This window comes from Anabrus simplex, chromosome 12, assembly GCF_040414725.1.
Source record: "Anabrus simplex isolate iqAnaSimp1 chromosome 12, ASM4041472v1, whole genome shotgun sequence".
NCBI classification, from domain to species: Eukaryota; Metazoa; Arthropoda; class Insecta; order Orthoptera; family Tettigoniidae; genus Anabrus; species Anabrus simplex.
The window spans coordinates 62,553,325-62,625,413 of NC_090276.1; the positions used below are offsets into that span (position 1 = coordinate 62,553,325).

At 40.9% G+C, this 72,089-nt stretch overlaps 1 non-coding gene across 1 annotated transcript; it reads right to left on the reverse strand.

Moving 5' to 3' along the window:
- Positions 1–15,873: 15,873 nt before the first annotated feature.
- LOC136884604 (U6atac minor spliceosomal RNA) lies at positions 15,874–15,980 on the reverse strand. Its single transcript, XR_010861391.1, has one exon. It is a non-coding gene; the product is annotated as a U6atac minor spliceosomal RNA (small nuclear RNA).
- Positions 15,981–72,089: the final 56,109 nt, after the last annotated feature.

Genomic DNA, 72,089 nt, shown 5'->3' on the forward strand with positions numbered 1-72,089 from the left:
TCATTGCACGTTATAATTTTTGTCTACCTAGAATAACTGTATCCATCCAAATTATGATGATAAATCTAGTGATTTCCCTCTACTATACTGTGGTCTTCTCAGATACGTGCCCTTAAATGTTATTGTTACTTCCATATGTGACTCTCAACCCTTTTGTAGTCCCCTTCAGCATTTCATGGAAAAGGTTAGTGAGTGAGTCAGATCGGGGACCTCCCAGTCGACCTGAGGGCATTTGAGGCCTTTCCTACTATTGTGCTTTACGTCTGGTATTTCCGTGGATTTTCTGGAAGGAATAGAACGTTCCTATTCTGGGCGTACACTAGAATTATCAGAACTTCATAGCTTGGTATTTAAAAGCAGGCTCACCGCGCGAGGGAGTTGGTCGATGAGGAGTGTTTGAGAGTTAGACTGGAGAGCTGTCATTGTGTAATAGCGAGCAATGAGAGTGTGTTGTAGTGTTGGAGCGGTTCTTGTCGAGCTGTGTTGTATACTTATTTTGCCGAGTGATGTGTGTTGAGTAGTTCACTGTGTGGAGCAGTCACGTGAGTTGAAGGTGCGAGTCATCGGTCTTGTCTGGAGTCGAGCTAATTAGGTAAATGTCGTGCGACGTAATAGTAAACGATCGTGTTTTCGAACTCAAACTACAGGGAACTTGGACTGACTGGTCGTCCGTGCAAAGCAAAGTGAAAGGTGAGGCCTTTCAGTCAAGATTACGGAAGGTTCACCCGTTTCGGGCAAAGACAGCTAGACTGGAGACCCGTTGTTAAGACGAGAGACTTTTGGAATAGCCAATTAATTAGTCATTCATTTTCATGTACAATTGTGTGGGCGTAATGATTGGGTCATCCTAAATTAAATGTCCAATAATAAACATCGAGTATTTTATTCATACGTTATTTAACGCGCCAATAAATCTCCAGATATGGATATCTTCCAATTTAGCATCTCTTAACGCTGACTAACTGTGCCTTGTTTCGACTCCGCAATCTTCTGCGTTGGCGATCCACAGCTAATCTATTCAAGCCACCACCACCACCACCACCACCACCACCACCACCACCACCACCACCACCACCACCACCACCACCATCATCATTACAATAGACATATCATTGTAAAGAGGAAGTTAACCAACAAGTATTTCTGCTAAAATTACGGCTCTTATAGACAGGACTCACGGAATTGTTACTAAGAATCTTAGGATTACATTTCGGTTGAACAATTTGGTGCCTTTCATCTTCCCATTAATGGTTGTTCAATGGTTAGTGGGTAGATATGTGACTGACCTATGTGAAGTATTTGTTAGTAAATCATTTAGTAGGATTACTGTAGGTTGGCATTAAACATCATTAGTAATAATTCAGGTTATGTCATGTGGTGGACATTGTCCATGTTGATGGACGGAGGGACAGGGGTGGAGTAGCCGGCTACTGAAATATTCACGGCTGACGGCAGTAAATTGTCTCCGGTCATGCCAAGTGTACGGCGGGCAGGCATCTGGCCAGGCGCTCGACTCGACTGGGCTCGGCAAGACAAGCGTTGCACGCATGCATATCGTACAGGGGTGAGCAAGACCATGTTGTTGTCAGTGGTGGCCTACTTACAGCAACACAAGGAGCTCTGAAGTAGGGGACAACACGTGGTGTAACGTAATGTGGGCGGGATCGCAAACTACATTTTGGATTTTGTATCTTCGGTAATGTTAGCCTAATTTACACCCATTTAGTGAGACAGTTGATATAGTCTGAATGAAGAACAAATAAAAGTATGGTTTAAATTGAAAAATTAGTTTAGAAATTATGACTTTTTTCAAACAGTGATTTTTTTCAAAATACTCCACTAATTATTTGTCCTATGGTTTGGAACTTAGTTCTTAGACTTAGGAAGTTCAAAGGGATGATTTAAAATGTTACATTTTAAATCAAAATGTTTGAAAATGTCCCATCGCATTTTAAAAAGATTTGAATTTTCTGTGGTTTGATCCAAGATATTTTAGAAAATTTCCAACCGTTTAGAAAAGGATAATACAAATTATGTACAAGGTATAGGTGCGCGTTTTGGTAAAGTTTGAAGTTACTCAGGTTTAAACTATTTTTCAGGAGCATTTTAAAATCTAGAAGAAGACGAAGATGATCTGGAGTGGAGTGGACTTACTTGGTTAAACGGACGCGTTTTAATATCACACTAACACTTGTAAAACGGTCGCGCATGCAAAATAAAAAGTAAATAAAAGTAAACCATATGGTCCACACTTTGGATTGTCTACTAGTATCGAAATATCGTTTCCGGTTTTTCGGACTGTCTTGTTCCACATCTCAATAAGGTTCACCATAAATGTTTAACATTAAGGAGTCTTGTTCTATTCGTTTATGTTCAACTGTTCCTCTAGTTTATAGAAAATGCTAACAGAATCTATTTCTCTCGGCAAGGAATTGGATGAAATTACTCAAATAAATGAATGTTTCTGCCTCTCCTACCCCATTACACATTATTATTATTATTGTTACGGAAATATTGTGGATCACAGAGGTAAAAGAAGGTGTGGGCACGAATGGGTGCATATACGAAAATCGAAAGATTGAATTCAAACTTTAAAATTGATAGTTTTATTTTCTTTCCTAAACTTTCCCTTTTTTCATTTTAAAATCTTAATACTTTGCCAAGTAATTAACAATCAGTTAAAGAAATTTAACTCGTGAGCTTGAAAAACACTTTTAGAGAGTTCTAGAATAATCAGATAACAAATTTACAGGCTGAGCTTGAAGCTCCCTACCTGGGCACTACTGCTCCTTTTAATCAATGGTCAAGGAGACGGTTCTGCCAATTTCTTTTACACCAATATAAGAGCATCTCTGCTCTACAAATTTACACTTTCCAGGCCTATCAAAGGCGCAACTTACATTTAACAAAGTTAAACAGTACTCATTGTCTTAAATGCTCAACAGTCTGATATCCTTAACATGAAATTAATGAAATAGTTTAACAGGGGTAATAAGTACCCAAGATCAACTTGAGAGGGAATACAAGAGGGTCCCTCACTCTGTATTCCCTCATTTCGGTTAAGTTCTTTCGACTTGTTTGAAATTTAAATTTAAAGTCAGAAATTTACATTTTAGAAAATAAAGTTACATTGCTAAAGATTTGAAACCTTCCTTTCGAGCTAGCTTTGAAGGACTATCACATGTTATACAGGATATGTAATGTAATGTAATGTATTGTAATGTAATGTAATGTAATGTTTTGTTTTACCTGGCAAGATTAAGGCCTTCAGGCCTTCTCTTCCATCTAACCAGGCACTGAAATATACATATATTGCATTGTATCACTTTACAATAATAGATTTAATACTAATTAAATGAATAGTAATATGAGAATGATGAGTGGTAAGGTTAAATGAAGATGAAATAAATTAGGTATAATAAAAGGATAAATTCTTAAAACTAATATCCTACATTTAAAAAGAGGTAGTACATAAAATTTAACAAAATTTGAAAAACAGATCGGGTAACAATTTTAGACTAATCTTCTACCAGAACATCCATGACAATAGAATGGTTCTAAGTAGCAGCATCAAGTTTAAAGATGAACCTTACTGATGCATAAAATGTCTCCACAGAGCTTCCTTGAAAGTGCGAATAGCGCTTAACCCTCTGATACTTTCGGGAAGGACGTTCCACTCCCGGCAGGCAATTACCGTGAATGATTTATCGTAGATGGCAGATCTATGGGTAGGTAAAGCAAGGATGGAATTATTAGTAGATGTGGTGTTAAGACTGTGATAAGAAGATAGGTATTTGAAATATGAAGTAAGGTAAAATGGCTGTGAAGAATGAAGGATTTTATGAAGAAGGCATAGGGTATGAACAGTGCGACGGATTTCTAGTCGGGGCCAAGATAGGTGGTTATATGAAGGAGTTACATGGTCATAGTACCGTAGGTTACAGACGTATCTCACACATGCATTTTTACCACGTTGTAATGTGCTCAATAACTTGCACCCAGCATCTCTATAAATCACGTCACAATAGTCAAAATGAGGGAGAACTACAGTAGAGCTTCTACCAACAATTTTTTAGTTTTACAGGAAACAAGCATTTATACCCGCGCAGCATGTGCAATGCAGAGAATGTTTTTTGAGTGATGTTCGTAATATGCGTTTTCCATGACATGCCATCATCAAAAGTAACGCCTAGGACTTTTACTGGTGACGTGAATGATATGTTAGTATTATATAACCTTATAGATGGAATCTCTTGTTGATTGACCTTTGCGAGTAGTTTCGGGTATCCAAGGATGATGGCTTGCGTTTTAGGTGGGTTTAATGTAAGATCACATCTCAAGGACTAAGAAGAAAACGATGTCAGATCCTGATTGATTTTGTCAATGGCCGAAAATATTCGATCTGGAGATGTATGGAGGTACATTTGTACATCAGCGTAGATATGGTATTTGCAGTGCGTTAGGTTTTGGGAGACATCATTAATGTAAATAGAAAAAAGAAGGGGTCCTAACACCGAACCTTGGGGCACACCACACTGCACGGACCGCCAAGTTGATTTGTTTAACCTATCTGTAACACACTGCCGACGGCCATGCAGGTAGGAATGCACGCAAAGGAGGGCACTGTCCGAGAAATGGAGGGAATACAATTTCGAGAGCAAAATGTCAATGTCAACAGAGTCAAAAGCTTTGCTCAAGTCTAGTAGTATTAAAACGGTCACTTCTTTGTTGTCCATTGCTTCTCGAATGTCTTCTGTGACTTTCAGTAGTGCCGTTGTAGTACTGTGTGCTTGACGAAAACCAGATTGTAGTGGATCAAGTAAGTTGTAAGTCGTCATGTAGTCTGTTATTTGTCTATGGGCGAAGAACTCTAGCGCTTTGGATAAAGCAGAAAGTATGCAGATGGCTCTATAGTCAGATGGTTCAGAAGGGGAAGCTACTTTTTTTAGAGGACGTATAATGCCCGCTTTCCATGTTTCGGGAAATGTGCTGTCTACAACGGAAGAGTTAATTATGTTAACTAGTGCGGGTAACATCACGTCCAGAATAACTTTTATAATCTCTATTCCCATATTGTCATTTCCTTTCGCCGTTGATGTTATCCGATTTATAGCAAACCTGACTTGTGAGTGGGTTGCTGGACGGAAGTAGAAGTTTTCTCTATATGTTTGCGACTTTTCATAATTCCCGTCAAGAGCTTCCTGTTTCAGGGCTACATTTAATGTGAAGTAGTTTCCCTATGTGCATCAATACGGCACAAGGGCAATCGCTTAAGGTTGTAGGACTCGATCTTTGGAAACCCCGCTTCTCCCATTGTCAACTGTGCGTGGGTTGTTTAAGAGTTGGAAAAGCAAACACACTACACATCTTAGCTCCAAATGGAAGGATACTTCATATAGTTTATAAAGAAGCTCTATAAGAAAATATATAGTTTTAAAGTTATTTGTACCATCCACTAACCCGGAACCTTAAGCATTGAAAGTAGTAATATAATTAATGTAATTTATATAAAAACTATGTGTGTTAATAAGCAAAAGCAAAGCAAAGCAAAGCAAAGCAAAGCAAAGCAAAGTCACCTCCACACGGGCCATGAAGGCCCTTGGAGGAGTGGGAGGTAAAGGCTTCCACCATTGTTAACCTCGGCACGTGATGGGGTAGAGTGGTAAGCTCTACGCCCGGCCGCCTTTGCCCCCAGGAATTAACCTGGTACTCATTTTTGGTGTAGGCTGAGTGAACCTCAGGGCCATATGCACCTCCGGAAGTGGAAATCTCGTTTCTTAAATTTTACGACTTCCTGACGGGGATTCGAACCCACGTCCTTCCGGGTGATCCGAGCACGCCCCTATGTGTGTTAATAAGTAATGTTTAATTTGCTTTTACATAAATGGTTTAAAAACATCTAACGGTTGAATTAATAGACGTGGGCGAAGCTGCAGGTACGTGCGAGTAAGTTGGAGTAATCACTGTAAATCCAGTTAAATTACAATTTTATAGAAACTTCACAGATTAACATTTGCAAATGAAGGGCTTGAAATAGTCTGGACTCAGCGGACTTTTGTTCGGCTCCATAGCTAAATGATTAGCGTGCTGGCCTTTGGTCACAGGGGTCCAAGTTTCGACTCCCGGGCGGGTTAGGGAATTTTAACCATCATTGGTTAATTTCACTGGCACGGGGGCTGGGTGTATATGTTGTCTTCATCGTCTTCCCCCTGTGGGTGGGGGCGGTAGAATAACACCCACGGTATCCCCTGCCTGTCGTAAGAGGCGACTAAAAGGGACTTCAGGGGCTTTGAACTTTGGAGCGTGGGTTGGCGACCACGGGGCCTTCAGCTGAGTCCTGGCATTGCATCCACTTACTTGTGCCAGGCTCCTCACTTTCATCTCTCCTATCGGACCTCCCTTGGTCAACTCTTGTTCTTTTCTGACCCCGATGCTATTAGGTTTGCGAGGGCTAGGGAGTCTTTCATTTTCACGCCCTTCGTGGCCCTTGTCTTCCTTTGGCCGATATCTTCATTTTTCGAAGTGTCGGACCCCTTCCATTTTTTCTCTCTGATTAGTGTTATATAGAGGATGGTTGCCTAGTTGTACTTCCTCTTAAAACAATAATCACCACCAGCACCACCTCTTCATCGTCATTTTATCCTCATCAGATCACAGGTCGCCTATGGGAGTCAAATCGAATGACCTGCACTTGGCGACCCGAACTTGTCCTCGGACACTCCTGGCCCTAAAAGCCACACGCCATTTCATTTCGTTTGAGCGGACTTGCAATGTGTTTGTCTGGAAGGATGTGCAAGGTATTTAGATCGTAAACAGCGCTGTATCGGTTTCATAATTTTCATATGACAAAAAGACTGTCAGATATCGATGTCCAATTTTTCACAAGAACACGCTCATTCATTAGCACTTGAGACATCACTTTCTCTGTGTTCTGGTGTACAAGTTTGTCTTGAAACCAAGCTTTGATAAAAGAAGTAGTTGAGAATTTGCTATCGAATAAGGAGAACAGGTCTTTCAACTTATTTATTGGTAGGAACCCATGAAAAACCTGTTCAAGAATGTAGCGGGATGATGGCACCTTCCTCTAGATCACTTTTGGACAAAAACACACACTACTTCTTTCTCGTTAATGCACTAGAAGTACACTTCGTATGGTCCACCGTCTAAGACAGAAGGTTCCCGTACTTAACCCCACATCACCTTATTTTTATTGGTATCGTGCATCCAGTTTCGCTTCTGTACCACTTTCTTTAAGTCGTACATTAAGCTCTGAGTCATTTTACGAGCTGTGTTTGGCTTGTCGGTAATCTTACTCATCCTAATTAATGTGACCCACTGATACGGAACATACACAGCTTCGTTCTTCTTTCTTTTTATTTCAATCAGGGCATGCATGGAGTCCCCTTTTATTTTTATCACTGGTAACTGCAGAGTGGTTAAATAGGTTTGTGACTTGCAAACAATAAACTGTTCCCTGTACAAACATGGTAACTACAGTTACGGTTTTAATTGTGCTACCATTCTTCTAGGAGAAACATCGCAACATGAGTTGCGGTTCTTTTAATCCGCGAATGAGTTCCTCACATGGCACGATATTCGTAAGATGTCTATTGCTGCTAAGATTTGTGCGCTGGAGATATGATTTTTTATACAGGGAAAAACTATTGAAGTAATGGTTTTGACGATGATTGTAATTAATTTTGGCTGTTTTTGGATTTGCGATGTTAATGCTTGGAGCCGTCGATATGTATTGAACTTTTCAGTGCAAGAACGACCACTTGCTAGTTTAATAGTTTATGTTGCATGTCCGTCGCTCCCTTCTCGATCCGCCAGCCAGCTACACGCGTGCCAGTGTGTTATTCTTCGAGCCTCGACGCGCAGCTGTCAGTGCGCGTGCCTGGAACGTCGTGTGTGCTATAAAAAGGAGCTCCTAGTCTGTCCAGACACCCCACTGACCCCGGTGTCCAGCTCCAGAATACACCCTACGTCGAGCACGGAGGCTACTCCTCTTGAAAATGTGCTTCGGCCAGGTGGACTGAATTTCTGGCAGTAAGAGGTCTCACCTCGGATCACCGCTCCTCTGGTCTATTCCGCTGTCCATGCCCAGTCTTACCATTATATGCCACTATCATTCCCTAGCTAATGCGAGCTCCCATTATCAACTTAGTTTTGCTAAGTAGGAACTCTTCAGTCATTGAACTTACGTTAATGAACTCAGACACTTCAACAAGGAAGGACTCTCTGAGATATTTACATCAGTGCTTCTGATGGTTTTCGACTATCAAGAACTTTTCATGTCACAAGGACTATCTTTCCGAAATAGTAGTGAACGTGAATACTCCAACGTGTATATAGTGTACAAAGACAGACTCTTTCTCCAAATTCATAGTTCATTTTGCTTCGAGATAACTTTCAGTTTTGTTAGTGTAAATATTGTAATTTTACATGTGAAGTAAATAAAGAAGTTGTGTTTTTGTAAACCCAACCTTGTTTACAACAGTTTAGAAATCGGAAATAACTTTCAGAGATATCTTTGGTAAATTTCTATGGTTAGCGATCGTTAAGAATAATGTAAATGTATCATCATTGGAGGAATCTGATTGGAGCAGTTCTGGCGTCAATTTGTGCATGCAAGTTCAGAATGCTAATAAAATGACCAACACAATAACGAAGATAAATATTTTATTTGCAGGTTACAAGTCACATCGGAGACATGACCGCATCCCCAACACGTGGGTTGGAAAGCTGTCTTCAAGCCCGACGTGATGGTACTACAACGGTACCACCCTCAGGGACAAAGTGCGGATGGGGGGATAGTACCTCTTGGGGATCATTGTAAGTACCTAGGTGTTCGTAAGGCGTTGACCTTCACGACCACTAAATGACATTTTAATAATTTTTGGTATATTAGGTCGTGTAATGCTTATAATAGGTTAACGTAAGAAATTTCATTTTTTTTCCCGTATTGAACTGAGATTACAATGAATAAATTTTTTAATGTCCACCTTTTCAATACAATAATACATACATTTTAACGATCTTCTATTTTCACGCAACATTGACTTGTAACGGGCTTGAATAGGTGGACATTAAAATGTTTATTCATTGTAATGCTTATAATATGCCGACGTGTTTGGAACCTGCAACCAGGTTCGTCTTCAGAGCAATAAGAAAGATTTTATTGGCAACCAGGCACAAGGTAGAAAGACCCTGTTAGAAATATAGTTCATTCCAGGGCCTCCAGAATCAAGCTGAAGAACGTTGACGAGTTAACTATGGAGCCGTCACTTTTGTTAAAATTATTCTAGTGTTTAGCAATTTGTATCGCCTCACCAATGATTCTAGGTATAAAATGTTTCCCTTTATAATTATCAGAAGTTGCATCAAAAATAAGTTGGTTATAATTGGGGCTCGGATGTTTATGACATATCATTTTTCTTTGTAATTTTTTCCATAGAAAATACAAGTTAAGCACGGGTCATTAAAAGTCATATTTTGGATTTTAAAAGTTTTTATCATTTTTCCGTAATTTTTCATATTATGGTCATATTTCCCGGTGAATTTTCGCATACCTGCTTGCAGTCGTCTCATCGACAAATTTTTCTTCTACTTGTTGTCTGTAGTTTTTTTACAATTATCTTTTTTAGAAATATCTTTAAGTGAATTAGGAGGGCAAGCTGTATAGGAAGAGATGGATGCGTAGAAAGCGACAGAAAGGTGAGTCTCAACTGAACTCCAAAAATATGACTTATTTCAAATATGCCCCAATATCATCCTGCGATGTTGAGCGGTCTCTTTCCTCTTACAAGGCAATGTGGCGTAAAAATAGAAGATCATTCCTATTTAAAAACTTTAAACTGTATGCAATTTGCTATTGTAATCGTTTCTCATAACCCATCAAAATGTGGTATTTATTTCGATCTGTGCCGAGTCGAGAGTTACCTCTGGTTTGAGTAAATAAATTCAAAGTACTGTATAATAATAACAATTAATATTATTAGTTATTTATTATGATTGAATGTGCTAGATTTTAAAAATATATTTTCAATATACAGTAGAGTCTCGATTATCCGACTTAAACGGGACCTGGAGTACGTCGGATCACCGAAAATGTCGGATAATACGGAATAACTTTGAGAATGAACTAAAACAAACAGGAAGGCTATACTGTATTATGTACTATGTTTTACGGGACTCTATTTATTGACTTATTAATTCAATTGTACAGTAGATGCAGTACTCTTTTCTTACTACGCCTGTAGCCAGATGCAGACGTCTTGGCTTGGGCTGCAAGAGTTTTGATGTCAGCATCTTGAAATTCAGCCCAGTCTCATCACAATTAAAAATCTGATCACCGGATAATCCTTCAGCAAGAATTATTTCTTGAAATTGTCTTTTAAATTTCACAACCTCATCGGATTTAGCTGACAGTTTTTCTCCACAGATATTAAGCTGCCCAATGCCGCACAGTTTTTTCCACCGATCAAGCCACCCAGCACTGGCAGTAAAATTAGGGTCCCTTTATTAAACTCCTTCTGGATATACACCGCCATTTCTTGCAGAATGGGGCCAGATATTGACAAGTCCTTTTCCTGGTTTTTAGTGAACCAAAGAAATAGTGCTTCACTTACTTTTTCGTACTCACATTTTTCATTGTTTTTTTCTAATTTTCAGTGCATGACTTTTTGCTCTGGTAGAGCACCACTTTTCAATTTATTCCCTCGTATGTCTCCAGTCTCCCACTGTAACACGTCCAACAGCATCATCTGAAGCCATTTTTGGAGAGTTTCCTCTTTTTCCAGTCTCTTTAACCCACTCTACTTGTCTTCCACAGAAACAATCACTTTCTTACGTTTACTTGCCATACTCACAGAGGATATGAAAACTATAACATCCGCACCCAACCAATACAACATTGAACAATCCTACCGCATGACTGCCAGTGCTTGTCCCACAGTCGCACCCTCCACACCTCGTGTCCCAGAATTGCATCCACCTAAAGTTCAAATTAAGACTACCAGTGTCGGATAACACGGAGTGTCGGATAAGCGAAGGTCGGTTGAGCGAGACTCTACTGTAATGTTAATTAAAACAGCGGGAAGATTTCGAAGATTTACAAAATGTTACCAAAAAATTATGGTCATATTTATTGTCATATTTTAATACCTTTTTAGGTGATATTTCTAACATTTTTAGTTCAGAAATATCCGGTCCCTAGTCATTATGTATGCCATATTCTGCCACAGCAGACTTCCCTGCCTGCGATGTTCCTTAACTCTCGTTGCTAACTTCCGACATGTTTGGCCAAATTAAACCGATCCTTTTTTTTTTCAGAACTTGTTTTACGTCGCACCGACACCGATAGGTCTTATGGCGATGGGATAAGAAAGCGCTAGGAGTGGGAAGGAAGCGGCCGTGGCTTTAATAAAAGGTACAGTCCCAGCATTTGCCTGATGTGAAAATGGAAAACCGCGGAAAACCATCTTCAGGGCTGCCGACAGTGGGGTTCGAGCCCACTATCTCCCGGATGCAAGCTCACAGCTGCCCGCCTCTAATCGCACGGCCAACTCGCCCGGTATAAACCTATCCACAGGAGAAAAGAATAATATATATTCCAGCACAGTTTAAACCAACGGGATCTTTAACAGATCGCAACAATTGTCTATGATGGTATTATACTTAAAAATGGTCTGATTTTGTGCCTTTTGAGAATATTGCCAATCCTATCCGCGACAGACTGTACGTATGGCAAGAAGGCTAGACTCAAAGGAAATCACGTGACAATCTGCCGTTTGGTTTAGGATATAACACTTCGTTAATCTGTTTCCTTGAGTAGCCATAGCTCAAGAATTTTCTGGTTAGGAATTCACGTTCAGCGTTTAATTTATTCTCCTCACAAACTTCCCTTGTTCGCCTGATGAGGGTGTCAAGGACAGCACGCTTTTGGCAAGGATGGTGATGAGAGGAGCCATGAAGATAATATGATGTAAGGGAGGGTCTCCATGGGGTAATCATATTAACGAGGTTGTTAAGAAAGGCTACAGAGTACAAGTGGTTATGAAAGTATTTAGGGATTGTAGCAAGGATGGAAAGGAGAGGGCGTGCAGGTCTTTGGTAAGACCACAGTGTATGGGACCCGCACCAGGACTACTTGATACGAGAATTGGAAAAGATACGAAGGAAAGCAGCATGATTTGTTCTGGGTGGTTCTCGACAAAGGAGCAGCGTTACGAAAATGTTTCAATCTTCGGATGAGAAGACTTGGGAGTAAGGAGACAAGATGCTTGATTATGTGGTATGTTCCAAGCTGTCAGCGGAGAGACGACGTGGAATGACATTAGCCTGTAATTATTAAAGTGAACATTTAATGATTTGATTTTATGATTACTCAAAGTTGGCTGAACTTAGGAGCGGCTGCCTGGCCGAGGCGGTGAAGGCGTGCTCGATTCGCCCGGAAGGACGTGGGTTCGAATCCCCGTCAGGAAGGCGTAAAATTTAAGAAAGGCGATTTCCACTTCCGGAGGTGCATATGGCCCCGAGGTTCACTCAGCCTACACCAAAAAATGAGTACTAGGTTAATTCCTGGGAACAACCACTCTACCCCATCACGTGCCGCAGTTAACAATGGTGGAAGCCTTTACCTTCCACTCCTCCAAGGGCCTTCATGGCCTGTACGGAGGTGACTTTGTCTTTGTTTTTGACTTAGGCTGAACTAAGGGGCCTATCAATGTCTCATGATTATTATTATTATTATTATTATTTTTTTTTGCTAGTTGCTTTACGTCGCACCGACACAGATAGGTCTTATGGCGACGATGGGACAGGGAAGGGCTGGGAGTGAGAAGAATGCGGCCGTGACCTTAATTAAGGTACATTTGCCTGGTGTGAAAATGGGAAACCACGGAAAACCATTTTCAGGGCTGCCGACAGTGGGGTTCGAACCTGCTATCTCCCGAATAGTGGATACTGGCCACACTTAAGCGACTGCAGCTATCGAGCTCGGTGTCTCATTATTCACCGGCGGGTAATTCTGAAGAGAATAAAACAGCAGGGAAGCAAGTCGGTCCAGTAGAATGTTGTTTTAGTAAACTCTTTTAATATAGCCCATAAATAATAATAATAATAATAATAATAATAATAATAATAATAATAATAATAATAATTTTCTCTTTCTTGATCCGTTTACCCTCCAGGGTTGGTTTTTCGCCCGGACTCAGTGAGGGATCCCACCTCTACCGTCTCAATGGCAGTGGTTGGTTGGTGATTATTGTTTTTAAGAGGAAGTTTTTTTTTTGCTTCTTTACGTCGTACCGACACAGGTAGGTCTTATGGCGACGATGGGATAGGAAAGGCCTAGGAGTTGGAAGGAAACGGCCGTGGCCTTAATTAATGTACAGCCCCAACCAGCATTTGCCTGGTGTGAAAATGGAAAACCACGGAAAACCATCTTCAGGGCTGCCGACAGTAGGATTCGAACCCACTATCTCCCGGATGCAAGCTCACCACATCTAACCGCACGACCAACTCGCCCGGTTTTAAGAGGAAGTACAACTAGGCAGCCATCCTCTGTTGCCACTATTCGGACAGGAAAAAAAAATGAAGGGGTCCGGCACTTCGAAAAATGAAGGTGTCGGCCAAGACAAGGGCCACGAAGGGCCTGAAAATGAAATGACTCGCTAGGCCTCGTAAGCTAATACCGTTGGGGTCGGAAAAGAACAAGAGTTGACCAAGAGAGGTCGGATAGGATAGATGAAAGTGAGGAGCGTGGCACAAGTAAGCAGAATCAATGCAGCGACTCAGCTATCGGCTCCGTGGTCGCTAAGTCACGCTCCCATGTTGAGAGCCCCTGGGTCCCCTTTTTTAGTCGCATCTTGCGACAGGCAGAGAATACCGTGGGTGTTACTCTACCAGCTCAAGCCACAGGATGATCAACGGCAGTGTCCAGAAGGTGTGACTTTGAGTCGGGGCGATACGACTGGGGAGGAGGACCAGTACCTCGCCCAGGCGGCCTCACCTGCTATGCTGAACAGGGGCCTTGTAGGGAGATGGGAAGATTTGAAGGGATAGACAAGGAAGAGAGAGAGGGAAGCGGCCGTGGTCTTAAGTTAGGTACCATCCCAGCATTTGCCTGCAGGAGAAGTGGGAAACGGCGGATAACCACTTCGAGGATGGCCGAGGCGGCGATCGAATCCCCTCTACTCAGTTGACCTCCCGAGGCTGAGTGGACAACGTTCCAGCCCTCGTACCATCTTTCAAATTTCGTGACAGAACCAGGAATCGAACCCGGACCTCTGGGGGGTTGTCACAAATTTTGGACTTTCTAATGCTTGTAATAATTCTTTTTGTACAGACCATTTTGTTGGCTATTTCTTCCAAGAGTTTGATTTGTGCTTTTCATCTGTCAGGCTGTCTGAAACTATAGCTAAATTGTCTCCATATGCCATGCAATTAATATCAATACTTTTCTTTTTCTCCCCAGAATAATAATAATAATAATAATAATAATAATAATAATAATAATAATAATAATAATAATAATAATAATTTAAATTTTTCGTAATTAATATTATTATAATTGTCTTCTTTCTTTCTTTCTTTCTTTCTTTCTTTCTTTTTTTTTCTTTCGTTAACTCGTTTACATTCTAGGATTGGTTTTTCCCTCGGACTCAGAGAGGGATCCCATCTCTACCGCCTCAATGGCAGTGTCCTGAAGCCTGAGACTTTGGGTCTAGGATACAACTGGAGAGGAAAACCAGTACCTCGTCCAGGCGGCTTCACATTGTATGCTGAACAGGGGCCTTGTGGGGGTAAGGGAAGATTGGAAGGTATAGGCAAATAAGAGGGAAGGAAGCGGCCGTGGCCTTAAGTTAGATACCATCCCGTCATTTGCCTGGAGGAGAAGTGGGTACCTCGGAAAACCACTTCCAGGATAGCTGGGATGGGAATCGAACGCAGTTCTACCAAGTTGACCTCCCGTGGCTGAGCGGATCCGGTTCCAGCCCCACTTTTCAAATTTCGTGACAGAGCCGGGAATCGAACCCAAACCTCCGGGGGTGGCAGCTAATAACACTAACCACTACACTACAGAAGCGTACTCGAACAATAAGGGTTGTCAAAAATGTTGGAGATTTTTAAAGGTTTGTAATAATTCTGTTTTTCTACAGAGATTCTCAAATCTGTTTTTTTTTGTGGGTTATTTCTTCCAAAGAGATTGATTTTTGTTTCTACATCTGTCTGGCTGTCTGAAAGTATAGCTAAAGTGTCTCCAAAGGCCAGGCAATTAATTTCATCACCTTAGATTTTTCTCCCCGAGATTATTGGTGAAATTTCATGTTCTTTAGATTTTCATTATTATTATTATTATTATTATTATTATTATTATTATTATTATTACTGTCAGATGGTACAACCTGGTGATGAACAACGGAACTGCAGCTTAGAGTAAGCTTTGGACTGGGATAGGGTGTGATAAAAGTTTGGAATCCGAATTAAACTCCTGGTTCGGACAGTGGAAAAATGTGTTGAGTTTCGAGTTCACTCGCGCATGGGATGGAAAATGTTAATACAACATGTAGTGAATTAGAACCGAGATCTTGAATGTTAATAATAATGTTATTGTTTTTTCACCAACTACTGTTGTTGGTTTTCGGAAACGCCGAGGTGCCAGAATTTCGTCCCGCAGGAGTTCTTTTACGTACCAGTAAATCTATCGACATACGACTGACGTATTTGAACACCATCAAATACCATCGGACTCAGTCAGGACTGAACCTGCCAAGTTGGAGTCATAAGGCCAGCGCCTCAACCGTGTGAGCCACTCAGTCCGGTTTCTTGAATGTTTATACGTCACGAACGTACAGAAATTAAGTACTGGAAAAAATGTGGTCAAGTGCTGACAGGTCAGCAGTGCCTCAACCAATATGTGTGTAATTCCATCCTTGTCTAGGGGAGTGCTAACCGTCTCTCCTTTCATACAACACGTAGTTCAATCCTGCGCTGCAAGATATATATACTCAACGCAATGAGAGAACATCACATATGAGTGTTAACGTTCGGTGGATTATTGTGGTCAGATGTTCGATAAAATGATCAATTTAATGCATTCTTTGCATTAAATAAATTAATTTACACCAAACAGAATAACTTCCGGAATTCTTAGTAACGAATATTCTTTCAGGGGTATCCAATTTGGAGACCAAGAGCACGAAGTAGGAGTGTTGATTCATACAAGCTTACATGGAGGGGAGAAACAACAGTATTTGACGTAGCAAGGTTGGCTTAGGTCCGCCTCTGTGGTGTAGTGGTTAGTGTGATTAGCTGCCACCCCCGGAGGTCCGGGTTCGATTCCCGGCTTTGCCACGAAGTTTGAAAAGTGGTACGCTGGTTGGAAGGTAGTCCACTCAGCCACGAGCGGTCAGGTGAGTAGAGGGTGGTCGATTCCAATCTCAACCATCCTCGAAGTGCTTTTCTAATCCTTCTTCAGGCAAATGTTGGGATGGTACTAAGTTAAGGCCATGGCGGCTTCCTTCCCCCCTCCTTGTCTATCCCTTCCAATATTCCCAACCCCCACAAGACCCTTGTTCAGCATAACAGGTGAGACAGCCTGGGTGAGGTACTGGTCCTCCTCCCAGTTGTATCGCCGACCAGATGTTTCAAGCTCCAGGACACTGCCCTTGAGGCGGTAGAGGTGGGGTCCCTCCTTGAGTCCGAGGGAGGGAGGGAGAAAGCAACCCTGGTGGGTAAACTGATTAAATAATAATAATAATAATAATAATGACCGCCTCTGTGGTGTAGTGGTTAGCTTGATTAGCTGCCACCCCATGGCTATGCCACATAATTTGAAAAGTGATACGAGGGCTGGTGCGGGGTGCACTCAGCCTCGGAAGGTCGCCTGAGTAGAGGTGGGTTCGATTCCCGCCTCAGCCACCCTGGAAGAGGTTTTCCGTGGTTTCCCACTTCTTCTCCAGGCAAATGCCGGGATTGCATGACCGTTTCCTTCCCTCTTCCTTGTCTATCCCTTCCAATCTTCCCATCCCCCACAAGGCCCCTGTTCAGCATAGCAGGTGAGGCCGCCTGGGCGAGGTACTGGTCATCCTCCCCAGTTGTATCCTCCGACCGAAAGTCTCACACTTCCGGACACTGCCCTTGAGGTGGTAGAGGTAGGATCCCAACCCTGGAGGGTAAACTGATGAAATAAGTCAAATAATGATATGTGGTAATTTTGTGTAATTCTGTGATAATCGGCTGCAACACATTAGTGCAGAAATGGTGTCAAATTTCCTTTTTGGAAGATCGCATGGCTATAAATATGTTTTTATAATTGAAAGTCAAATTTATAACGATTTATTTATTTATATCTAACGAGTCATTTTCGAGCGACATCAGAATGGAATTTGGAGTCGAGCACAGTGTTGCCAACTTATATTTTCAAAATCCGCTAAATACTAGTAAAAATCCGCTAAAATTCCGCCAACAAATCCTATTTAAAATATTGAGTAATAGAAATGACAAATAATAATAATAATAATAATAATAATAATAATAATAATAATAATAATAATAATAATAATAATAATAATAATAAAGTAAATGTCTGCACTCACCTGATCTGTGAGTTTTACTGGGATTAACCCCTTGCCTGCGAGCCGGCGAGCTAAAACTTGTAGGCGTTTTACTGCCGGGTGCAAACTAGGTGAATCCCCTACCTCAAGGACCGCACACAGAACAGGCCTGTTCATTAAACGATCTTCCTTCATAGCATAAATATAAATGCTACTCTCTCACAGTTTCATTGTATGTTGTCATTCGTCAACGAAGAGATAAATAACCTTTCCCCACGCATTACAATTTTATGATACTATGATCTCATAACATCAAATCCAAATAACATGTTTTCCTCATGTGACTTCTAGCTCCTGACAAGAAATACGGAATAGCTCGAAGACAGACTGGAGTACAAATTTTAAAAAGCGTAAAATGGATAAAACACTAGATTCCGCTATAATAAATCTCGAATTCCGCCAAAAAATCTGCTGTCCGCTAAATGATATATTTCTCCGCCGACAGTCTTCTAATTCCGCCAAATTTAGCGGAAAATCCGAAAAGTTGGCAACACTGGTCGAGCAGTGTAGGATATTGTACATCGAAAGGTGCAAACAGACTCAGTGAGTATGAAGATACGGCGAATGAAATGATCAGTTCTCTAGTGTATGATGATATGAGGCCTTTTATAAAAGAGCCTTCTAGAGATCTCGCAGTCATGGCCATCCATCAGTACTTCTTATCACAGTCTGCAAAATCACATCTGTACTCTAACGTCCCTCTTTTTTTTGCAAGTTGCTTTACGTCGCACCGACACATATAGTTCTTATTGCGACGATGGGACAGGAAAGGGCTAGGATTGGGAAGGAAGCAGCCGTGGCCTTAATTAAGGTACAACCCCAGCAGTTGCCTGTTGTGAAAATAAACCATGGAAAACCATCTTCATGGCTGCCGACAGTGGGGTTCGAACCCATTATCTCCCGATACTGGATACTGGCCGCACTTAAGCGACTGCAGCTATCGAGCTCGGTAACGTCGCTCTTTGATAATATGTCTCTCAGTCATGGCCATCCATCAATACTTCACATCACAACCTGGAAAATTACATCGACCATCGTTAGTCTAACGCTCCTCTTCGATAATATGTCTCTCAATCATGGCCATCCATCAATACTTCACATCACAGCCTACAAGATCACATCAACCGTCTGTACCCTAACGTTCCGCTTTGATAATACGTCTCTCACGCATGAACATCCATCAATAAGCATACAAAATCACATTGACCATCTTTAGTCTAACGCTGTATTTCGATAATATGTCTCTCAATCATGGCCATCCATCCATACGTCACATCACAGCTTGCAAGATCACATCGGCCATATCTAACCTAATGCCCTTCTTCCTTGATATGTCTCTCATGGCCATCCATGAATACTTCACATCATGGCCTGCATGATTTCTAGGTAACGCATGTTATTCGCTAATTTCCTGACGCGAATTTTCAGATAATCCCTAGCCATATGATATGTGTCAAAAGTAGTTAATTTTGGCGGGTGAAAATTAAAGGCCACTCCCGGAGGCCAGGGTCGAAATTTGAAAAGTGGGTCGTGGGCTGGAACGGGGTCCACTCAGCCTCGAGAGATCAATTGAGTAGAGGGGCATTCGATTCCCCCCTCAGCCATCCTCGAAGTGTTTTTTTCGTGGTTTCCCCCCACTTCTTTTCTAGGCAAATGCTGGGATGGTACCTAACTTATGGCCATGATCGCTTCCTTCCCTCTTCCTTGTCTATTGCTTCCAATCTTTCCATCCCCCCATAAGGCCCACATTTAGCATAGCAGAGGTACTGGGCGAGGTACTGATGCTCGTCCCTAGTTGTATCTCCCCGGCACAAAGTCTAACGCTCGAGGAGGGATCCCTCGAGAGGTGGGATCCCTCGCTGAGTCCGGGAGAAAAACACACCCTGGAGGGTAAACGGATTAAGAAAGAAAGAAAGAAAGAAAGAAAGAAAGAAAGAAAAATAAAATAAATGTGTCGTCAGAAATCTTTCAGATGCCGAGAGCAAGAACGGAAATATGATCGATGTTGGGGGCAGAAAAAAAGACGTACCTGGAAGGAAAGAAGGACTGGTGTCTTGTTTAAACGTTCCCGTAAAGATTAATAATAATAATAATAATAATAATAATAATAATAATAATAATAATAATAATAATAATAATAACAATACATTTCTAAGTCGAAAGATGGGTTGTCTGTTTATCAACGTTTTTCCTTTCCTTGTGATTAGCGTGCTATTGGAGAGGCCCGCGTGCGTCTCATTGCTTGGCCTGACATTTGTCAGTTCTCATTGGCGATTCCTTCTTGGCATGGCCACCCCAACAACTCATGCTACATGGATGAACTATTGGTTGTGGACAAAGGAACCCCCCCCCCCATCCCCCTACATTGTAATTAGACTTGGAATATACTCATTATTAAACTCGTTTGAGGTCCGCGGACTACTCAATATTTGATAAAGTGTGATCGTCCCGGAGTAGAACGTAGCGTATCAGCGTAGCAGGTGCTTAACGTACAGACCAGGTGTGGTGCGCGCAATACAGGCCTAGGGGACACTGGCACGACATCTCGTCACGACAGCCAGTTTATAAGAAAAGCGTGTGGAGAATTAGAAGAGGGGAGAGTGTCATTGATGGAAAGTGGGAGTGAGAGGGAACTGGAGGCCTGAGTTTGCCTCTCAGCTTGTTAATTTAATGATATTCTTCCTCTTCTTTTTCTCCTCCCACTGTTTCTCACACATCATGATGGAATCGTGGTTGCGAATTGTGTCACATATATGAAGATTACTGATGCCTTCCTGGCGCCAAACCTATGTCGGGGGATGTATTTAATCTTGCCTGGTTTTCTTTGTTGATATTAGTCTAACTTTATTTATTTATTTATTTATTTATTTATTCATCCCCGACCAAATAGCGCTCCAGGACACTGTCCTTGAGGTCGCTGAGGTGGGATCCTTCGCTGAGTCCGAGGGAAAAACCGACCCTGGAGCGTAAACAGATTAAATAAATAAATAAATAAATAAATAAATAAATAAATAAATAAATAAATAACTAAATAAATAAATAAATAAATAAATAAATAAATAAATAAATAAATGGTCTGCCTCTGTGGTGTAGCGGTTAGTGTGATTAACTTCCACCCCCGGAACCCCGGGTTCTATTCCCGGCTCTGCCACAAAATTTGAAAAGTGGCACGAGGGCTCGAACGGGGTCCACTCAGCCTCGGGAGGTCAACTGAGTAGAAATGGGTTCGATTCCCACCTCAGCCATCTTGGAAGTGGTTTTCCGTGGTTTTCCGTGGTTTCCCACTTCTCCTCCAGGCAAATGCCGGAAATACAGGGATGGCACGACCGCTTCCTTCCCTCTTCCTTGTCTATCCTTTCCAGTCTTCCCATTCCCCTACAAGGCCCATGTTCAGCATAGGAGGTGAGGCCGCCTGGGTGAGGTACTGGTTATCCTCCCAGTTGTATCCCTCGACTCAGAGTCTGAAGCTCCAGGACACTGCCCTTGAGGCGGTAGAGGTCGGATCCCTCGCTGAGTCCGAGGGATAAACCGACCCTGGAGGGTAAACAGATAAGGAAGAAGATGAAGAATAAATAAATAAATAAATAAATAAATAAATAAATAAATAAATAAATAAATAAATAAATAAATAAATAAATAAATAAATAAATGACACATACATGTTCATTGTGGACTATTATGCTTTTCAGTGTTCAGTCTGCAAGCCGCCTTGAATTTACTAAACGCCACACAATTCTCATTCTGTGGCCTCATTTAGTTCTGTACTTCTTATATTAAATCATTAGAAACCGAGTCTAACCATCGTCATCTTGGTCTCCCTCGGCATAAATAAATAAATAAAATACAAAATAAACATAGTATAGGTCAGATTGTATCGCTATTTTGAAAGGAACTGAGGTCGTATTTCAGTCTAAATTGTGGCTGCAAATATAGTCCGTGTTTTCAAAGAAGAGCAGTGCGATGTTTCCGGATTTCCATACAATGATTTCTCTATTTCCATCTCCTTAAATTATATACTATAAGCAGCAGATCTACGTGGGACGATTTAAATACAATATGAGGCGAAAAGGAAATATCTATTGATTAGTACTGGATAGCGTTTATGCCTCAGTGGACTGTCTTTGAGGTCGCCTTGGGCTACTTTTGCCCGCACCAGCAGCCACAGTTTGCGTGACTGGTGATGACATTTGCTAGACTCGAGGTAGCTGGAGAAGAAGAAGCTAGGGTTTATGTAACGGGTTCCTCTAGGTGTCTTATCAGCCCAGCGGTTTGTCGACCCTAGAGAGATTATCATATTTCCCGTTCCAAATTACCTGGTGTGATGGGAAGATAAATGTATATTAAAACTAACTTTCCTATGCAACCTTAATGTAGAATTTATCGTCACCTTTTCGCTACAACCATGTTTATCTTTACTTCAGTTCTTCATAATTATTGAATCCTGTTATGTGTGTTATTTTGTTGAACTCACGTACTTGTGCCAGCCAGTCGGCAATTCTTCTACTAATCTATAAATTACTTAACAATATAGCTGCCTCTGTGGGTCCGTGGTAGAGTGTCGGCCTCCGGATCCCAAGATAGCGGGTTCAAACCCGGCAGAGGTGGTCGGATTTTTGAAGGGGGGAAAAAGTCCATTCGACACTCCATGTCGTACGATGTCGGCATGTAAAAGATCTCTGGTGATACATTTGGTATTTACCCGACAAAATTAATTAAATCTCAGTCATAGACGCCCAAGAGAGATCCGGTTTACTCTAGGTCCGCTAGATGGCAGACAGAGTAAACCGGAACGTCGAAATTGACGAGCAGACAGCCAGATGGCGTCAAATCGAAATGTCTGCAAACGGTAGCTGAGGCCATACTATTATTATTATTATTATTATTATTATTATTATTATTACTTAACAATATTATTGGTGGTCCTATTAAACTTTTCTGACCTAAATCCATCTTACCTTATACTGCTCAAGATTAAGAACCCAACAACACAGTCATTCTCCAGTGTTAACGTACTGTTGTTAAAATATTTAAGATCTTTCTTTCTTTCTTTCTTTCTTTCTTTCTTTCTTTCTTTCTTTCTTTCTTTCTTTCTTAATATGTTTACCCTCCAGGATTGGTTTTTCGCCTCGGAATCAGCGAGGCATCCCACCTCTACCGCCTCAAGGGCAGTGTCCTGGAGCTTCAGACTGTGGGTCGGGGGATACAACTGGGGAGGATGGCCAGTGCCTCGCCCAGGCGGCCTCACCTGCTATGCTGTACAGGGGCCTTGGTGGGGGATGGGAAGATTAGGAGGGATAGACAAGGAGGAGGGAAGGAAGCGGCCGTGGCCTTATGTTAGGTACCACTCCGGCATTTGCCTGGAGGAGAAGTGGGAAACAACGGAAAACCACTTCGAGGATGGCTGAGGTGGGAATCGAACCCACCTCTACTCTGTTGACTTCCCGAGGCTCAGTGGACCCCGTTCCAGCCCTCGTACCACTTTTCAAATTTCGTGGCAGAGCCGGGAATCGAACTCGGGCCTCCGGGGGTGGCAGCTAATCACACTAGCTACTACACCACAGAGGCGGACTAAAATATTTAATATACAATACCAAAATAAAAGTAATGGAATGCATTCGAACGAAATCAGGCGAAGCAGGGAATATTATATTAGGAAATGAAGTCTTAAAGGACGTAGGTGCACATTGTCCCTGGGGTAGTAAAACAACTAACGATGGCAGAAGTAAGGAGGACATAAGATACAGACTAGCACAAGCAACGAATGCCTTCCTTACGGAGAGAAATTTGCCCACTTCGAACATTGATATAGGAAATAGAAAGATGTTTTTGACCACTCTTGTATGGAGTGTGACATTGTATGGAAGTTCAGAAAGGAAGAGTGGTGTTGCAGAACAATGCTGAAGGTGAGATGTTTGGATGGAATCACAAACTGGCAAGAGGAGATCGGTTTGGACAAATCTGACGGGAAGAAGGGATGAAATGACAGGATACATCTTGAGACAACCAGAAATTGTTCAGTTAGTTTTTGAGAGAAGTGTAGGCGGTAAGAACGGTAGGGGTAGACCAAGATATGACAAGCAGATTAGAGCAGATTTTGGATGTACTGTAGTAGTTACGAAGTAATTAAAAGGTTAGCATAGCAGAGGGTAACATGCAGGGCTACATCAAGCCAATCTATAGATTGATGACTCAAACAACAGTAACACATACGATAATAATAATAATAATAATAATAATAATAATAATAATAATAATAATAATAATAATAATAATAATAATGTAATTGGATTTACGTCCCACTGACTCATTTTACGGTTTTCGGAGACTGAGAGGTGCCGGAATTTAGTCTAGCAGAAGTTCTTATACGTGTCAGTAAGTCTACCGCCACGTGGCTAACGTATTTGAGCACCTTCAAATACCACCGGATTGAGCCAGGATCGAACCTGCCAATTTGGGGTCAGAAGGCCAGCGCCTCAGCCGTCTGAGCCACTCAGCCCGGTACAATAACAATGAATAATGTCTAGATGTATTTTCAGCTAAATACTCTTCCATAGTAAAACCATTTAAAGCAAATAACTTCATTGTTTTCTACTCTAATTTAAAATCCCACCTTGTAGTCTCTAATTTGAGCTCATATTTTTCGTTCAATTCCTTGTTTCTATTCATGCTATCTCATCATCATCATCATCATCATCATCATCGACATCAATGTCCGACTCGTTGGCTGAATGGTTAGCGTACTGGCCTTCGGTTCAGAGGGTCCCGAGTTCGATTCCCGGCCGGGTCGGGGAATTTAACCTTCTTTGGTAAATTCCAATGGCTAGGGGGCTTGGTGTTTGTGCTGTCCCTAACATCGCTGCAACTCACACACTACACATAACACTATCCTCCATAACAATAACACGCAGTTACCTACACATGGCAGATGCCGCCCACCCTCATCGGAGGGTCTGCCTTACAAGGGCTGCACTCGGCTAGAAATAGCTACACGAAATTATTATTATTATTATTATTATTATTATTATTATTAGTATCATCAATAACAACACTAATATCTTTACTTAATAATAATAATAATAATAATAATAATAATAATAATAATAATAATAATAATAATAATAATACTTTCAGAAAGCCTTACAGATGCAGCAATGCAAGTCAGTCTCCTTGAAAAGACAGCCAACATGATAGGCTTGAGAATCTCTGCCGAGAAAACAAAATTTTTGACGAATATAAAGAGTGCCCCAAAGTTTTTAGTAACGGATATTGGTCAAATAGAAAAGGTACAGAAATTCAAATATTTGGCTGAGACAATTCAAGAAAATGGTTTAGAAAAATCTGCTATAGAGGAGAGGATACAAAAGATGGAAAGGTCATACGGTATAACTAAGAATACTTACAACAAAAAGTGCTTATCAAGAAAACTTAAAATAAAGCACTACAACACAGTAGTGAAACCAGAATGCCTTTTTGCCAGCGAATGTCTAGCACTGAACTACAAGGTTGATAAATTAGAAATATTAGAAAGAAGAATTATAAGGAAAATATTAGGTCCTCTAAGAATTGCAGAGTTTTGGAAATTAAGAAGTAACAATGAAATTTACCAGAACGTAGAAAACATATCAGAAATAATAAGAAAAAGGAGATTGCTATTTCTTGGACACATTTACAGAATGGATGACAATAGACTAACTAAACGAATCTTTAAGTACATTTGGGAAAAGAAATCAACTACCACCTGGATTCAAGAAGTCAAGAAAGACCTGGAAAGGAACAACATATGAGAAGAAGAATTATTGGAAAGAAAGATTTTTGGGAAGAAAGTCTTACAAATGGAAGGATTCCAAGGGAGGAAGGAAAGGAAAACAGGCACAAAGTGGACTGAAGACAGGAAAAAGACACACAGTGAAACAATGAAAGAATACTGGAAGAAAAGGAAAGAACAACTAAGGAGGAACAATTGAAATTGTAACGTGGTCCTTAGAAGGCCGGAACGCAAGAAGAGAAAAGAGAGAATAATCATCATCATCATCATCACTGGTGGTCTACCTATCGGCAGGTCTTCGCATGAATTCTCCACGCTGTTCTGTCTTCAGCCATTCTCTTTGTCTTCCAATAGCTTCTATTCACCTTTACACTGTCTATTAACTGATACCTCTTCCATCCTCTCTTCTATTTCATGTACGTACACCCTTCACAGGTAGAAAAAGCAGTCAGATCAATTCGAACTAAAGCTAAAGGTCCAGATAATATCTCAATATCCATGATTTCTAATTGCATTGACATATTTCTTCCTGCCCTTGTGCATTTATTTAACTTCTCTCTACAGAATGGAGTGTATCCCTCAGAATGGAAGCGTGCCAATGTACGTCCTGTGCCGAAAAAGAAAATCCCAACAGTCTGTAGTGATTTTAGGCCTATCAATATCCTCTGTGCACTTAGTAAGGCATTAGAAAGAATTGTTCATGAGCAGGTATGTGAATATATGTCTAAATATCACATCCTAAATCCCTACCAATCTGGCTTCAAGAAACGCCATAGTACTACTACGGCTCTGCTGAGAGTTACGGACGATATACGCGCGGCCATCGATAAGAGACAGCTTACTATCTTATGTCTCTTTGATTTCTCAAAGGCATTTGACTCTGTTAATCATGAGTTGTTTCTTGCAAAGTTGAAGTCAATTGGTTTCTCGCAGAGTGCTCTATCTTGGTTTGAATCATATCTATCAAGTAGATCACAAAGAGTTACATTTGTTGACGGACGATCCTCTATCTGGGAATCAGTAAACTGTGGCGTACCACAAGGATCAGTCCTCGGTCCTTTATGCTTTTCTATTTATATTAATGACATTTCTGAAGTCTTTAAAAGTAGTACTTTTCATATGTATGCTGATGACTTACAAGCTTACTTCCACTTCAGTCCCACTAACGCACCTTCTTGTATAATGCATTTCAACCATGATATCTCTCGATTGATCGAATGGAGCGCAAATCATAACCTCCAATTAAATGTGGCTAAGACCCAGCTTATTTGCATAGGTTACTCAAAACTCCTGAAAACTGTTGACCTCAAATCCCTCCCACCAATAAAAATTCTAGATTCAGATATCCATTATAGTGACACCGTTAACAATCTAGGACTCATTTTCGACAGAACCCTATCCTGGTCTGATCATACGTCAAATGTGATCAGAAAAGTTGTGTCATCCATGCATATTTTGAAACGTAACGTGTCATGTACACCACCTTTTATGCGGAAACTACTTGTTCAAAGTCTTATATTCCCCATAATTGACTATGGATCAGTCGTATACAACGACTTATCCGAAACTTTGAACATACAACTACAGAGGGTGCAAAACGCATGTGTTCGTTACGTGACAAATGCCAGGCGTGATGAACACATAACACCCTATTACATTCAGCTGCAATGGTTGAAACTCCATGAACGACGGGAAATCTCAGTAGCCGTTGCTACGCACAAAATACTCAAACTGAAGACCCCACCCTACCTATATAATGCATTTAAATCTATGGAGTCAGTACATAACAGAGATAATAGGTTTACAAAAACTACCCTTCAAATTCCCCTTCATCGTACCACTAAATTTAACAAATCTTTTGTTTGCACTGCATCCCGTATCTTCAATGTCTTTAACCTTCACCGTTTCGCAAATGACAGGAACTGCACCCAACTAAAGCAGTCCTTAACATCTATCTACCTGGAGGAGTACGCAAGGGGCTGAGATCAGGTATTCTTGTGTCCAATAATAAGAAATATGTATATTTCTAAGAAAATTGTTTCTGTTTTTTATATTCCTGAGATTCTTGTAGCCTAAAATATTAAAATAACGAATGATATGCTTTATTACTTCTTATATGATTTATGTTTTAACTTTATTGGAATTGGTATCTGTATTTTAATTTTAAGTTTAATTTTAAGTTTAATGTTTAATTTGATATTTTAATATTATAAAATGTAGTTAGTATATTCATAAACTTGTATTGTGTTATAAGTAGACGCTACATAAAGGGGCTTTTCAGCCTCAGTGGCATGTATATCATCATTATCAATAAATTCAATTCAATTCAATTCAATTCAATTCAGTATTCCTTGTATCTTCCCTTCCAATGCTTCGGTTGTTAAACAGTTTCGTCGCAAACAGTGGCCTAACCAATTTTTCTTCCCTCTTTGAATGCATTCCAATATCGTTATTCTTCTTTCACCCACTCTTTTTTATACTTCCTCATTCCTTACTTTTTCCTGCCAGCTGATGTTCTCCATCTTCCGCAAGATCCACATTTCAAATGCTTCTAGTCTTCTTTCTTCCTGTTTACTCAACGTCCAAGTCTCAGCTCCATAAAGCGCAACCTCTTCTTAAGGTCCACTCAACAGTGTCCTTTGTTTCATAAATGCTCTTTGCCCCTTCCAATTCTAGTCTTCACTTCATCCAAGCAATAAAGATCATTTCTGATTATGCTTCCCAAATATTTGAATTTACACACTTGTTCGATCTCCTCCCCCGAAAGTATTATTTTAGCTGTTGAGTCCTTCTTTGACCCCATTTGGTCTTCTTGCTATTCATTTTCATGCCTAACTTCTTACAGGATCTGTTCAATTGTTCCAACATAGCATTCATCATTTTCTCAGTTTCTGCTAGAACCGCCATGTCATCTGCAAATCGAATGCATCCATTTCTTTTTCCTCCAACTGACTGAGTAGTTGAGACGGTTGAGGTTCTGGCCTTTTGAAACCAACAAGGCAGGTTCGATCCTGGCTCAGTCTGGTGGTATTTGAAGGTGCTCAAATACGACAACATTCAATGTAAAATAAAATATGTAAATTAAAGTATATGATTAACTTCACAGTTTTTCGAACACTATTGAGTTCGTGAAACGTAGGAATTATTTGAAGTAATTTCTGACTAACTTGCTTTTGCTCTGAACCTAAAATACCTGTAGTTAAAAAAAACTTCTTCCTCTTTCAAGTAATTTACAATGAAATAATAAATGGTCCACTGTTTGATCACTGACTATCTAAAGTTTTGAAACGATGGAAATAAGCTCTAAATTATCCATGACCCGTTACTATTGCGGTAAAATTCGTTGTTAAATAAATTCGTGGGAATAGTCTGTATATTCCAACGAGAAAGAATGATTTTATTAGTGAACGCTTCGTTGTTTGATCGCATTCACTCTGGTATTGTATATGATACAACAGTACTGCATAGGTTATTAACACCATGGAAGTGTAGACTCTATATTGATACAATATCTGATTCCTATACGTTTAAAAATATGTAAGCGCCATTACCGTTTTCATTTTGTAAGAATAAGGAAAGGGATGGAGGGAAGATGAGGAAGTTTAATTCAATAAGTTCTGAATGCATGGTTGAGGGAATTCTTAAGACGCTCAAGTTCACAAAGAAGGTGAGATTCTTTACTTGTTGAAGGGGCTTCACAAATTGGCCAGCGTGTCTTTAAAAGAGAAGAATATGGTGTTAATTAAGGAATTCTTCTTATTGTGAAGGGAGCAGCGTCTGTAAGGCCTCGGAAGTGAGAGAAAAACAAGGAATAGTCATTTCCTGAGACAAAGGGAGGATGGCATTTAATCTTTAAGTATTAATTTTATGAACTATTTGTTATGGGAAGTGCATAATTTGGTTGAATATCCTGTATTGATTTATTTCGCATTTGGTGGCGATAGGTATAACCCTGCTTAGGATGTCTTGGAAGGAGAAAATAAGTAAGGAATCGGTTTTCAGTGAACTCAGTGTGAAGGAGAATACTGGAAATGTGTGCTCAGAAGAACACAACCTAGAGAAAATTAAAAAAATCTCGAGGAAGATGCCCAGTAGAGAAAATCCACAGTTCTAGCCCTTTGGACAAGCGACTGAACATTGGAAATGCTCCTTCTCGAAGTGTGAAAAGGGAAACTTTTAGGACATGAGAGAGAAGTAAACCATGATATTGCTTACATTGTACACAGTACTTATAACTATATACAAATAAACGCATCTTTTGTCAGATTTATTTAATTTTCTTTCTTTTCAGACGATTTACCTTGCTTCTCGAACTCATCAATAATGATTTCGATGGTTTTATCAGCTGCCGGACACGTGTTTGATACATCCTCAAGAGATGATTTCTTTAGTGCTAAAGTATAACGTATAATACATCATTTCGAGTGGTGTCATCTTGCTGGAAACTACATCTTGAGTCGTTCCGTTACGAGTACTGTCGCAACATGGAAAACAGATCACTTTTGCACTGCATGAAATTCGGCAAACAGGATAAGAACGATTCATTCCTCAGTAGCGTTTCCTTAACGAACTGGGGATTTTCGATTTCGTCTCGTGTGATGTTACGAACAGTCTTGTTCATCATTATATTTCACCACTTTTCTAACTTATTATTTGGAACTAAACGACGTATACGTGTTGGCGGCATAATGGCGCATGACATACTCACGTAATTCATTGTTAGATAACATAACCTCAAACCGGAAACTCATTGGTTGACTAACTCTACCACTAGTAACGCTATTGTCACATCATACATAACCTTCTTCAGATCGAACTGGAGACCTTAGTTTTGCGAAATTCAAAAATCCGGCATACTTTTTAAAACAAAAAAACACTCTGTGTATTGAAATATTTAAAACGAATATTGGATAATAATTGTGGAATACGTTCATTTCTACATAGTGCCCCTTTTACGGGATTTTCGTGAATAACATTTGGACTGGATATGATTTCCAAAATTTTCTTTCTCCATTTGATAGAGCTCTCAAAACACGCGTTTTGACACCTTCACAATTTTTCTGTACCTTCAATACTTTAGTCGCAATTGACTGGAATAGCTTATCTTTACGGTTTTAGTAAAGTGGGGCCGTATACTGTGTGAGCTAAGAAACATTTTGAATGTTAAAAGAAAACTGACGGAATGGAAGGGGTCAACCAAGCCATGAAGCAGAAATCGGGGTGCAATGGAGGCAACCAGTTAAACATGTTGCATGATAGATAACGGAATGTCACCATTGAAAAGCGGAGTTAATGATGTGATGTGACATTCCACAGTTTCCTATGCGGGACAATACAGTGACGGTGCACTAGGGGAGTCCACTGCTACACTGGAGTGAAACGGTGGCCTGAAGAGCTTAAATGTTTTTAGCATTAGCAATCGATGAAATTAAATTACGGTTTCCTTCTGGGATCTTAATTCTCAGTATTACTACAAATGATTGACTCTCAGCTATCTCCATGCCTGTCATCATTCTTTCCGCCAATTTCTTGTAGGCTGTTTCTCTTCGTTTCTCTTCCATATTCAACCTTCTTTATTACACTACTTTTTTTGCTATTTGTTTTACGTCGCACCGACACAGCTAGGTCTTATGGGGACGATGGGATAGGAAAGGGCTAGGAATGGGAAGGAAGCGGCCATGGCCTTAATTAAGGTACAGCCCCAGAATTTGTCTGGTGTGAAAATGGGAAACCACGGAAAACCAACTTTAGGGGTACCGACAGTGGGGTTCGAACTCACTATCTCCCGGATGCAAGCTCACAGCTGTGCGCCCCTAACCGTACGGCCAACTCGCCCGGTACATTGTACGTCCTCTTCAATTCATGGTCTTTCACTATTGTCAGGAATAATGCCATCTGTTCCTCGCAGATCTAACCCTCTCATTAGAGAGTATAATGAAATAAAGAGTAATCCTCAGCTTCCCCTTCTTGTAGAGTTACTAACTCTCAAGGCACGAAAACTTAAATCACGCCATCAACCTTAATGTGGTGCTGCTGACATGACGAGAAATTTAACATACGGAAAGGCCGATTGAAAATCTATTCGGACTCTACTCTGCACAACATTTCAGCTGGAGAGCAAATTGCTAGCGAATTCAAACCTTGGACCACACTGAATAGAATCGGACAGGTTATGGGAGGTATAAAGACTCTCTCCACACCCTAGGCAAAGAGTCCGTAAATGAACCCAGTATCGAAAGCAGTATCTTTCAAGAACTGAACTACTAAATACCATATTGAACTTCTCGTTGCTGGCAGATAACAAATAACAAGTCCATGAAGAATTTTTCTCACTCAGGTGATAACAGCCTTTTGACCATTCTACGTAGTTTTATTACACTGCATTTCTCACCAAAATTTACATTTCATTTCCAGTTTATTTTATTTCCATCATTCTGTTTTATATTTTAACTTAATTTTAATCATTTGCTATTTAGTTTGTAAACAGCATCTAAATAAATAAGCATACGATGAATATATTAAATAAATGCATATATGATGCTGCTTGCTTCTTAGGCGAGTTGCCCGTACACCCAGCATACTATCAGTCCCAGTGGGAAAATAAAATACATTTTTGGTTTATTGCGACAAACAAACAAACAAACAAACAAACAAACAAACAAACAAACAGCATCTAATTTTTATTAATATACACACAGAAGATTCTACTCCCTTGAACAGTTTCAATATCATGCAAGGCGAGTCCTTAATAATGGATTCATAAACGTTAAACAATTCCCTAAGACGGCGGGAGAAGCAAATCTTTATATAGCTAAAATTCGTCTGGACGGCTGTCCAATAGTCGACCACTCCTAAGGGCTCTTAACCGGAGCAAAATAAAGGAGGTCATGGATTGTTGACTGTCGCACCGACACAGATAAGTTTGTGGAGACGATGGGATAGAAAAAGCCTAGGAGTGGGAAGGAAGCGGCATTGGCCTTAATTAAGGTACAGCCCCAGCATTTGCATGGTGTGAAAATGGAAAACCGCGGATGACCATCTTCAGGGCTACCGACAGTGGGGTTCGAACCCACTGTCTCCCAGATGCAAGTTCACAGTTGCACGCTCCTAACCGCACGGTCATTTCGCCCGGTCAGAAGGTAAACAGTCATTGCACTTTTATTCCTAGACGAACTGTGGAAGGGTGCGGGGTCTGTGGCCAGAAAGGGGTATAATATATTAAATTTGCTAAGAAAGCTTTTAGCTCGACAAACTCTCCCCCATTGCTAGTGTGGCAAGCGTTAATAAAGTTCTAGCTAACCATCAGGTTACAGAACTTGTAGATAAATGGCATACTTAACCGATAGGCAAGTTAGCTTAAATGAGGCTGCGGTCTCAGTTAGTGGGGGTGAAATGAGACAAAGACAGGCTTCTACTATCCTTCCCTCCCCTCTAGCAACCCCCCTTCACCTAGCTACCAGTACGGAGCACTGCCTCTGCCGCCACCGCCAGAAACAAATGCCTACGCAGTTAACAAGATGACGCTGATGTGGCAAGAAACAAATGCCTCGAGGCCAGCAAGTAGCAGAACGCGGCAGGCGGCCGCTAATGAAACTAATCCGGCTACAAATGGCGGGAAGTAGTGTGGGGTGGCCATGAATTACAGTTTGAACGTGTTAACTCAGGCCAAGGCGATAAAGGAACATAATTACCGAATCAATCTCCCCAGTACCGTAATTAGGGCCAACAAAGCGGTAGATATTTCAACGTTCAAACCTGGTTCCGCATCGTTTTGCCTGCTCCCTCCACAAAGTGTCTCTCTTGTCGGCTTTCATTATATCCTGCGATTTGTACGGCGGGAAGTCTGCTCTGTGTCCACTACAGCAGCTTGACCTAACCTCGTTCGAACCAGCATCACAACAGCGGACTATCCAAATCTATTTTCACATTATATATACTTTCTATAGCAGACCTGGCGTTGACGGGTTAGTTTTTTAGAACTGTGGTAATAATAACATCGAGCAGAAAGGATAAGAGAGAAAACACTTCAGTTAACAATTGTCAGTAATTTTGTTAAGAAGAAACCTATTTGTTAATGTTGAAAAAAATTTCATGTTTCTTAGCAAACGTAAAATTAGGCAATTTCCTCAACTGTGCCGAAAGTTGAAGAGTTAGAGGGCCCAGAAAGGTTCCAAATTTTGAGCCTTGGATAGCTCTATCATACTAAAAAAAAACACATTTCGAAAATCACTTCCGGCCTGAATGCAGTTTCAGAAACAGCCTAAAATTGCTTGTTTCTTTACTCGTTTCCTTTTTGATTCAAATCCTAGCCAAATTAACTTATTTACTTAATTATTTCTGTAAAGCGTTCCTTCTTTTCAATATCTTCAAGCTTTTTTAAATTGTTTGACAAATGTCCACACCGAATGTAGGTATAAGGGCTTAAGTGAAACTCTGCATTGAGTCACATTAGCGCTCATTGTGGTAGAAAAAGACAAACAGCTAATCTAATCGACCGCATAACGATAATTAAGGAAATGATTGCAATTTTTAGCAATAAACAAAGAAAATATTCGCACACTTTATTATATTTTATTTACCTACATTTCGTAGCTCATATCCCTAGAATGTTTTAACATTGAGTTGATTGCCTGATTTTTTTCATTGTCGACAAAGTTAAGAGCACACGTCTGTGCAGATCAGAGTGAAGTAACATAGTTGAAAATCACTATTTTTGTCATCATAATTTGGACAGAAATACTTATTCTAGGAGGACAAAAACTATCACGCGCAGGTTGTCATCAGCTTATTAGTTACTTTTTTTACTTAATGATTAATTTTTTTATGACAATTTATTCCTTGTGATATTTTTCATGACTGAAAATTCACTTCAAGTCGCCGAAAGGGTAAATTCGGAAACTACTCATGTGATATGAATTCTATTCTTACACCCATACCAGATATAAAGTAGACTAAAATTATTATATTTGGTAAACTGTTTTTCTCAGAAAAGTTCAAATAATGTTATTCAATTCTTCATAAATTTTGTCGAAAAATTTATTGCTCTTATTTTTATAAATAAAGAGGTACATTCATGATTAGATCCATTTTTAAGATAATTGCACATTAAAAAGTGTGCATTTGTCTAGAGTTTATTTAATTTTTATATTCTAAAATTTTCGATTTAAAGATCCCTACAACTTAAAAAAATCTGCAATAAAAAATTCCATACACATGTTTTCTATTATGGCTGTGATACGTATATCATACAAATTTCGTTACATTTAGCAGAACATTACGGGAGAAAAAGGGGAATATGTAAAATTATAAATGATGGGAAAATGTGCTACGTCCATTTCTGCTGTGTTCAGACCGGCATGCAAAGCAATGTTAATGTGATAAATTGTTTGAATTCAACGGAATAACTCCGTGACAAGAAGGAAGGAACTCAATCATTTCAATTTCAGTCATACGGAATATGAATTGCGTGCTCAAACAAAAAATTACTTAATACAACTCTTACTGGACTGGCGAGTTTTTCATAGTTTCACGGTTAAGAGTTTTCTTTATATTTTCAGGAAATATAGTGTAACTCACATTACAAAAACTGTTATTTTTACTTTACTTGTAAAAAATACATCAAAGTTAGGATATATATCGATGACAACGATCACTTACAGTAGGGTGACAATGAAGTAAAGTTAAAACATAATTACTCAGCAACTACAACAAGAGTACAAGAAAAATTCCACGGTAAGAAAAATATTAGTAATCATCATATACAAATTCACACGCACTTTAAGTATTTCAAAATTTTACGCTATGACTTGCAATAGATTGAGTGGTCCAATTACTAACTATTATCATAGCATTGTAAATATTAGGTCATTCAGGCGACTGCAACTGCTAGTTTGACACCTGGCTCTATCAAAATAAGCATTTCTACGGGCAATTAAATCTAAAAATAAATATTTATTAATTATCAAGGCCAACGAGTATTTCATACTTTGATCCAAATATCTCTGTTTCAGATGAAATACAACTTACGAGATTTTTATTTTTATGTGTCACTATGTACCTATCTACTTAATATTAAACACAAACAAATTATCCGGGACAGGAACCTAACTAGCTATTGTATACAGACCAACCAAGTAAATAACTAAGTAATGGGTAGGGAAGCAGTATTTAGGCACGAATAGGTTAGAATACAAATGTATTTAACCAGGCGCAAGTATATGTTACCCGCACAACGGTTCTGCACTGAGATTTGCCTAAGTATTAGCGATCTGAACTATCAGAACCCCTAAAATGTATGCAATTCACCTACATAACTGTAGAACGGTTTGCATTCTAACCTATTTGCACTTAAAAGCATTCTCCGCACTACTGAGATTTCTTCAAACTCACGAATATCTAGAAGACCAAACATGCTTTATACAAGACATAGTCGATTTCAGTCCTTTTCAAAGCTCAATCCCTCGCTTTTTTTCTGTAAAATAGGTTTTAATCCTCTGAGTATTGTAGTTACACGATCTGCCGTAGGGAGCGCAGCTGTTGTCTCACCCTCAGGGTGTGTTCCATTGCACTCGCAAGCTGGTGGTGGGTAGGCAGCAGCAGATAACAGCAAGTGCTTTAATTTGAAGCGAGCAGCAAACAACACCAGTTTACACTATTAATGGAACGAGTACCTCCAGGCTACGAATCTTAATCAGTTACAACACAGAACGAGAGGGTTTGGCTTTCAAGTGTACTGAGCCTCAACGCAATTGGTCAACAGCAGGGGTTGGAGGGGAAGGGCGGAAAGTTTGATGGACCTTCGGGCGGGAATAAGTGAGTCACTTTACAATGAAACAGTCATTGACAAGTCATTTCTTCTTCCCACAGGGCTATCTTCTGCTAACAATAATATCCCCTACACTCTCTCCATCCCATTGCTCCAAATCATTGATTAAAAATTAATGAAAGCAAATGGAATGGCCCTTCCTATTCTAAAGGTTAGAGCAGTTGAACTATCTCGTTCAATGTGCGGGGATATTCGTATATGGATGGAGGAGTGTGTTAACAGTTGGGGCCTTGAGATTTATTCCAACATTATATATATTAGACTGAATTCATTCAGATAGGCAAATAACTCCGCTAACAAACAAACAAAAAATAATAACAACTTGGAATATTAAGGAAAAAGCATCCATAGATAGTAGAACTCAAAAACTGAGACGAGCGCAACAAATTACCTGGCCGAGTCCCAAGAAACAGTCTGTTTCGATTTCGACAGTATTACTCCGTCGTTAGGCCAGAAGCAAAATATGCAAGTGAAACATTATTTTTTTAAACTGAATGCCCAATCAACAACAGACAAACTGCAGTCAGTTTACAGAAGAATTCTTTGGACAATTATTAATAAACAAAGACCACTCTGATGGCCAGTGGAGACTTTTGCCAAATTCGGTACTTTAGAAAGAAAGTGGATCGATCATTGACACGATGCGAAAACGAAGGAGGATTGTATTCTTTGGACACTTACGGCTTACCAAATACTAACCAAACCAAACCAAACCAAACCAAACCCCATGGCACTACAGCCCTTGAAGGGCCTTGGCCTACCAAACGACCGCTGCTCAGCCCGAAGGCCTGCAGATTACGAGGTGTCGTGTGGTCAGCACGACGAATCCTCTCGGCCGTTATTCTTGGCTTTCTAGACCGGGGCCGCTATCTCACCGTCAGATAGCTCCTCAATTCTAATCACGTAGGCTGAGTGGACCTCGAACCAGCCCTCAGGTCCAGGTAAAAATCCCTGTCCTGGCCGGGAATCGAACCCGGGGCCTCCGGGTAAGAGGCAGGCACGCTACCCCTACACCACGGGGCCGGCTTACCAAATATTAGACTCCTGAAACAACTTTTTGATTTCTTTTGGAATAATAAAGCAAGAAATACATGGTTCAAAAATACAAATGGATTAGATGAATTGAAATTTACTAAAGATCCAATTGAAAATAGAGAAGAGAAACGGATTATAAATAACAAGTATACGAGGCTATCACTAAAATATTGCAGCGTAAGCAGTATGTTATACCTGCAGAACAGGCCGCACGATTATCCAGAATGAAGAAGTTTTTATTTGCTAGTGGCTTTATGTCGCACCGACACAGATAGGTCTTATGGCGACGACAGAAGAAGTTATGAGAAAGGAAAAAGTTGTCAAGTGTTAAAAGCTGCACCTATTCTTTGAAGACTTTGTTGTATAAGGTTTGATTTTGGCGCTCCAATGTGGGCTTTACGAACGAACGAACGAACGAACGAACGAACGAACGAACGAACGAACGAACGAACGAACGAACGAAGTAAAAAATAAATAAATACTAAATAAAAAGTAAATCAATCAACGATAATAATAATAATAATAATAATAATAATAATAATAATAATAATAATAATATACTGGAAAAGGGAACAGCACTTAGGGAACGAATTCGCAAATTTGAAATAGGTTTTCAAACGTAATGCAGGATCTACAAAAAATAAATCATCATCATCATCATCATTGCCTTGTCTCTGCAACCAAAGTTCTGTGTCAGCTCCTCGTTTCGTTTCATAATAGGAACAATACCGAAGACTCTGTGCCAAGTCTTGAAGGAATTTTGTCCTCGGTCGTCCTTGGCCTTTCTTCCCCGTGATTTTCCCTTCCTTCAGATTTGTAAGCAAATAATTTATGTCGCTAGGTAAGTCACTATGAAGCGATTCTGAAGCCAGTAGTTCTGTATAGAGCCGAAACCCTGTCCTTAACCGCCAATAAAGGACTCCTCGAAGAACTGGAGTAAAAGGAGCAGAGAATCATTAGGAGAATCATAGGATCCAGAATGACTTCCATCAACAGGTCCAACGAGGAGATCTGTAATGAAATAGAGAAAATTCCAGATACGATCCGTAAGAGACGGAAACAGGTTGACCAAACAGATCTTTCACTTTTTTGATTTAAAATTTAGGACCACGATGCCTTCTTTTAGAAACACCAAAGAAGAAGTGCTACAGATCAAACTGGAAGACGCCTCTGACAGATATATCTTCCGAAAACGGGCTAAACCGAGACGATCAACCGAAAGGAAGAAAGCAGGAAGAGTTACTTTGTCATCCGCAGCAACGTGTTGAATTTATTCGATTCGTTTTCAAGCAAAATATACTGTATTGCCCGCTACGGATGTTCATTTCTCAATGGGAACTTTCTGGTTAAGAGTTTAAACAGCGTTTTAGTATATATTAAGTGTGGGTACGAAATACGTATTACGTAGCCTTTTTTAAAAGGAATATTTCATATCGTCGTTGCCCCTTATAAAACCGCTATGTGACTGCTATGTATTGGAGAAATACTGCCCCGCAGCACACATCTCATAGAACAAGAATATTGTTTGAGGATCGTTGCACAATATGACAGCCAAAGTTCTAAGCAGAAATATTTTCACATTTCAGTTTCTTTCTTTCTTAATTCGTTTACCTTCCAGGGTTGGATTTTCCCTCGGACTCAGCGAGGGATCCCACCTGTATCGCCTCAAGGGAAGTGTCCTGGAGCGTGGTGGGACATTGGGTCGGGGGATAAAACAGGGGATGAGGACCAGTACCTCACTCAGGCGGCCTCACCTGCTATTCTGAACAGTGGCCGTGTGTGGGGACTGGAGGATAGGAAGGGATAGACAAGAAAGGTGGAAGGAAGCGGCCGTGGCCTTAAGTTAGGTACCATCGCGGCGTATGCCTGGAGGAGAAGTGGGAAACCACGGAAAACCACTTCGAGGATGGCTGAAGCGGGAATCGAACCCCCTTATACTTAGTTGACCTCCCGAGGCTGAGTGGACCCCGTTCCAGCCCTCGTACCACTTTTCAAATTTCGTGGCAAAGCCAGAAATCGAACCCGGATCTTCGGAGGTGGCAGCAAATCACTCCAACCAGTGAATCCATCTTTGTCAGTTTAGACCCAGTTAATTTATGAATGACCGGTTCTTCAGCCCGCTGAAACTAAATCTGAATAACTAAATAAATTTATGAACTACCTGAAAATTAAAACATAGGTTAACCGAATTATATATATTCTAATTGAATTGTTCCATTTTTAAAGGTATAATTTCGTTAGTTGTTAAATTTATTAAAGTTTCTGCAGACTGAACAATCTAACAGTTATAAAAATGTTCTTTAAGTGTAAAAAAACTATTTTTAAAGCCAAGGTTTCAGAGTTATTAGATTTTCTCCCCTTGCTACGGTTTTTGTCGCAATATGGATGTGTCTTCATAACGAGGATAAACCATTTACTACACGTGGAATGCTTTCGTACTCTCTCTACTCCTCAAGCTCCTGGTGATGTCTCGTGTGAGCCACGTACGCTACACTGTAGTACGTATATCATTCTCTTGCTTCCTCTTAAGAAACTCTCGACTGATTTTGTATGTCAAGACTGTTCGTGATGTCTCCATAAACATCTATTGCCTTATTCTTGGATTTTCTTATATCCTTCTTTTAACGTTTAAATAATGCACGTCTGGCACATTCCTGCAGTGGCAGGGAGTGCAGGAGTGGGATGAGGAGACGTTGGGAGGGGAGGAGGGCAGCTTCTAAATCCAGGAACCCATGCTCCTAGAGCGTGAATATTTCATTGGATCTTTCAAACGGCTATAATAAAAAAACACACGTCTAACCGCCCCACACCGCCCTTCTCTGTAGCGCCTTTTTGGAAAGTCTAAGCTTGCCTGCCTGCCAGTATATTCTTCTATTACTTCACCATTTCACCCTAACATAATTGATATCCTTGCCTTGCTTTGTACAGCGGCTCAGTCAACATGGCGCGCCATTGTGTGCTGCCGCCAAGCTAATTGAGCCCAGATCTCGGAGAAAGCCGCTCCACTGCTGTTGGTTTTACAGGCCGGGAGGAGGTGAAACCACTAAGACACTCCAGATGGATTATAACAGGCCCAGGCAATGACCAAACTTTTATCCGCTGTTACAGTACAACAAGCCATCTGCAGCAGTTCTAGTGCAGTAACCGGACAGTTATAAACACGAATCTGACCCTCGGTTTCTTCAACCCTGTGTTAAAATTTACGTAACAAATGTTTTGACAATACTATGAAAACGGTAAAATTGAGCAATTTCCTCAATTCTTCCGAAAGTTGAAGGGATAAAGAGCCCGGAAAAGTTTCAAATTTTGAGTCTTAGATAGCTCAATGAAACTATAAAATCAAATTTCGAAAATCACTTCTGGCCTGAATGCAGTTCAGGAGAAAACAGCCCAAAATCGCTTGTTCTTTATTCGTTTTATTTTCTGTTCAAACCCTAGCCAATTTAACTTATTTATATAATTCTTCCTGTAATGCGTTCTTTGGATCATTACCCTTATGCGTGTTTTGAAGTTTTGAAAAATGTGCCCACCGAACGTAGTTATAAGGCCTTAAGTGAAACTCTGCATTCACTCGCTCTTAGCGGTAGAAAAAGGCAGATTGCTATTCTAATCGACCGGATAGCGATGATTAAGAAAAGGATTGCAATCTTTAGGAATAAATAAAGAATACATTCTCATACTTTATTATATTTACCTGCAATTCGTAGCTCATATTCGTAGGATGATTTCAAGTTTGAGTAGCCCGCCTGAAGGGCTAGAACTGTGGATTTTTAGGCAGTAACAGGTTAGAGTGGAAAATAATTTGGTTATTAGGAAATGTCGACCTGCCCGCTCTTCTACAGTGTAGCAAGACGTAGATAAATTGCAGGGGTTCTGATATACCCTACTCCTCATGCTTATGCAAATTTCATAACATAACCATACTTCTTAGGCGCTTCGGAAAGTTTGCATTCTGAACTACTAATGTCTAAAAATCCGATGGGGTCGATGAACTAAATGTTAGGCCCTATGAAACAAGTACCATCATCATCATCATCATCATCATCATCATTATCAAATTTGGGCTCTCGTTATTATTAATTTATCACTGCAGTTATAAGCGCCCTGTTTCACGAACGTATTTTTTCTAATATTTGTTACAAAGAAATTATTAGAGAATAAAATATTTTTACGAGATTTCCGAACGCGTTTGAGAGTATCAGTATCTTTTGTTTCCTTACATAAAGCTCTAAAAGCGAAATATTGCAATTTTATTTTGTCATATTTCTTCTTCTTCTCATCAAGCGAGTTCTGAGCGCAGCTGTGAGATTCCATTTGGGAGGCAGTGGGTTCGAACCGCACTGTCGGTAGCCATAAAGATGTTTTTCCGTGGTTTCCAATTTTCACACCAGGCTGTACCTTAATTAACGCAACGCCCACTTTCTTCTCACCACTAGCCCTTTCCTATATCATCGTCACCATAAGAGCTTGCTGTCGTGGTGCGCCGTAAAGCAAAATGGAAAATCTTAATCTTCTTTTTCAAGTGCCATATCCGACCCCCCAGACGTGGCGATCACCCTCGAGAAATCACCGCTTTCCTTAGCTAATCTGAAGAGTTGTTTGATGTTGCTGACGCAAGTCCAGTATTTAATGTTTTGGAGCCAAGACATCGGTTGCCTTGTAATATGAAGTGTAGAAGCCCGTACTTTCTTTCTACCTCGTAGAACATGGCCTAAATATACTGTTATCTTGGCTTTCATGATGTTTACCAGCTCTAGCTTTCCTTAATACTTCATTATTGGTTCCAAAATCTGTGCGGGCTATTCCGAGCATTCTGCTGCGAACCACATTTCAAAGGCATCTAATCTGTTCATGGAAGAAGCTTTGACATTCCAGGTCTCCTCTCCATAAAGCAGTGTGGACCAGAGGTTACATTTCAACAGCTTTTGACCGAGTCTGAGGTTTATTTATTTAAATATTTACTTATTTTGGCGAAGTTAGGGCTCACGGCCCACTCTTACACTTAACCACATACATTACAGGATAAAAAGAGAAACATACTATTCCGAAATTAAGAAAAAAAGAAATGAAAAATTCGAAGCGTAAAATTAAAATGAAACGTAAAAGAAACGTAATGAAAAAGGAATATATAAAATGAAAAATATAAACCAATATATAAATAGAACACAATACATAGTCCAGTAACGGAAACACAAGTATGGCAATGAACATCGATCTATGCACATGAGTTGAAAGCTAATTATTATGTACTTTTACACCATAATACTCAATAACAATAATATAATATTATTGTGTTTACCGAGCTCGATAGCTGCAGTCGCTTAAGTGCGGCCAGTATCCAGTAATCGGGAAATAGTGGGTTCGAGCCCCACTGTCGGCAGCCTTGAAGATGGTTTTCCGTGGTTTCCCATTTTCACACCAGGCAAATGCCGGGGCTGCACCTTAATTAAGGCCACGGCCGCTTCCTTCCACTTCCTAGGCCTTTCCTATCCCATCGTCGCCATAAGACATATCTGTGTCGGTGCGACGTACAGCAAATAGCAATATATAAGTCTTAGTACAGCGATGGAGCATCAGTTATGTGAAGTGAATTAGCAAATTAGCAAGCTAGTTGAGAATTCTGAAGGTGATCGGAATCAGATACTGAGAAAGTAGAATCATCTACAATATGTACAGAAATCAGTCTGTAGTTATAAGAATGGAAGGCTGTGAAAAAAAGCAGCAATCCAGAAAGGAGTGAGGCAGGGCTGCAATTTTCTCCTCTTATGTTCAACGCCTACGTAGAACAGGCTGTGAAGGAAGTCACATAGTAATTTTTTGGAAAAGACATCACAATCCAAGGGCAGGAAATCAAAATTCTGAGATTTGCCGATGATATTGTTATTCTGTCGCAGTCTGTAGAAGATCTGGCGAAACTGATGAAAGGTGTGGACACAGTGCTGGTGAAGGAGTACAAGACGAAAATAATTAAGTCCAAAACAGAAGTAATGGAGTGCAAACGAATTAATTCAAGTGAAGTAGGAAATTAGGAAATATTATATTAGGAAATGAAATCTTAAAGGAAGTAGAAGACACAGATAGGACTTATGGCAACGATGGGATAGGAGAGGTCTAGGATTGAAAAAAAGAGGCCGTGGCCTTAATTAAGGTACAGCCCTAGCATTTGCCTGATGTGAACATGGGAAACCACGGAAAACCATCTGCAGGGCTGCCGACAGTGGGGTTCGAACCCACTATCTCCCAGATGCAAGCTCACAGCTGGGCGACTCCAACCGCACGGCCAACTTACCCGGTGATGGCACAAGTAAGGAGGACATAAAATGCACACTAGCACAAGCAAGGAAGGCCTTTCTTAAGAAAAAAAATTTGCTCGCTTCGAATATTGATATAGGAATTAGAAAGACGTTCCTGAAGACATTCATCTGCAGCGTGTCATTGTATGGAAGTGAAATATGGACGAAAACGAGCTCAGAAAAGAAGAGAATAGAAGCACTTGAAATATGGTGTTACAGAAGAATGCTGAAAGTGAGATGGATAGATCGAATCACGAATGAACAAATACCAATTCGATTCAGTGAAAGGAGATCGATTTGGCTAAATTTAACAAGATGAAGAGATAGAATGATAGGACACATATTGAGTCACTCAGGACTTGTTCACCTTGTATTTGAGGGAAGTGTTGACAGTACGAATGGTTGGGGTAGACCAAGGTATGAATATATGACAAGGAGATTAGAACAGATGAATAGTTACATAGAAATGTATAGGATAAGATAGGATAGGGTAGCATGGAGGCTGCATCAAACCACTCTATGAACTGATTAACCAAACAAGAATAATACTAATCATAAGGAACAACAGTATTCTTCAGATGTGCAGTAAAATGACGATGTTACTTATCTTCCCATCTTCGTCGCCATATGACCTATCTGTGTCGGTGTGACGTAAAGCATTAGCAAAAAAGAAACCCCTTCCTACCACAATCACACAACCTATCATACGCCATCAATCACACGAAACAATCAGCTCAGCAGGAAATCTCTGCATGCAGTCTTAAATTCCAAAATTATCTAAAGTTCCTGACAGCAGCTGGAAGTAAATTCCAAAGTCGTGACCCAGCCATAACGAAGGATCTACTATACATTGAAACGTGATTAACGGGAATAGCGAGGGAAGTGTGTTAGTATTGTTGGGTGGTTGAAGAGTTACTTTACAAAACGAATATGTTTTTTCAAGTGCGAGTGTTTGATCTCCAACCTCTACCAAACTTCATCTGGCCTCCCACAGGGATCATTGTTTGGGCCTCTTATATTTGTGTTGTTTCTAAATTATATTACTACAGTCGTTCAGAGCAGTGAATGTATCTTGTACGCGGATGACTTGAAACTATACAAAGTCATAGAAGAAGACAGTGATGGCAATTATATGCAAGATAATTTGAAGCAAATATGAGAGTGGTGTGATATGTGATCCTTCGGAGTGAGTAAAGCATGGTGTCATGTAATTTTCTCGAAAATTAACACATGACTGTTACAGATATAAAATCAGTGGGAAATGTTTCAATCGTGTGGAGGGGTTTAATGATCTGGGTGTAATTCTTAGTAACATAAATGGCTTATCCTTTTAGAAACTCATCGGTATTATTATAAAAGAATCACAATAATGGGGTTTGTCAAAAGCAATTGTAAAGAGTTCAGTAATATTGTTGTGCCAAAACACCATTTTGTTCCATGGTAAGATCCTCTTTCGAGTATGGTTGTGAGGTGTGGCTCCCGTATCAGAAAGGTCACATATAGCATCTCGAGAGCGTTCAGATAAGGTTCATGAAGTCAATTAGTTTTGGATTCCTGGGCATCCCACTCTCTTCAAGCAGGTATGAGGAATTTGTAAACATTCTTGGAATGAATACGCTGGCATCGCGCCGAAAATGTGCAAACGCAATGTTAGCAAGTAGATGCTTGAAGAGTGAAGTGTGATTCGATCTACCTATCCCACCTTCACCATTCCTGTGTAATACCACATTTGAAAAGCTTCTATCCTCTTTCTTCCTGAGCTAGTTATTGTCCATGTTTCACTTCCATACAATGCCACGCACCAGACCAAAGTCTTCATAAACGCCTTTCTAACTCCTGTATCAATGTTCGAAGTGAGCAAATTTCTTTTCTTAAGAAAGGCCTCCTTTGCTTGTGCTATTCTGCATTTTATGCCATCCTTACTTCTGCCATCATTAGTTATTTTACTACCTAGTAACAATATACATCTACTTCCTAATCTTAATAATTTTTTTGCATCACCTGACTTCATTCGACTGCATTCCATTACTTTTTGATTTATTTATTTATTTATATTCATCTTGTACTTCTTCTCTAACACGGTGTCCATACCATTTAACAATTTCTCCAGATCTTCTGCAGTCTCAGGTAAAATGAAAGCAAATCTCAGGGTTTTGATTTCATCTCCTTGGACAGAGATTCCTTTTCCAAATTCCTCTTTGATTTCCTTTACCGCCTGTTCTATATAAACTTCAGAAGAGAGGGGAAAAACTGTAGTCTTGCCTCACTCCTTTCTCCATAAGAGCCCATGTATAGCCGCCATCTTGTGCAATCGCCCATGGCCATCATCTTTCTCCATAAGAGCCTATGTATAGCCGCCATCTTGTGCAATCGCCCATAGCCATCATCTTTCTCCATAAGAGCCCATGTATAGCCGCCATCTTGTGCAATCGCCCATGGCAGGCATCCTTCCCGACAAGAGCCTATGTATAGCCGCCATCTTGCGCAATCGCCCATAGCCATCATCTTTCTCCATAAGAGCCTATGTATAGCCGCCATCTTGTGCAATCGCCCATGGCAGGCATCCTTCCCGACAAGAGCCTATGTATAGCCGCCATCTTGTACAATCGTCCATGGCCAGCATCCTTCTCCTTAAGAAGCTGTGTATAGCCGCCATCTTGCGCAAGCGCCCCTAGGCCGTGTCATAAGAGCAGCAGCCATCTTGCGCAAGCGCCCCTAGGCCGTCTCATGAGAGCAGCCGCTATCTTGTGCAATCGCCCATGGCCGTCATCTTTCTCCATAAGAGCCTATGCATAGCCGCCATATTGTAAATCGCCCATGGCCGGTATCTTTCTCCATAAGAAGCCGTGTATAGCCGCCATCTTGCGCAAGCGCCCCTAGGCCGTGTCATAAGAGCAGCAGCCATCTTGTGCAAGCGCCCCTAAGTAGTCTCATAAACAGCTGTGTATAGCCCCCATCTTGTGGAATTGGCGTCATGAAGGGCATCTTGCCGTAAAACGAAGGATAATCCCTTCAAGATGGCGGAAGTGAGGTTAGACTCGGTCTCTTAGGTGTCGGAAAGGGCAACTAGCCGTTGAAGTGTAGTTAGGCCCCTCAAGATAGAGACTGTAAGGTTAGGCTCGCTCTCTTATGCAAAATCCGCAAATCGACATTGCCCACCTATTATAGGAGGGGTCAATGACCTTGCATTGGAACCGGAATAGCTACACTACTAGACCTCGAGTGCTGACGCAGCAAAAATAATAATAATGTTATTTGATTTACGTCCCACTAACTACTTTTACGGTCTTCGGAGACGCCGAGGTGCCGGAATTTAGTCCCGCAGGAGTTCTTTTACGTGCCAGTAAATCTACCGACACGAGGCTGTCGTATTTGAGCACCTTCAAATACCACCGGACTGAGCCAGGATCGAACCTGCCAAGTTGGGGTTAGAAGGCCAGCGCCTTAACCGTCTGAGCCACTCAGCCCGGCGACGCAGCAAAAAAGAAATGCTGACGCTATGGTCTTGGGAACCCCACTGCTCCCCTACTGAGGTCTTTCTGATAAAAGAGCCTTCTAAATGTCTGTCAGTCATGGCCACCCTTCAATACTTCACATTACAGCTTGCACAGTTGCTAGGCAACATATTTTGTATTGATAATTTCACATGATCCCAGTCATACGTGCGTGGAAGTTACTGGTATCTCGTGACCAATAATAATTCCTACGTATTGTCAAATGAGCTGTTATGGTTATGCCGCAGTTCGTAGTCAGAATTAATCCATTTTGACGTCATCATGTCGTCTGTTTGGTAAAAATCTATCCATATATACGCTTTTTTTATTCTGAAATTATTGATTGGTATTGTGTCGTAGAAAGCAATGGTACTTAATAAAACGCAGTTCTTCTATATAGAACGGATGTCTTGTGAGCTCATAGATTAGTCTCGAAGGAGCGTTTTTTTGCCAGCCAGATAACTTTTTTTAAGATCCATGGCCTTCACTCTTTCTAGTGTAGCTGGGCTGTCCTTCGATAGGTGTTCCCAGATAATGTCATGATGGGGTCTGTTTGAACGTAGACTTTTTTCTCTTAGAAGCAAGTAAGTTATTAGGCACACTCTGTCATCTGCTGAATATATTTGGAAGCTGGGATTAGAGAATCAAAGGGTATCTAGCTAGGAATAGTATTCTTCCATGATCAGAAGAAGTGTATACTCTCTGGCTTGACAGGTAGTAATCAAACATGGCTGCATGCAATGACATTACTACGGATGAAAATCACAAAGTGTCAGTCGCTTAGCAACCTGCTGCTGAGTACAGAACGTATTGCGGGTTAGGGTAAGCCTTCGCGTGCAATTATTGGAGTGATCATTTGACGATCTGATTTTATGATTAGTTAGAGACCTAACAGTGTCTCATGATTCACCGACAGGTGGCTCCGGAGAGGATAAAACATAAATGAAGCAAATAGATCCAGTAGAATGGACGGACGGATTTGCCACAGCTGTTTTTAGTAATCCCTAATAATATATAGATTACTAATTATTTCGAACGTCCTCGCTAGGATTCGAATCCAATATCCTTGCTGATGAGGAAGGCACGTCTCAGGTAGGTAGGTCCCTATACCAGGAAGATGCTAAAGTGTAATTTATCTGCAAGGTGGAACAAGAGCAGGAATGTTTCCCCTCCCTCCCACAGTTCTTTATGTTACGACAGGTAGGCTGCTCTTCTCTGCACACTTACAATGCATTGCTTGAAGCCCCGCCGCAGGCCAGACGTAAGAATTGCCGGCACTTCCTTGCTCCGTGGGGAGAAATTTCAACTCACGTTTTAAATTGCTGAATTCTTTTCTTTATTTCTTTGCTTCTCTCTCTCTCTCTCTTCCTCCTCCCTTACTTCTTCTTTTCCCTCCTATGTACAATATCCCCCGTTCCTCTGTACTACACAACAATATTGGTATTCTTGCTGTTTACTCCGTGACTGCCTTCCGCGATGTTTTTTATGGTAAACAACGCTGCATCTTGTATGTATGAGAAAGCCCGGTCGTTAACACAGTGACAGGCCTCCAGTTCGACTCCTGAGAGGGACATTAGGTTGCTGGATCTATTAGATTACGCCGTCTTACTCAGAGAGAAATACAGGAATTGCACTGTTGATGCAGAAGAATCAGAATTCCTGGCTCCCTTACCTTCCATTCCCCGGATCAATAAAAAGAGATTCTTGTTTTAAGCACGTGATAGTTTCAATAATTAACTTTCTTATGCAAGTTGCTTTACGACGCATGGACAGAGATAGGTCTTATGGCGACGATCAAATGAAATCAAAATCTGTTTTGCAAATAAAGAGATTTTGATTTTTGATTTTGATTTTTGATCTTGGAACGGAAGGTGTGATCAGTGGTTGAGTGCAAGTTAGATGAAAACCAGTGTGGTTTCAGACCACAGAGCGGCTGTCAGGATCAGATTTTCAGCATGGACCTCGGTGGCAAATGGTACATTAAAATACATTATTGTCAATCACTAAATTTTAAATTAACAAGAGAAGAAAATTTTCCTAGAATACAATATTATACAATTTACGCTATCATTTTTTTCTATTAAACACACAGCTCATTCTTAATAAATTTATATTGTTTACAAAATTCTACTTATAATACCTCCTGTACTTACGAACATAGTCAACTCATATACAGTATGTGGAATTACTTCAAATAATACTATAAAACTGGTATAAGATTAAAATTTACATTGCATTTATTTATTTATTTATTTATTTATTTACTTTCTACCCATTTTGGAACCTAAGTAGCATAACGACCTGCTGCTTCTTAACCAGAGCCCCTTTTGCCACCACTTTTCAGAGTTCCTGAAGGGCCTTCACAACTACCGTAGCGGTCCCAGGGCCCTCGAAGTCCCCAATGTACACCCCTACAGGCAGTCCTCTACTTTGGATGGGGTAGGAAAGGGCTAGGAGTGGGAAGGAAGCAGCCGTGGCCTTAATTAAGGTACAGCCTCAGCTTTTGCCTGGTGTCAAAATGGGAGACCAGGGAAAACTTCAGGGCTGCTGACAGTGGGATTCGAACCCACTATCCCCCGAATACTAGATACTGGCCCCATTTAAGAGACCGCAGCTATCGAGCTCGGTAATAATGAACACTTGATTGACTTGGGATAGTTAAGAACTAAAATGTTGCGAACGGAGCACTTCCGCAATCACATTGAGTTTTCAGTAATACAAGGAATGCTCAGCAAGTAAGTCATGCGACGTCCCGCGCCAATGGGAAACTAGGTTTTGTTTCTCACTGCAAACGCAATGTTGTTTAAAATGTAATTAAGGGATGGTTTCACAAAACTTTACATCTACAACATTATCCATTTTAAGATATTGGTGTATCCTTACGTTTTATTATCACCTGAATTCATTGGCGTAGTCGAAATTTAACTAAACGTAATATCTGGTGACATTAAAGGGTGTTGAATTTGCGCAGCTTTCACAAAACTTAACATCTACACTGCACTTACAAGGGGGCATTCCCTACTCGTCACCACCGATTTCGCCCAAATTTATAGAACATGCAGGGCTTGGCTAGAAATGAAGGTACCCAAAGTGGGAACTCCAAATGGCCAAGCGTATAGAAAATCAAAATCAAAATAATGACGCGGCTCTCGCACCGTATAAGCCACTTACGTTAGTGCTCACGCCGAGCAGTTGTTGGCGTATCGGTAAGAGCTTGGACTAGTAATTCGATGGTCGTGGGTTCGGCTCCGCGTGTGGAGAATACCTTTCTCAATTTTATATTATTTATTTATTTTAATTTATTTCATTTATTTATATGCAAAAGGCATATAGGACGTCATTTTTTAATGAGCGCACAATTGTAGAAAATTTGAAGTTGCCAACTTTCCCGACGTATTCAAACAGAAATTTCTCTTTTTTCTCCCTTATTGGCTATCTCCCCTCCTTGGGGAATGTGCCATAACCGTGAATAGTCGTTTCTCTGTAAGATTCGCTTTCACCTGACAAGTGAAGGTTGCTCCTGGCGGTTGTACACAAACAATAGATTCTTGGCACAGGTAGAAAAAAGTCTGACAATGAAATCCCAATTTTTTACCTTTTCTATGCTTTTGCGTATAAATAAATGAAATGAATTATTCACCCCGTTGCGTAATTGAAAAATGAATCATATAAAAGTTGACAGAAAAAACAGCCTTCAAACGGGGAGTCGAACCCACGACCATACGCCAACTGCTCGGCGTGCGCACTAACGTAAGTGGCTTATACGGTGCGAGAGCCGCGTCAACATTTTAATTTTTATTTTCTATTCGCTTGACCATCTGGAGTTCCCACTTTGGGTACTTTCATTTCTAGCCAAGCCCTGCATGTTCTATAAATTTGGGCGAAATCGGTGGTGACGAGTAGGGAATGCCCCCTTGTTAGTGAAACTTGATATCAATATATTTTAAACGCAAGGCGCTTTTTGCAATTCCTGGTAGAGACTGGCAAATATTTTACTTTAAATCTAAATCACAAGAAATTATGAACAAGAATCTTCCATTCAAAATGACTGGCGTTCGAGTGTTGCACTATCAGAAAAGACAGGCATACGTGAAAACATACGCAGGGTCGAGTATTGGAAGTTCTTAAGCCGACAATAAGTAATGCAAAAACCATTGGTACTGCTGTGAAACTTCCATTCATAAAGCACGTTAGTGAAAAAGAAAGATTGCTGAAATAAAGAAGTTACTGAAGTATTTCTATTTTATGAAGGTATATGCCGGGATTGTCAGAAAAATACTGAGGATAAAGCAGCGTCCGTGTATTTTGATGAAGAAACTTCATACTAGTTGATAATATTGTGTTTATCACAGAAGTGTTGTGTTATTTTTAGGACTTAATTTTTGACAATATTTTTGAACAATTAATCGATAATACAACTGAACAAAGGCATTATTATTCATTATTCTTCCCTTCACCGACACAGATAGGTCTTATTGCGATGATGCCAAAGGAAAGGGCTAGGAGTGGGAACGAAGCGGCCGTGGCCTTAATTAAGGTACAACCCCAGCATTTGCCTGGTGTGAAAATGGGAAACCACAGAAAACCATCTTCAGGCCTGCCGTCAGTGGAGTTCGAACCCACTACCTCGCGGATGCAAGCTCACAGCTGCGTGCCCTTAACCTCACGGCCAACTCGCCCGGTCACTGTAAAGTACAGTATGCTTTAAATGTGTAAGGATAGTAGGGTTTTGTTTTTGTTGAAAATCTTGATTAAGAAGTTTAGAAACTGTTAATAGAAGTGCGTAGATGTTCACTTTTGCAAACCTTTGTTATTTTCAGGGTTAATTTAGACACAGTTATTTAGTTATAGAAACATGTAAAATATTCACTATCTCATTTATATTCTTTTTGTTAAACTGATATTAGTTGCAAAAATACTGCGTTTTATTTGTGAGTTAATTTTTAAAAAAATCTCTCCCGAAAATGTATATTTTTTGTAGATGTGAAGTTGTGTGAAACCCCCCTCAATTTTTTGTGTCCAGTCGATATAGTGAGGGGCGGTGAAGACGTGCTCGGAAGGAAGTGGGTTCGATTCCCCGTCAGGAAGTCGTAAAATGTAAGAAACAAGATTTCCACTTCGGGAGGTGCACGTGGCCCCGTGGTTCACTCAGCCTACACCAAAAATGAGTACCAGGTTAATTCCTGGGGGGAAAGGCGGCCGGGCGTAGAGCTAACCACCCTACCCCATCAAATGCCCAGGTTACGGATAGTGGGGGCCTTTACTTTCCACCTTCATGGCCTGTACAGAGATGAGTTTGCTTGCCGGCCCTGCAGTGTAGGGGTAGCGTGCCTCTTAGCCCGGCCGCAAGTTGAGACGCAGTTTGGTGAAGTGAAATGACTCAACATCAGTGTCCGTGGAACACGCAGATGAATACAACAGCGAATATTCGAACGCAGGGCGACGCGGCGCCGTGGGCTGCGAAGGTCTGTGCTCGTACCGCGGTGTTCGCTAGTGACTAGGACCTGCGCTGAGTATTCTATCCCGAAGAAGAGGACGATGGAGGAGAAACTTATCGTGGCAGTTCGAGAGAGAAAACTTTTATATGACACCTCACATGCTGAGTACATGAAAACCGGCCGAGTTGGCCCTGAAGGTGGTTTTCCGTGGTTTCCCATTTTCACACCAGGCAAATGCTGGAGCTGTACCTTAATTAAGGCCACGGCCGCTTCCTTCCCATTCCTAGCCCTTTCCTGTCCCATCATCGCCATAAGACCTATATGTGTTGGTGCGACGTAAAGAAAAAAGAACTACATGAAAAATTAAATTAAAATCGCAGGTGCAAGGTTTCATACAGTACTTTATTTATTTAATTAAGATTGTTATATTTGTTTTAGTTGACATTATGTATTCAGTCAAAGACAAAGATAAGACAAAGTCACCTCCGTACAGGCCATGAAGGCCCTTGGAGGAGTGGAAGGTAAAGGCTTCCACCATTGTTAACCGTGGCACGTGATGGGGTAGAGTGGTTAGCTCTATGCCCGGCCACCTTTCCCCCCAGGAATTAACCTGATACTCATTTTTGGTGTAGGCTGAGTGAACCTCAGGGCCATATGCACCTCATCATATATTCAGTAGGCTCCCTATTCAACTGACGATTTCTTGTAACAACGACAAGAATTAATTAGTCGGGAATATTCAGATTTCGTTTGATTTGGTTTTAAGTGGTCCACCTATTCAATACAAACACACGTGAATACAACTATATCTTAGTATCAATGATATCCTCATTTTCTTATTTTGGTACTACAGTAGTTTTGCGCATTTTGGTCATAATCAGCCTTCATAATCATTGGTAAAAAAGACCTGAATCTGTCTGAAAACAATGAACCTAGATAAAATAAACAGACATAAATCACTCTAAATAAGTCTATGTAGTGGTGTTGAGAGTGACGTTCAGGTTGACAGTTATAAATTGTAAACTCTAACAATCTTGTAACTTGTGGTCTTCACCAAGCCTGAGATGTATGACCATGAATGGGGGGGGGGGGGATCCGGTAAAATTGATCCCTACAGATCAATGAAACTGCATTCAGATTTGTCATCAAAGATAAAATAAGCACGTAATCTTGAAAGTTATTTTCTACTTCTACATTTTTTTTATAATTAGTACAGTAAAATAAAAAAATTGCTCCATGCTCCGTAATAGACTATTTAAAAGGACACATTTTCTTGGAATGATTTCAATATACTATGAACTAACACTTATTAAGTTTCTTTTAATCGTGTTTTGGATATGTTTTCCCCTCATTGCTCTTAAACCTTTTTAGAATAAACTTCTAGTATCTAGTAAAGATTCAATATACATTGCAATCATCGTACACATTATTATTATTATTTTTTGCTAGGGGCTTTACGTCGCACCGACACAGATAGGTCTTATGGTGACGATGGGATAGGGAAGGCCTAGGAGTTGGAAGGAAGCGGCCGTGGCCTTAATTAAGGTACAGCCCCAGCATTTGCCTGGTGTGAAAATGGGAAACCACGGAAAACCATTTTCAGGGCTGCCGGTAGTGGGATTCGAACCTACTATCTTCCGGATGCAAGCTCACAGCCGCGCGCCTCTACGCGCGCGACCAACTCGCCCGGTCGTACACATTATCGACACAAAGTCACTCTAGTGGTGATAGAATTGCCACCTCAATTTTCACTCTCCCTGTGCGTAGTTGAGATCAGAGCCTGCTTCCCTGTGTCTCACTGCGGTCTCTACTTGCCCCTGGCGTTACCCGGAAGCACGGGGTTCGATTTCGAGGAAGGTCATGGATTTTTACCTGAATCTGATATCTGGTTCGTGGTCCACTCAGTCTGCGTGATTACAATTGAGGAGCTATTTGACGGTGAGATAGTGGCCCCGGTCTAAGAAGGCAAGAATAACGGCCGACAGGATTCGCTGTGTTGATCACACGGCGCCTCGTAATGTGGAGGCCTTGAGGCTGAGCAGCGATCACCCCCTGTGGGTGGGGGCGGTAGAATAACACCCACGGTATCCCCTGCCTGTCGTAAGAGGCGACTAAAAGGGGCCCCAGGAGCTCTGAACTTTAGAGCGTGGGTTGGCGACCACGGGGCCCTTAGCTGAGTCCTGGCATTGCTTCCACTTACTTGTGCCAGGCTCCTCACTTTCATCTATCCTATCCGACCTACCTTGGTCAACTCTTGTTCTTTTCCGACCCCGACGCTATTAGGTTTGCGAGGACTAGGGAGTCTTTCATTTTCACGCCCTTCGTGGCCCTTGTCTTCCTTTGGTCGATACTTTCATTTTTCGAAGTGTCGGACCCCTTCCATTTTTCTCTCTGATTAGTGTCATATAGAGGATGGTTGCCTAGTTGTACTTCCTCTTAAAACAATAATCACCACCACCACCTGAGCAGCGGTCGCTTGGTAGGCCATGGCCTTTCGGGGCTGTTGCACCATGTGCTTAATCTAGTGCGACATTGCGTTCAAGTTTATTTACTGTAGGATATGGGAGTGGACAGGTGGCGCTGTTGTGATGTGTACTATGCATTTGACAGCATCCAGCTGGGAGTGTTGTTACTGTGTGGAGTTGACGTGAAGAGTGTCGATTTCACCTCCGCTCAAAAGCATGTTATCAAAAGGTGATCAGAGTTCATGGATTAAATGGATCAGAATGTCATCGAGGATTACGTGAAGCCTGTGACGAGAATGCTTTACCGTATTGGACGGTCGCACGATGTGACGAGGCGTTTCGTACTGGTCGGAATGAGACAGCTGATTTGCACCGCACAGGTTGGCCGTCCATTCCTCAAGGCCAGATTGACATCGTAAGTGGTCTCGTTCCCGTAGACCAGAGCCTTTCAAACGCCCAAAATCTCCCGCGTGCAAATTGAGGTGCAGAGTTCCTGTGCACAGTGCATCGGTCCCATTCGGCTCGGCTCGGACCAACACTTCGTCTCTGGGCTACTCGGCTAAGCTCCGCTCAACTGAGCTCAACTCGGCACGGATTCGGAGCGCTACGGAGCAAGTGAGGAAGAGGGAGACAGGCAGAGCGAGCGAGACAGGCATGGGGAAAGAGAGAGACAGCGCTATTGCTCCAAATCGAGGAGTGGGGATCTGCACTCTGGTCAACCAAGAGAAGTCGTCTTTTGCACCGTGCACAGCGCATGCACCAGGCGCATGCACTCTGAGAGGCCCTGCTGTAGACCATAAATGGATTGTCCGGAAATTATCCGTATAACCATCTGTACTCCTTGCAGAAGGTCGCACCGTCGCTGCTCTCAACAGAGAACGCCTTGTCATCGCTCCTTAATGTATTCCGGACATTTGGCGTAAGGTAATAGACTTTGCAGGTGACTAAACTGAAGGAATGTTATTCAATTGTACTTGTTAGTTCAGTTAAATGTTGCGTTCTATCAATATTGCTACTTATTTACTTACAGCTCTCGTAGTTCCACATATCGGTACACTTCCTCGTCTGACCACGCTGCGAGCCGCTTCCACACTACTGTCATCCAGCAGCCTCGCCCAGGCGCTCCTGTAAATACTAACAATTCCTCTTGTTGTGCTATCACCGTCAATAAATATCCTTGAATGGAATGTTGCACTGGACTAATCTGTGTAAGAAACAAACCGACTTTTTCTGCTCACACTTAATGTCGCATGACGTACTTAATAAGTAGAGACAAGTTGTTTAGGCTCTTATAGGTTAAAAATGCTAACTTACTGGAACGAGTGACAAACATATACTAGCGCAGACAACAGTTCTGCTATGAGATTTGCATACACATTAGTAGGCCGGCCTATTAGAACCCCTGTAAGTTATGTTACTCTTTCTACATTAGGAAAGAGCGGGCTTGCTGGCACTTCCTGCTAGCCAAACGCGAATCACAGTATGATGCGAAGCATTAAGGGCACGAAACTCCATCAAAGTGGATTTTGTCCGTGGATGGACTTAAGGGAACCGATGATTGAAGTTTCATGATTTCCTTACGAAAAAGAAATGGATTTTCGGAATTATTGTTAAAAATGACACCAATCCTTCCATTATCAGAAAATGGCAGAATATTAATAATAGTGAAAATATTCGCACAATGTGCAAAGAAAATTTTAGCTCTCATTTACATCGAGACAGAATTTAGTCAGTGACCCTAATATTTTCCAGCATTACATTGCGTGGTATCTCTCACAGCTTTTCCCGCTCAATTTGCATAAACACTGTAATTCGTTTGGTTCATGGTAGTTGGCTCTGCTGCATATCCGGTGGTGAATCCGTGAACAGCAAATCGCGTCATTACGTGCCTAAGTTCATACCTTGGCTTTTTCCATTCGCTTTTTAATCATAGCGTCTGTAGAGTAGAACTCCAGCCATATTTCATCCCTTTTTCTCTGAAGTTCTATGAGCAAATTCTGACATGCCGGTGTAGAGGGTAGTTGCAGTTGTAGGCGGAGATCTTCTATGAAAAAAAGTTTCTCTTGCCAGCACATATACCAGGCGCGATCGGGTGTACTACTTTGATACACATAGAGATTTTTTTAAGAATTTGGCTTTCACTTTTTCTATATCTGCTAGATTGCTTTTGGTAAGATGCTCCCAAATTAATGCCATGCCATATGTTATTACAGGGGTAATTTTCAATTTGAATATTTCCACTTCGGTTGTCAGCGAGATCTTTGGTAGAATTTTTACACTAGTCATGGCTAAGGTTGCGGCTGTTATTCTTTCTTTAACATGCATCGTGAAAACAGTTCCATATGTCTGCAAGGTGATCCCTAGGTATTTAAAGTGTGGGGCGATTGCTAGTGGCTCATTCTTGTATGTGATCTTGTCATTGGCTGCTGATATGCCTCCTATCCTGAACGACATTGTCACGGTTTTCTTTTCGTTAAGTTGCAGTTCATTTCTGGTGGCCCACTTTTCCTGTTGATCCAAGGCTTCTTGAAGTTTTGTTATGTCGGGTGACATAAGAACCATGTCGTCGGCATAGGTCAGTATTCTGACGTCCGCTTTGATGTATTTGGTGATATCTGATGTAGCTATATTGAACAATAGCGGGATAAGTGGATCTCTTTGTAACATAAAATTGTGTACTAAATTGGCGACCATTTTGTTGGACGTACGTGGAGCTATCTTGTGACATGACATATCACGGGAATGTTGTGTTGGATCAGCCGCCATATTGTTGGACGTAGATCGTGCTACATATTTCTTTCGATTATCGGAACTCTATTTCCCCTGTGGGGGGGGGGGGGAGTGAAAGGATGTTTTATCTGTACCCTCTGCATGTCGTAAGATGTTACTAAGAGGGGAGCTAGCAAGAATCTGAACTTGCCCTGTCGTCTTCTAAACCCGAAAACAAATCGATGAAATGAAATGTCGCATGGGTTTCAGTGCCGGGATATCCCAGGACGGGTTCGGCTCGCCAGGTGCAGGTCTTTCTATTTGACTCCCGTAGGCGACCTGCGCGTCATGATGAGGATGAAATGATGATGAAGACAACCCATACACCCAGCCTTTCCTTGTAGCGGATACATTTACATATTTATTTATTTATTTATTTGTTATCCTTTGTAGGTGGCGAAGGTAGGTCTTGGCCCTCCCTTACACTTAACCACTGTAGTGATACAACAATGGGAGTAGAACTTAATAATAATAATAATAATAATAATAATAATAATAATAATAATAATAATAATAATAATAATAATAATAATAATAATAATAATAATAATAATAATGTTCCCACTAACTACTCTTTTACGGTTTTCCGACACGCCGAGGTGCCGGAATTTAGTCCCGCAGGAGTTCTTTTACGTGCCAGTAAATCTACCGACACGAGGCTGACGTATTTGAGCACCTTCAAATACCACCGGACTGAGCCAGGGTCGAACCTGCCAAGTTGGGGTCAGAAGGCCAGCGCCTCAACCGTCTGAGCCACTCAGCCCGGCGGAGTAGAACTTAAAGAGTACATGATAATATATAGTAAATAATAACCTTTAAATAATATAGTACACTTTTCTAACACATGTATTCACTCATCCAGTCGGCAGGTAGTCTCGGCAAGCAGTCTTATTTTTAAGTAATGAGGTGGAATTTCTGACACTGACAGGCAGTGAATTCCAAAGTCTGGAACCCGTCATAACAAAGGAATTGTTATGCGCAGAGGATCGGTGAACAGGAATAGAAAGGGAGGAACCAGAGCGGGTATTACTGCTGTGAAAGGAGGACAAATACTTAGGAATCTGGGATGATATGTATAATGGTCTGCCTTCAGAGAACAGTCGCTATATCTGTATCAGTATGCGATACGTTCGTCGTTTATCAGGTTTCATCCACGAAATAGTGTATCATAAGTCAGACTGTAAATAAACCTAAGGCAACAATTAAGCGCTCGGTGAATTTTCTAAGTCTGCTATTTTGTTGTGTCTACAAGAACAACGTCACAGTAATACCAATATAAATGGTCCCTTATTGGACATTATAAATTTTCCAGCTAACTCATTCCTGGTTGCCAGCGTTTCGCCCCCGTGTGCTAGGCTGGGCTCATCAGTTGGTACCTAGCACACCTACCAAGACACTGGATAGTGCATACCATGGAGGCCACTGCGTAGGCAACCAGGAATGAGTTAGCTGGAAAATTTATAATGTCTAATAAGGGACCATTTATATTGGTATTATAAATTTACTCATTCGGAACAATTATTTCTGATTCCCTATGGGAATCAACATCTTCATCAACGTCACAGTAGTCAAGGACGGGAAGAACTAGTGTTTGTATGAGTTTGACTCTCACATTAAAAGACAAAATATTGCTGTTACTCTTAAGAGAATGAAGTATTGAAATATATTCTTAAATATTTATATCTTTCTTATGTAAGTTCTCTTCACAATTACTTGACAAACAAGGTATTACCATTACGTGGAATTCTAATTTGTATTTGTGGAGTCCCTGGTGCATGTCTCTCTAATTGAGAGCAGGAGTGGTGCGTGTTTGTATTCCTGTGTACTCTTATTTCTTTCCGGTCCTCTCGGCTCCGGGGTAGAGCTATAAAGAGTACGTGTGTGCCCGCAGTACGTGAGGCTGGCTCAGTCCACTGGGACTCGTATAACACACGAGGTCCAACCTCCCCACCAATAGTCAGCAATTGTCTCATTTGTGGCGACAAATTGAATCGTAAAACAACCCTCCAGCAAACCTCCCCCATCCTAGTGTGTGTATCTGTAATTTTCTTAACAACAACGACACCAAGCATGGTTGGTTGAGACAGAGTTGGAAGAGGGGGGGGGGAGGTGTAGGAAGGGGAGTTTGACTGTAGCAATGTCAAGAAGTGGTGCACTCCCTTTTGCACGTATTGCCCGGCAATTACTGGGAACAACACTTCCGCACGCTTTGTCTCACTCATTTGTCTTACCAACTGATGGCCTGTCCGGGACAGGAAAACGATGCTGCACTTCTTGACTTTCGGAACTTGAAGAATTTTACAACACTTAGGGAAATTATTATTATTATTAGAGCCAAGATTTTTGTGCAGTAATAGGATAGAATGCGATCTTACTAAAGCGATTAACAAAGACAGGCTAGCCCGTACAACGGTTCTGCTATGAGATTTGCATATAAGGTAGGGGCCGCTAGAATTTATGTTCGTCTCCGTTCATTGTGGAAGAGCAAAATATTTAGTTTGCCTCAAAGTCCGAGCTCCAGTAAAATAATAGTTAAAATATCTTTCTTGATTTAGGAAGCTTGTTTAGCCAGTGCTATCATTTTATTTATTTGCTTAAATAAATAAATAAATAAATAAATAAATAAATAAATAAATAAATAAATAAATAAATAAATAAATAAATAAATAAATAAATAAATAAATAAATAAATAAATAAATAAATAAATAAATAAATAAATAAATAAATAAATAAATAAATAAATAAATAAATAAATAAATAAATAAATAAATAAATAAATAAATAAATAAATAAATAAATAAATAAATAAATAAATAAATAAATAAATAAATAAATAAATAAATAAATAAATAAATAAATAAATAAATAAATAAATAAATAAATAAATAAATAAATAAATAAATAAATAAATAAATAAATAAATAAATAAATAAATAAATAAATAAATAAATAAATAAATAAATAAATAAATAAATACATTAAATAATCAGGAAAGCCCTTATCACGCATCCCATGATGTGCTTTGAACTACCACAACGACTGCTGTCCAGACAGATAGCGTGAAAATATTTGCGTGTCACGTGATGTGGAAGTTGATATGTTCAGCAGTATCAATATTTTTTAAACGGGCTTTACATCACACCGAAACGGATAGGTCTTATGGCGACTATGGGATATCGTAGGAAAGCGTTAGGAGCGGGAAGGCATCGGCCGTGGCCTTAATTAATATACAGCTGCAACATTTGCCTGGTGTGAAACTACGGAATACCATCTTCACAGCTGCCGAGAGTGGGGTTCGAACCCACTATCTTCCGAATGTAAGCTCACAGGTTCAGCAGTATCACTTGGCTTTAGTGACCGGGTGCTTTGCCTCTCAAATCAGGTAGCCTCTATATTGAACTCACGAAGCTCAGTTGAAGCATTTTCCCAGCTTGCAGACCAGGATTAAAATCGTTCGAATGGATAAGAATAAGAATAACGAACCTGGGACCTGCACCTTTACAATCGGCGTGACTAGTTTAGTTCCCTGGTTGAATGATCAATGTTATGATCTTTGGCACAGGGGAGCCCCGATTTCGATTCTCGAACGAGCCAATGATTTTAGCAATGTTTAGTTAATTCCTCGGTCCCTGGGACTATGTGTTGGCGTGTATCTCAGTAATCGTCTATTCATTTAAACAGAACACACCGCTCTACGAAGCACCGTAGAAACAGGTAATAGATGCAGAAACAATAGAACACAACTAAAATGGCTCTAAAACTGAGTCCAGTCCACATGCTTGACACACCCGTGTCACCACTAGGATGTGGGGAATATAACGGAATAAGAAAAAAGAGAAAGTAGAATAATACAAGGAAGGAGAACGAGAAGAAAATAAGAAGGAAAAGGAGTAAGAAGAGGAGAAGGACAGAAAAAAGAAAGAGCAGGAAAAAGACGAAAAAGAAAAGAACAAGGGAAGTAAGAAGAAAAAGAAATGGAGGAAAAAGCATAAGACAAGGAAAAAGAAGTGAAAAATGTAAAAGAAAAATAATATTAAGAAATATAAGAGTAATAATTAAATGAAGGAGAAAACGTGGAAAAAGGAAGGAGAAGTAAAAGAATAAAAAAGAATAAGGAAAGGAAGAAAAAAAGAATGAAAAAGTAAAATAAAAATTATATTAAGAAGAAGTAATGAGTAAGAGAAGAAGAACGAGAAAATGAAAAAAAGAAAAGGAAGGAGAAGTAAGAGAAGAAGACAAAGAAAAAGTAGGAGAAGAAGGAGAAGAAGAAGAAGAAGAAGAAGAAGAAGAAGAAGAAGAAGAAGAAGAAGAAGATGGCAAAGAAAAAGGAAAAGAAAGGAGAAGTATCAGAAAAGGAAGTAAAATAAGGAAGCAGAAGGGAGGTAAGAAGTAAAAGAAAAAGTACTAAAATAAGAAGGAGAAGACAAGACGAAGACAAGGAAGAATTAAAAGAATAAAAAGAAGAGGAAGAGTAAATGATAGAAAGACAAAGTAAAAGAAGTAAAGTAAGGAGGCGAAAAAGGAAAGTAAAAAGTAAAAGAGGAAGACAAAGGAAAGGAAGAACAAGTAAAAAGTAAAAGAGCGGAATTTCCTGGCTCATTATAATTAAGAATAATTTTTGCGAAATTCGTTGTTTGAAGCCACGGTGTGTAGAATTATTTAGTTTATTTTCCGGGTTGAACCTTGTGACAAAGAATACTGCAATGTATTCGAAACGTCGGCAAACTGTACGTAATGTACAGAAAACAAGAAAACGGTTCAACCCGGAAAATAAACTAAATAATGCTTGTGTGTGAGTCCTGAGTCAAAAGACCGGTTGGATCCTCAATAACCCCACCATCAACTGTCATAGATGGCCTAGGAGCTGCTGAAGAGGATACTACAGAAATGACCAGTGAGGCAGTTACCCCATAGCTCTCTTTACTGAGTCAGAAGTTCCTATTACATATCAACCTGCCAAGTGACACTTTCATGCTGTTCATCACAGGGATACGCCTTAGTTGGCAAGACGTAGTGTTTACAGTGCACTCTGTGTCTTTAACAGCAGGTAGGGTATAGGCTACCAACCACCTTCTTCAAAGGATCATACATTGTTTTCTCTTTCCATCAACATAACGACAAATTACTACGTCCAGTTTCCCATGCTGGAACCAAGCTTCATTGGTAAAACATGCGTTTATGAATGATGAAACAAAGTATTTACCGAGTACAAAGACTCATGGCCTACTGAACTAAAATACACTCGCATCAAACTGGGCGGCGCACGAGGGACAAAACAAAATACAATCGCAAGGCGTGTGTTTGTTTAGCCTAATATGCGAGGGGAAGTTGACGATCGCTTGATTCTACAAAGGAACGCTAAACATGACTTCTGATTATTATTGATGAAGTAGCCTCTACGTGTATCCACGCACACAAAGCTTACAAGCACGGTAAACTATTGCTGGAGATACTTTTTATTCAATCGATGTTTTTAACCACAGTGGTTTGCCAGTATAATTGTCGGGGCGAAGGCTCAAGCCTCAGTGTTGGTAAAGTAGTTTCGTATTCGGATATCGCATGTTCGATTACCGGCTGAACAAAAAATTGGCGGTAGGCTGTCACTATTATAATTGCCACATGGTGTTGAGTATTTTATAACTTACTTATTGGAAATAAAAGACAAATGTTATGTGGATAATATAGGGCGGCCAAATTCCATCCCCGCTCCTAATTTCGTCCCACTAGGGATTTCCAGTTTACACGGCTGGTACCTAATGCTTAGCCACCCGCACACGCGTAGCCTCGTCCCATTGTCTTGTTGTGTACACCATGTTTGGTTTCCGTGTACAACGAGGATTCATTTTTCATGTTGAGCTGAGTTTAGAGCAGCATTCAAATTAAGAGCCTGTTGTTCCTAGATTGAGCACTGCTATGTGTATGAAATACTGGACTGCATTTCAGTCGTGTGGTGTCCTTCCTGGCGTGTAATCGCTATAGTGAGGTGGTTGGCATGATTTACTGTAGCGGCAATTATAATGTTCGTAATTTTCTTTTTACTTGTTATTTTTAGATAGGAAAACGCAAGCAATGAGATAGGGAGGCTATGAAAAAGGCCATTAAGGCAGTGAGGGACAAGATAATGGGTTACAAACGAGCAAGTAAATAATTAACATCCCTGGTTCGATTCCCGGCTTTGCCACGAAATTTTAAAAGTGATACGAGGGCTGAAAGGGGATTCACTCAGTCTCGGGAGATCGCTGAGTAGAGGGGGTTCGATTCCCACCTCAGCCATCCTTGAAGTGGTTTTCCGTGGTTTCCCACTTCTTCTCCAGGCAAATGCCGTGATGGTACCTAACTTAAGGTCACGGCCTGGGTCTCCGGGGGTGGCAGCTAATCGCACTAAACATTACAGTACAGAGGCCGAAAAGTCATACTTTAATTTTTAAAGTCTGATTTACGTCGCTCCGACACAGATACGTCTTATGGCGACGATGGGACTGGAAAGGGTTGGAAGTGGGAAGGAAGCGGCCGTGTCCTTAATTAAGGTATATTTGACTGATGTGAAAATGGGAAATCACGGAAAACCACCTTCAGGGCTGCTGACAGTGGGGTTCGAACCCACTGTGCCCAGAATGCAAGCTGACAGCGCACATAATTAATAGGTAATAAGCTGCCTCTGTGAACCAGTGGTAGAGTGCCTGCCTCCGGGTCCCAAGATAGCGGGTTCAAACCTGGCAGATGTTGATGGATTTATGTTTTATATAACTAAAACTTTAACGGCGTCACCGACGATGACGGCACGTAAAAGAACTCTGGTGAAACATTTGATATTTACCCGACGAAATTCATTACAACTCATCCATAGACGCTCTAGAGAGATCCGCTTTACTCTATCATCTAGTAGGCCTAGAGTACAACGACTGTCGAGCAGAGGGGATAGTCGACGTGATTTTGTACGTTGTGACTTGAAGTACTGATGGATGGTCATGACAGGCACATTATAGAAGGCTCCTTTTATCAAACAGGCCTCATATAATCATACTCAAGGCAATTAATATTTTCATTCGTGGTAGTTTTACACGCCGTGAGTCCGTTTTCCCCTTTCTATGGACTGAATCCTACTATTGTCAACTCCAGATTTCATACAGATGTCTTCCTCGAAAACGATTCGTTAGAAGTAAATATATATCGGGTTATTAAAAATGATTGACCCAATTTAATTATTCTGTATTTCATGAAAGCCGGCCCCGTGGTGTAGGGGTAGCGTGCCTGCCTCTTACCCGGAGGCCCCGGGTTCGATTCCCGACCAGGTCAGGGATTTTTACCTGGACCTGAGGGCTGGTTCGAGGTCCACTCAGCCTACGTGATTAGAATTGAGGAGCTATCTGACGGTGAGATAGCGGCCCCGGTCTAGAAAGCCAAGAATATCGACCGAGAGGATTCGTCGTGCTGACCACACGACACCTCGTAATCTGCAGGCCTTCGGGCTGAGCAGCGGTCGCTTGGTAGGCCAAGGCCCTTCAAGGGCTGTAGTGCCATGGGGGGGGGGATTTCATGAAATATACATTGGACATGGACAATCTACATACCAATGAACAGTGGAAGGTTCAAAGTTTTCTTGACCAACACCGCTGGGGCGGTTATTTTTTATTATTTATTATATAGCGTTTGGCTGTACATATGCACATTAGGCAAGAATAAAATACGTATTTACAATTTGACTTTCAAGTTGTTAATTAAGTCTATTACAGCTGGAACTTCTTCCACAAAGTCACTGAAGTTGCCACTACAGGAATGCGTTGAGCAGTGCCGTATGGTCTACCTGGGAGCTTACAACTGCATTATGGCGAAGGTATACAGTATGTCCCCACTTGTAAAGATGATCTGCACATCTGCCATGGTTTGTTCTTATCCTGTTCAGCGTTAACCACGTTTTCCGGGGTAGGTGAAAGCCACTTGGTGGTGTTGTGGTGCTTGTGGTGTCTTGCAGCTGACATGGAAAGTATTTTTACCAACTCTTCCTTCCAGGTTTGCAAAAGGTTGAAATTTTTGTTCACCAGGTGTCTCGCTGTCCGGATGGAGGGGTTCCGCGAACGTAAACGTCTGGCTTCAGCAGCAATGATGTTCTGGTGTAATGGTAGCCGGTCGTTTGCACTTATCTTCTTATACTCCCGCAGTACGGTGTGTTTGCGTTTGAGTTCCGCTGGTGGCATGTGACTCAGTGCTGGTAACCAGAATGTAGGTGTTGATTTTACTGTGCCAGATGCAATTCTCATTGCCTGATTCAATTGGGCATCGACATGTTTGGTATAGCTGTTATTGAGGTATACTGGAGAACAGTATTCAGTGTTGAGTAGAGCAAATTGAGAGCGGTGGTGCGTAAAGTGTCGGCTGTTGTAATGCCACACAGTTTCTAGACTTCAGTTCTTCAGCCGTTTCAGGTGTTTCTTGAAGGAGAGGCTTCTATTTAATGTGATACCTAGATAGTTTGATTCATTGGTGTGGGTCAAGCGGTGATAGTTGCGTACACGGCGTACTCGCGCCGGCTCGCTTCACCGTCAGTTGTGAATAAGATGGCTACTGTGCAGCGCCCTTTACGTCTCCGATTCGGCATTGAACTACCAATTAGAAAAAGCATAAGACATTGGGTTATACAATTTTTCGAAAGTGGCTGTCTCTGAAAGCCTGGGCCGACGAGTGTGTCAGAGGATGGTGTCAGTCGAGTAGAAGAAAGTTATTTTCGTAGTCCACGTAAGTAAACCGATAGAGCTAGTACATAACTAGGAATATACGACGTATTTTGAGACGGCGTTTGGTGTACAAGCCATACCGCTTGCTATTTGTGGATTCACTCCATCTGAATGACAAAACCAAGAGTATTGAATTTTGTGGTGAATAAGTGAAATGGCGTATGGCTTTTAGTGCCGGAGATCCCAGGACGGGTTCGGCTTGTCAGGTGCAGGTCTTTTAATTTGACTCCCGTAGGCGACATGCGCATCGTGATGAGGATGGCATGACGATGAAGACAACACATACACTCAGCCCAGTGCAAGGGAAGTTAACCAATGATGGTTAAAATTGCCGACCTTGTGACCAAAGGCCAACACGCTAACCATTTAGTCATGGAGCCGGACAAATTTTGTGGTGATGTGCTAGAAATGACGCGCTGCTATCGCGCATAATTTTTAGCGGTGAAGCTGCTTTCTATCTTAGTGGACACGTGAAGAAACACAGTACACGCACTTGGGGTCCGCACAATCCCCATGTAACATTCCAACACGAGAGATACTCGCCAAAGCTGAAAGTGTTTGGTTCCTTATCACGAACAAAACTGTATGGACCATTAGCTTTTACGAAACACAGTGTAAGTGGAATAACGTGCCTGGACATGTTGGAACAAGGACTTTTTCTTCAACTTACCGAAGATTCACAAGACTTCATTTTCCAAGTTGGGACTCTGGCGCACTGGCACCTTGATGTCCTAATACTCGCCTGGCTCTACACTTCTGGCCATCGAGATCACCGGATCTCACGCCATGTGACTTCTTCCTATGGGGCCATGTTAAGGAGACGGTTTACGTCCCACCTCTACCAACAACTCTGGCCGATCTTCGGAACCGTATCACTGCTGCGGTGCACTCAGTCCTTTCTCGCGTGTGAAGCGAATTTCGCTACCGCTTAGATGTTTGCTGTGCAACACATGGGAGACACACTGAACATTTATAAACTGCGGTAAACAAAACTTTCGTATGTAGAGTATTCATGTCCATTGTATATTTCCTGAAATAAAAATGAATTAAATTCGGTCCATCTTTTTGAATAAAAATGTATATTAAAATTGCTTTACATCGCCCCGACACAGATCTTTCGGCAACGATGTGATGGCAAAGAGCTCGGAGTGGGAAGGAAGCGGCTGTGGCTCTTAATTAAGGAACAGTCCCAGTATTTGCATGGTGTGGAATGGGAAACCATCTTCAAGGCTGCTAAGTCTGTCAGTGCAAATAAATTAATCGTCATCAGATTGAGTTTCATTCATTGAAAGGGCCGATGACCTCGATGTTAGGCCCCTTTAAACAACAAGCATCATCATCATCATCATCATCATCATCATCATCATCATCATCATGATCATCATTCATTGAAAGACATATTTATGATCATTTGAATTTCCCAAAGGGGAATTTGACACCACCCTTTTCCCTTCAAAGCAATCATGGTTGCCTTATCATAATAAGGTAAGGGTGTATTCTGCCCGAAGGCAGGTCCGAACCTCCGCAGAGGTGTAGCTGAGCCGGAGTTTACGTACTGTAGAGTGGCCATTTCCTTTCCACTCCTCCATTCCCTTACCCCCCCCCCCCCCAACAACAGCGCGTGGCAATCCATCCAAATCTTGACCACGCCCAATGTTCCTTAACTTCGGAGATCTCAAGGGATCCGGTGTTTCAACACGGCTACGGCCGTTGGCTCTAATAATAAAGAATACCAATAATGTTATTATTTTTTGCGTCCCAATAACTACTTTTGACAGTTTTTGGAGACGCCGAGATGCCGGAATATTGCCCCGAAAGAGTTCTTTTACGTGCCAGTAAATCTATCGACACGAGGATGACGTATTTGAACGCCTTCAAATACCACCGGACTGAGCGAGAATAGAACCTGCCAAGTTGGGGTCAGAAGGCCAGTGCCTCAACCGTCTGAGCCACTCAGCCCGGCAAAAATAAATAAATAAATAAATAAATAAATAAATAAATAAATAAATAAATAAATAAATAAATAAATAAATAAATAAATAAATAAATAAATAAATAAATAAATAAATAAATAAATAAATAAATAAATAAATAAGTAAATAAATAAATAAATAAATAAATAAATAAATAAATAAATAAATAAATAAATAAATAAAAAAGATTATTCGTCACCAATCATTCTCACAACCAGAGGTCAGACGAAGTGTCTGGAACTATTGCCCCAGAATCTCACGCTCCTTGCATGTGCTACAGTTCGATGATAGGACATTCTTTTCTTGACTCCATCTGTCATGTCCTGGAGCTACGACAGCAGTGTATTTGAACGAAAAGAGCAGGTAACCTTGTTAGTCCAGCAGATTGCTGCTGTAATATTAGCTGGTTCGAGTGCTGCCATTTCATTATCATCAATTAAAACTGATCATTTGTATTAAATTGAGTTTGGGGGGAATGGCCACCACACTGACAAATAATTCATCACGTAATTAGCTACAGTTTCATGGCAAGGTGCACGTTTAGTGAAGCAATTAACGGACAGGTGGGAGCTGCACAGTCCATATCTCGTTAACATCATCCTGTTATGTTCTGCTCAGCGAAAGGAGTTTTTCTCTGTCATTCCATGCATGCTTGCTGACTCTGTGAGTGGGACGAGGGAGCAGTTCTCTGCTCAGGTAGCAGAGTGTTTTCACTGATGTGGCCCTCTGAAAGCATTATGGCTTAGCCCTTCAATTCATTTACCATTAGTCTGCATTTAAGGCTGCAAATTCCTTATCGGTTGTTTAGCTAGCCTTATTAATTTCCAAGAACTTGGAAGTTCATTAAACAATCCCCTCTGTAAATTATTCCAAGTCCGCCTCTGTGGTGTAGTGGTTAGTGTGATTAGCTACCACCTGCGGAGGCACGGGTTTGATTCCCACCTCATCCATCCTAGGAGCGGTTTTTCGTGGTTTTCCACTTCTCTTCCATAAAAATGCCGGGATGGTTCCTAACTTAGGGCCACGACTGCTTTCTCCCTTCTTCCTTGTCTATCCCTTCCAATCTTCCCGTCCCCCCACAAGCCCTATGTTAAGTTTAGCACGTAAAGCCGCCTGGGCGAGGCACTGGTCCTCCACTCAGTTGTATCCCCGGACCTAATGTCTCATGCTCCAGGACACTGCCCTTGAGGCGATACAGGTGGATCCCTCGCTGAGTCCGAGGAAAAAACCAAACCTGGAGGATAAACGGATTAAGAAAGAAGGAAAGAAAGAAAGAAAGGAAGAAATAAATAAATAAATAAATAAATAAATAAATAAATAAATAAATAAATAAATAAATAAATAAATAAATACATTTTTCCTGTTATTGTTTGAGTCATACGTCCATAGATATTTTGCAACCCAAATAATAATATTCATCCATTTCCTGTAAGACTTCATTTCCTAATCTAATATTTCCAGCATCACCTGACTTTCTTCGACTGCACTCCATGACTTTTGTTTCATCTTGTACTCCTTCCCCACCGCCTGTTGCCATTTCTTATGGATGTAGTATTTTTGTATCCGTCTCTTGGCAGAGGCCAGAGCAAAGTGCAGCTTCCACTGAACTCCCAGTATCATCCATGGTTGTGCTGGAGTGTGGGTGTTGCTGAGTAATACCATTTGGAGCACATCCAATGCATCTGAGTGTTATGAAAAATGTTGCTCATATGGTCAGTCGTGCTGCAGTGGCACCTTCTGGTGCAGTGAAGAAAGCAATGACAAACTACCTCACTCCTCGTCTTATCTAGTTCGCCTCATTTTGGTGCTGCCATTGGTTTTTGCGGTTTTCCTATAGCTGCATAGCCTTTGATGGTGCTATTTGAGGATCCAACCAGCCTCTAGGCTGATAACCTAACAGACAGAGAGACATACAGAATCCTTCCCCAACGCTGTGTCCATAACATTCAGCAATTTCTTCAGATCTTTGGCCGTGCGGTTAGGGGCGCGCAGCGGTGAACTTGCATCCAGGAGATAGTGGGTTCGAGCCCTGTTTCGGCAGCACTGAAGATGGATTTCGGTGGTTTCCCATTTTCACACTAGACAAATTTCTATCCCATCGTCTCCGTAAGACCTATCTGTATCGGTGCGACGTAAAGATAGTGGTAGGATTTTTTTTTTACAAATGAATATTTGCCGCAGTTAGTCCTCTTGAATTCCAACGTTATTTTCATACTATGACCTTTCTTACTTTTAAAATATCCGCACAAGCCTATTCGTCTGCTAAAGTGACTCCAAGCCACCTGTCCACTTACAGCTCGAAACATCCTTCCCAGCACAAAATTTGTACCGTGATATTTTCGTAACGTTACTCTTTCGCCGGAAATCACCCAGAACAAATCGTGCTATCTTATTTTGGATCCTTTCCGTTTCTCGAATCGAGTAATCCTGGTGTGGGTCCTTTACTGTACAATTGAACTCTTACTTTAATTGTGTGCTTACCACAGACTTACGACGATTTCCTTTACATCCTTATTACAACCCACAAATACCGTCGTAACCACATGAAGGGATTTGAAACTCTCATTGTCAACCTCGTTAATGTAATTACGGCAATGAAGATCTTTCCTTATATTAACACGTAAATATTTACAGCAAACCCCATGAGGTAGTATCACTTCATCAACACAGGATTTTTCCATGTGGTGAAACTTATAACAACCTGACTTCATATCCCGTCCCGTTTATCATCATACTATTGTCTGCTGTCCATTTCACAACTTTGTCGAGATCTTTTCTGCAGTTGCTTACAATCCATTAACTTATTTATTAGTCTACAGAGTATACAATCAGCCGCCAACAGGCTTATCTGTTTTTCCAGTTCTTCATTCATATCATTTATGTTGTTGTCGTCTGATTCATCAGTCCATAGACTTTTATGCAGCTCTCCATGCCACCCTATCCTGTGCTAATCTTTTAATTTATACATAACTATTACACCCTACATCTGCTTGTCTTATTCTTACTTTGGCCTACCTCTACCGTTCTTACCCCCTACTCTTCGATCTAAAACTAACGGCACAAGTTCTGGGTGTCTTAAGAAGTGTCCTATCATTCTATCTCTTCTAGTTGAATTTAGCCACAACGATCTCCTCTCACCAATCCGATTCAGTATCTCTTAATACGTGATTCGATCTATCCTTCTCACCTTCAGCATTCTTCTGTAACACCACATTTCAAAGGCTTCTATTCTCTTCTTTCTGAGCGAGTTAACGTCCATGTTTCACTTCCGTACATTGCCACACTTCAAACTAAAGCCTTCAGTTTTTTTCTAATTCCTATGTCTATATTCGAAGCGAACAAATTTGTTTTCTTAAGAAAGGCCTTGCTAGTGCTAGCCTGCATTTTATGTCCTCCTCCTTATATTATTTATTTACAAAAGAAAATATTAAGTTCTGATGAAATGAAATGAAATGGCGTATGGCTGTTACTGCCGGGGGTGTCCGAGGACATGTTCGGTTTGCCAGGTGCAGGTCTTTCGACTTGACTCCCGTAGGCGACCTGCGCGCCGTGATGAGGATGAAATGATGATAAAAACAACACATACACCCAGCCCCCGTGCCAGCGATATTAACCAATTAAGGTTAAAATCCCCGACCCGGCCGGAAATCGAACCCGGGACCCTCTGAACCGAAGACC